This window comes from Pristiophorus japonicus, chromosome 1, assembly GCF_044704955.1.
Source record: "Pristiophorus japonicus isolate sPriJap1 chromosome 1, sPriJap1.hap1, whole genome shotgun sequence".
Taxonomy (NCBI): Eukaryota; Metazoa; Chordata; class Chondrichthyes; family Pristiophoridae; genus Pristiophorus; species Pristiophorus japonicus.
Window position 1 is genome coordinate 45,211,867 of NC_091977.1, and position 63,235 is coordinate 45,275,101.

Consider the following 63,235-nt stretch of genomic DNA (forward strand, 5'->3'; position numbering starts at 1 on the left):
TTCCTCCACTTAGGGCGGTCTTTGGCCAGGGATTCCCAGGTGTCGGTGGGGATGTTGCATTTTATCAAGGAGGCTTTAAGGGTGTCCTTGAAACGATTCCTCTGCCCACCTTTGGCTCGTTTGCCGTGAAGGAGTTCCGAGTACAGCACTTGCTTTGGGAGTCTTGTGTCAGGCATGTGAACAATGTGACCTGCCCAGCAGAGCTGATTGAGTGTGATCGGTGCTTCAATGCTGGGGATGTTGGTCTGGTCAAGGACACTAACATTGGTGCATCTGTCCTCCCAGGGGATTTGCAGGATCTTGCGGAGACATCGTTAGCAGTATCATATGCTACGGAGCCAGTAGCTGGCAATGTTGCACCATATATATTTTAACCTCACTGGACTGTCGGTGGCCTTATCTCTCATCAGTGGAAGATGATAACTATATATAGCCTTTCACCTCACACATTTCTCAGGATATTAGTAAACCAGTTCAGGTATACCGTCTCCAAACTAAGCCATAATTCTTCACACAGATCCTTTGATGAAACCTATCTTCTTAAGTTACTCTAAACTTTACAACACACCCTGTTTTGCTTTAGCTTACAGAATTCTAACGACCTAATCTAAGCCATGTGCTAGCCTGTATCACAGAATAAATTTAGAATGCAGAGATATTAATACTGATTTCTGTATTGTTAAGCTATTTGACTTATTTCCTACCAGATGTTGTAAGCCTTCTACCAAATCACATCTGAAGTACACCTGCGATTTGTACACTTCCAGCTTCACTGTAAGCCTCTATCCTAACCATCCCATGATGCTCTTTACCTATGCCAAGCTGTTAACCTATTATATTGTACACGATCTTACAACATGGCTCTGCGTGAAGCTGCTCGGAGCTCTGCAATGGCATTAAAAAGTCCCGTTGCAGGGGATGTGGAGCAAGTATTTAGCCTGTGGTTAAGGTTAGGTTCACCATGCTTTCCTGGGTACCACCATGCTTTCCTCTCCATGGATGGATCCTTCTAAAGTCTGACAATCAGTTTTCTATAAATCCAGAACAAACAAATAGAAACCAGGCTTTATTTTTTTCTTCAAGGATATGTATTCTGGACAGCGATGTGGGGATAATACTGGTTAATTAGCAGCATCTGTCTTTTTAGCACAGAAATGTGGTTATGGCAGAAATTGTAATTATACTTAACTGTTTAATATAGATCATTTGATTTCAATACGTTATTTAAATTAAACAGTTATTACATTTCAGATAAATAACAATATTTTATTTTTCTGCAATGTTTTTCCAGTTTCTGAAATAAAAGATGTTTCTTCATTTCTCTTATATCTCCAGATTCATCGTTTTGTTCTAGACTTTGAAACCCAGTTCATACATGGAGTGGTGTCTGCAGTTTGGTGACTGTTCACCTTCCAGGTGGAAAAGTAACTATTTCTGGAATTCCTGTGTTCATTGTAAGATCTCTAAATCTCTGGCATTAAGTTGACAGCGAGACTGTTTCTTTTGAAACAAATTTGGAATAGTTTATTAAACACACACACATGCACATCTATCAGCAACTATCAACAGATCGACATAGTTACAACAGATACAATGAGGTTACAATAAAAGCGGTATACTTTACTTCCCTCTGGTAAAGCACACGGCCTGCTTCTTGGTCTGTAGAGGAAGGTCTTGCTTTGCCGTATGCTTAAGAAAAGAGACAGAGCAAACTATGGCTTGAGTTTTTATACCTCTCAACGCCATTGTTTCTCCGGAAGCCTCAAGATTGGACCTTGGTTCCAGGCAGTTCCTTATTGGCTCTCCTCACACACGTGTCTGTCTGGAGGACCAGCGCCACCCCTTGACTAGGTTAATGGCTTTCCAATTAATACAATATACAAACAACATGCTGGAAGTTTGTGAGCTTCCATTTTGAATCTTTCAAAGCTGTCTTTTCATATAATCTCATTTTTTTTAACATTTATACATACACAGAATCAATTTTATCTGAACACTTTTATTCTTAAAAACTCCCCACCTTGAGGGGGAAATATCCTTATTAACTCCTCATATGGTTTATCTCCTCAGGGCTCACATATCATAAACATTGAGGGGGTTCTGATAGCTCTGTTGTTTATGTTTCTGTGAGGTGGATGACCGCTGTATAATGGATTTTAAACTTAGAGAGAGAGAGAGAGAAAAGTGGATGGCCTGACTTGGTCCCCACCTCGTAAGGTGTAGGCGACACGTAGGGGATTTACTATAGTACAATAAAATCTCCAGCGGAGACTCTCCCCTTCCCGTATCTTCAGTGCACCGTCGCTTCTGAAAGTACATTGGTGATTGATGATGTTCGTAAGTCACGCTGCAGTTCCCGCTTCTCCATCTTCCCTCGGCTTCGGTCGTGGCCAGTATTGTCCTGACAATCATAAGGATCCGTAACATGGTCTGTTGGAAACGAGATCAGTGCAGTATTTGCTCTTTGGCAGTTTTTAACTGATTAATGTGAAACCACTTCTTGTACTTAACGCCCCTTTTCCCCGGTAACTGAATCAAATAAACCGCGGGGTTCAATCAGTCTATAATCTTATGTGGTCTCCACCACCTGGGCTCAAAGGCATGCTTCTTTTTTCCATAATTTGGAATCATTACGGAGTCTCCCACCTCATATTCAAAGGGACGTACTTTCTTGTCAAAGTACCTTTTAATTTGTCTTTTTGACTTCCCCAATTTGGTGGCCACAAATCAATTGATCTGATTGGTGTGATCTACCACTTGTTCCAGCCATTTGGAACTACATGGTTTCATTGTCAGGGAACTCATCCCTGTCAGCGTTAGCCTGCCTGGTGTTCTCATGAGCCTCCCCGTCATGGCCTGATATGAGGAGACCCCTGTTGTTCTATGAGTTGTGGGCCTCATTGCCATTAAGCACATTGGCAGCATGTTAGCCCATTGAGTGGGGTGGTCCGCGCACAATTTTTAAAACATTAACTTGAGGGTCCTGTTCCCCCTTTCAACCCCTCCGGACGACTGGGGGTGGTGAGCAATGTAATTTGTGTATCCCCAACATTTCCTGCAGATGGGTAAACATTTTATTGGTGTGAACCTTGATCGCTGTCCACTTCTCCTGGTACTCCCCACCTACAAAACACATGATTCAATAGTGTTTTGGCTGCTGTGATTGCGGTGTTGGAGCGGCAGGGGAATGCTTCAATCCATTTAGTGAATTGAACCACCACCACTAGGGCATGCTGAAAATTGCCTTGCGCCTGTGGTAGTGACCCAATTAAGTCTATCCGGAAGTGAGTCCATGGCCCTTGAGGTGGGGGTGCGCTTTGAAGCAAGGCTCTGTTAATGCATGCGGGAGGATTGTGTGGCAGGCATGGTAGGCATCGTGCCACGTATTGGTTTATTGCTTCCCTCATGAAAGGCCACCAAGCTGTGGATGCTATCTTATAGAAGGTTACCAGGGCCGAATAGTGCACTGCTGTGGAGTGGGAGTGGAAGAGGGAGAGCAGTTCCTGACCCACCTCTGGTGGAACACACACCACCAGGCAGGCATTTGGCTTTTTTTTGAACATCAGCAACTGCTCATCTGAGTCAGGGGCAGTGGCTAGTATGGTATTGGGGGCCCAGGCTGTTGGTTCAGGAAGGAGTCTGCCTTCCTCATGCCAGGCGCTTACAATGGCATATGGCGATTTAAAATCTAAGTGATCTGTTGGGGAGGCCTTGTTAACAACATTGCAGGGCTCAACAACTATATCCTCTATTGTGTATCTGTAAAGCATGCACTCCCATGTTCCGCCACCAGGGAGCTCATCCTAAAATTCTAAAAGGACAAAGGGTGTTAAAAAACAAGCCTGAAGGCTTTGTGTCTTAATGCAAGGAGTATCCGCAATAAGGTGGATGAATTAATTGTGCAAATAGATGTTAACAAATATGATGTGATTGGGATTACGGAGACGTGGCTCCAGGATGATCAGGGCTGGGAACTCAACATTCAGGGGTATTCAACATTCAGGAAGGATAGAATAAAAGGAAAAGGAGGTGGGGTAGCATTGCTGGTTAAAGAGGAGATTAATGCAATAGTTAGGAAAGACATTAGCTTGGATGATGTGGAATCTATATGGGTAGAGCTGCAGAACACCAAAGGGCAAAAAACGTTAGTAGGAGTTGTGTACAGACCTCCAAACAGTAATAGGGATGTTGGGGAGGGCATCAAACAGGAAATAAGGGGTGCATGCAATAAAGGTGTAGCAGTTATAATGGGTGACTTTAATATGCACATAGATTGGGCTAGCCAAACTGGAAGCAATACGGTGGAGGAGGATTTCCTGGAGTGCATAAGGGATGGTTTTCTAGACCAATATGTTGAGGAACCAACTAGGGGGGAGGCCATCTTAGACTGGGTGTTGTGTAATGAGAGAGGATTAATTAGCAATCTCATTGTGCGAGGCCCCTTGGGGAAGAGTGACCATAATATGGTGGAATTCTGCATTAGGATGGAGAATAAAACAGTAAATTCAGAGACCATGGTCCAGAACTTAAAGAAGGGTAACTTTGAAGGTATGAGGCGTGAATTGGCTAGGATAGATTGGCGAATGATACTTAGGGGGTTGACTGTGGATGGGCAATGGCAGACATTTAGAGACCGCATGGATGAACTACAACAATTGTAAATTCCTGTCTGGCGTAAAAATAAAAAAGGGAAGGTGGCTCAACCGTGGCTATCAAGGGAAATCAGGGATAGTATTAAAGCCAAGGAAGTGGTATACAAATTGGCCAGAAATAGCAGCGAACCCGGGGACTGGGAGAAATTTAGAACTCAGCAGAGGAGGACAAAGGGTTTGATTAGGGCAGGGAAAATGGAGTACGAGAAGAAGCTTGCAGGGAACATTAAGGCGGATTGCAAAAGTTTCTATAGGTATGTAAAGAGAAAAAGGTTAGTAAAGACAAACGTAGGTCCCCTGCAGTCAGAATCAGGGGAAGTCATAACGGGGAACAAAGAAATGGCAGACCAATTGAACAAGTACTTTGGTTCGGTATTCACTAAGGAGGATACAAACAACCTTCCGGATATAAAAGGGGTCAGAGGGTCTAGTAAGGAGGGGGAACTGAGGGAAATCCTTATTAATCGGGAAATTGTGTTGGGGAAATTGATGGGATTGAAGGCCGATAAATCCCCAGGGCCTGATGGACTGCATTCCAGAGTACTTAAGGAGGTGGCCTTGGAAATAGCGGATGCATTGACAGTCATTTTCCAACATTCCATTGACTCTGGATCAGTTCCTATGGAGTGGAGGGTAGCCAATGTAACCCCACTTTTTAAAAAAGGAGGGAGAGAGAAAACAGGGAATTATAGACCGGTCAGCCTGACCTCAGTAGTGGGTAAAATGATGGAATCAATTATTAAGGATGTCATAGCAATGCATCTGGAAAATGGTGACATGATAGGTCCAAGTCAGCATGGATTTGTGAAAGGGAAATCATGCTTGACAAATCTTCTGGAATTTTTTGAGGATGTTTCCAGTAAAGTGGACAAAGGAGAACCAGTTGATGTGGTATATTTGGACTTTCAGAAGGCTTTCGACAAGGTCCCACACAAGAGATTAATGTGCAAAGTTAAAGCACATGGGATTGGGGGTAGTGTCCTGACGTAGATTGAGAACTGGTTGTCAGACAGGAAGCAAAGAGTAGGAGTAAACGGGTACTTTTCAGAATGGCAGGCAGTGACTAGTGGGGTGCCGCAAGGTTCTGTGCTGGGGCCCCAGCTGTTTACATTGTACATTAATGATTTAGACGAGGGGATTAAATGCAGTATCTCCAAATTTGCGGATGACACTAAGTTGGGTGGCAGTGTGAGCTGCGAGGAGGATGCTATTAGGCTGCAGAGTGACTTGGATAGGTTAGGTGAGTGGGCAAATGCATGGCAGATGAAGTATAATGTGGATAAATGTGAGGTTATCCACTTTGGTGGTAAAAACAGAGAGACAGACTATTATCTGAATGGTGACAGATTAGGAAAAAGGAAGGTGCAACGAGGCCTGGGTGTCATGGTACATCAGTCATTGAAGGTTAGCATGCAGGTACAGCAGGCGGTTAAGAAAGCAAATGGCATGTTGGCCTTCATAGCGAGGGGATTTGAATACAGGGGCAGGGAGGTGTTGCTACAGTTGTACAGGGCCTTGGTGAGGCCACACCTGGAGTATTGTGTACAGTTTTGGTCTCCTAACTTGAGGAAGGACATTCTTGCTATTGAGGGAGTGCAGCGAAGATTCACCAGACTGATTCCCGGGATGACGGGACTGACCTATCAAGAAAGATTGGATCAACTGGGCTTGTATTCACTGGAGTTCAGAAGAATGAGAGGGGACCTCATGGAAACGTTTAAAATTCTGACGGGTTTAGACAGGTTAGATGCAGGAAGAATGTTCCCAATGTTGGGGAAGTCCAGAACCAGGGGTCACAGTCTGAGGATAAGGGGTAAGCCATTTAGGACCGAGATGAGGAGAAACTTCTTCACCCAGAGAGTGGTGAACCTGTGGAATTCTCTGCCACAGAAAGTAGTTGAGGCCAATTCACTAAATATATTCAAAAGGGAGTTAGATGAAGTCCTTACTACTCGGGGGATCAAGGGTTATGGCGAGAAAGCAGGAAGGGGGTACTGAAGTTTCATGTTCAGCCATGAACTCATTGAATGGCGGTGCAGGCTAGAAGGGCTGAATGGCCTGCTCCTGCACCTATTTTCTATGTTTCTATGTTTCTATCCCCTGAAGTCCCAAAGGATCCCAGCATCCCTTGGGAGCACTGTATATAAGCCGACCCTCTAAGGCCTGTTCCTCACTCTAGAGTGTATTATTAAAGACTGAGGTCACTGTTATTTTAACCTCCCTGTGTGCAGCCTCATCTGTGTTAGGAACACAATAACTGGCGACGAGAATATGAATCCAACGCAAAGATGCAGCAAACTGTGGGCATCTTGGAGAAGTTCTCGGAGGGTGAGGACTGGGAAGCCTATGTCGAACGGTTAGACCAGCATTTTGTAGCCACTGAGCTGGATGGAGAAGGAAGCGCTGCAAAAAGGAGAGCGGTCCTCCTCACAGTCTGCGGGGCACCGGCCTACAGCTTCATGAAGAATCTTCTGGCTCCGGTGAAACCCACAGATAAAACATAAGAGGAGCTGTGTACACTGGTTCGGGAGCATCTTAACCCAAGGGAGAGCGTGCTGATGGCGAGGTATCGGTTCTACACGTGCCAGCGATCTGAAGGTCAGGAAGTGGCGAGCTACACTCCGAGCTAAGGCGACTTGCAGGACAATGTGAGTTTGATGGCTACCTGGAGCAAATGCTCAGAGACTTTTTTGTACTGGGCATTGGCCATAAGACCATCCTATGAAAACTTTTGACTTTAGAGACACTGACCCTCAGTAAGGCCATTGCGACAGCACAGGCGTTTATGTCCATCAGTGATAACACCAAACAAATCTCTCAGCACACAACGCTAGCAATGTTCATAAATTAACTGGAACTGTGTTTGCGAGAAGAAATGTACAGGGCAGCACCCATGAGTCTGCAACTGCCAGCAGGCCTCAGGTGACCCAGATGACTCAGAGTCCCCAACAAAGGATGAATGCAAGGCAATTCACACCTTGTTGGCGTTGTGGAGGCTTCCATTCAGCCTATTCATGACGCTTCAAAGGGTATGTTTGCAAGAGCTGTGGAACAATGGAGCACCTCCAACGAGCTTGCAGATGAGCTGCGAGCTCTGCAAAACCTGCTAACCACCACGTGGCAGAGAAAGATCGGTCCATGGAGGATCGAAGAAATTTCGAACCTCAGAGAGAAGAGGCAGATGCTGAAGTACATGGGATACACACATTTTAGACGAAATGTCCACCTATAATGCTAAATGTAAAATTGAATGGCTTACCCGTAGCCATGGAACTGGACACTGGCGCTAGCCAATCCATCATGAGTAAAAAGATGTTTGAGAGACAGTGGTGCAACAAGGCATTCAGATCAGCCCTGAGCCCCATCCACATGAAACTGAGAACGTACACCAAAGAGCTTATCACTGTCCTGGGCAGCGCCATGGTCAAGGTCACCTACGAGGGCACGGTGCACGAACTGCCACTCTGGATTGTCCCAGGCGATGGCCCCACACTGCTTGGAAGGAGCTGGCTAGGCAAAATCCGCTGGAACTGGGATGACATCCGAGCGCTATCACATGAGACCTCATGTACCCAGGTTCTTAATAAATTTCCTTCCCTTTTTGAGCCAGGCATTGGAAACTTTTCCGGGGCGAAGGTGCGGATCCACTTGGTCCCAGAGGCACGACCCATTCACCACAAGGCGCGAGTGGTACCTCACATGATGAGGGAGAGAGTGGAAATTGAGCTGGACAGGCTGCAACGCGAAGGCATCATCTCCCCAGTGGAATTCAGCGAGTGGGCCAGCCCGATTGTTCCAGTACTCAAAAGTGATGGCACGGTCAGAATTTGCGTCGATTATAAAGTAACTATTAATCGTTTCTCGCTACAGGACCAATACCCGCTACCTAAGGCAGACAATCTATTTGCGACGCTGGCAGGAGGCAAGACGTTCCCCAAGCTCGACCTGACTTCAGCCTACATGACGCAGGAGCTGGAGGAGTCTTTGAAGGGCCTCACCTGCATCAACACGCACAAGGGACTGTTCATCTACAACAGATGCCCGTTTTGAATTCGGTTGGCTGCAGCGATCTTCCAGAGAAACATGGAGAGCCTACTCAAGTCGATACCACACACGGTGGTCTTTCAGGACGATATATTGGTCACGGGTCAGGACACCGCCGAGCACCTACAAAACCTGGAGGAGGTTCTCCAGCGACTGGATCACGTAGGGCTGCGGCTGAAGAGATTGAAATGCGTCTTCATAGCAACAGAAGTGGAGTTTTTGGGGAGAAAGTTCGCAGCGGATGGCATTCGGCCCACAGACGGCAAGACAAAGGCTATCAGGGACGTACCCAGGCCACAGAACGTCACGGAGCTGCGGTCGTTCCTGGGACTCCTCAACTATTTTGGTAACTTCCTACCGGGGTTAATCACCCTTTTATAGCCCCTACATGTGTTATTGCGCAAAGGTGAGAACTGGGTATGGGGAAAAAAAACAAGTAATTGCTTTTGTGAAAGCCAGAAACATTTTATGCTCCAACAAGCTGCTTGTATTGTATAACCCGTGTAAAAGACTTGTGCTAGCATGTGACGTGTCGTCGTACAGAGTTGGGTGTGTATTACAACAAGCTAACGTTGCGGGGATGTTGCAACCTGTCGCCTATGCTTCCAGGAGCTTGTCTAAGGCCGAGAGGGCCGACAGCATGATTGAGAAAGAGGCATTAGCATGTGTGTTTGGGGTAAAGAAAATGCATCAGTACCTGTTTGGCCTCAAATTTGAGCTGGAAACCGATCAAAAGCCCCTCACATCCCTGTTCGCTGAAAACAAGGGGATAAATACTAATGCCTCAGCCCGCATACAAAGGTGGGCACTCGCGCTATCAGCGTATAACTATACCATCCGCCACAGGCCAGGCACTGAGAACTATGCGGATGCTCTCAGTCGGCTACCACTGCCCACCACGGGGGTGGAAATGGCGCAGCCTTTAAACTTGTTGACGGTGGCGCAGCCCGCAGACTTGTTGATGGTCATGGAAGCGTTTGAAAATGATAAATCACCTGTCATGGCCCGCCAGATTAGGACTTGGACCAGCCAATATCCTCTGCTGTCCCTAGTAAAAAACTGTGTACTGCATGGGAGCTGGGCCAGCATCCCCGTTGAAATGCAAGAGCCAATTAAGCCGTTCCAGCGGTGAAAGGATGAGCTGCCCATTCAGGCAGACTGCCTGTTGTGGGGTAACCGTGTAGTGCTACCAAAAAGGGGCAGGGAGACATTCATCTCGGATCTCCACAGCACACACCCGGGTATAGTAATGATGAAAGCGATAGCCAGATCCCATGTTTGGTGGCCCAGTATCAACTCTGACTTAGAGTCCTGTGTACGGCAATGCAGCGTATGTGCTCAGTTGAGCAACGCGCCCAGAGAGGCACCACTAAGTTTGTGGTCCTGGCCCTCCAGACCATGGTCGAGGATCCATGTTGACTATGTGGGCCCGTTTCTCGGTAAAATGATCCTGGTGGTGGTGGATGCTTTTTCAAAATGGATTGAATGTGAAATAATGTCAAGAAGCACCGCCACCACCACCATTGAAAGCCTGAGGGCCATGTTTGCCACCCACGGCCTGCCTGACATACTGGTCAATGACAACGGGCCATGTTTCACCAGTGCCGAATTTAAAGAATTCATGACCCGCAATGGGATCAAACATGTCACCTCGGCCCCGTTTAAACCAGCCTCCAATGGGCAGGCAGAGCGGGCAGTACAAACCATTAAACAGAGCCTTAAACGAGTCACAGAAGGCTTACTCCAAACCTGCCTGTCCCGAGTACTGCTCAGCTACCGCACGAGACCCCACTCGCTCACAGGGGTGCCCCCGGCTGAGCTACTCATGAAAGGGACACTTAAAACCAGACTCTCGCTGGTTCACCCCAACCTGCATGATCAGGTAGAGAGCAGGCGGCAGCAACAAAATGTAAACGATGGTCGCGCCACTGTGTCACGGGAAATTGATCTGAATGACCCTGTGTATGTGCTAAACTATGGACATGGTCCCAAGTGGATCGTGGGCACGGTGATAGCTAAAGAAGGGAGTAGGGTGTTTGTAGTCAGACTAGACAATGGACAAATTTGCAGAAAGCACCTGGACCAAACGAGGCTGCGGTTTACAGACTGTCCTGAATAACCCACAGCAGACACCATCTTTTTCGAGCCATCAACACACACCCAAAGGATCAACGACACCACGCCGGACCAGGAAATCGAACCTATCACGCCCAACAGCCCAGCAAGGCCAGGCTCACCTAGCAGCCCTTCAGGGCCAACAACACGTCAGCCCAGCGAGGGCACAGCCAACACACCAGAACAGACATTTGTACCGAGGCGGTCCACCAGGGAAAGAAAGGCTCCCAACCGCCTCACCTTGTAAATAGTTTTCACTTTGACTTTGGCAGGGCAGTGATGTTGTGTATCTGTAAAGCATGCACTCCCATGTTCCGCCACCAGGGAGCTCATCCCCTGAAGTCCCAAGAGATCCCAGCATCTCTTGGAAGCTATATAAGTCGGCCCCTAAGGCCTGTTCCTCACTCTGGAGTGTCTTATTAAAGACTGAGGTCACTGTTACTTTAACCTCCCTGTGTGCAGCCTCATCTGTGTTAGGAACACAATATCCTCGATCTCCCCATCAATCACAGCGTCCTTAGCTGCTCTGTCTGCTCTGAAATTCCCTTACTATGTGGACACCCTTTTCTATGGGCTGCTACCTTTCCTATGAAGCAGAGCTGGGATCGCTGTTTAAGGTATAACCAGAGCAGGCGTAACCAGCGCCCAGGGCCTTACCGTCTATCATATGATAGTCATTTTTATGGTATAGGGGCAAGGAAAGAATGGTGTTTATAGGACCATAGGACCAAATATTCACGGGTCTATCTGAGGTTTCCTTCACAGTAGTTAGAAGTGTGCCGATTTCTGCATATTGTGAAAACTGTCTGTTGCATCTTCGCTGGATGGTTCTTTCTGGCAATACCACAGTATACCCAGTGTGAGGGGATCCTTCAATGTGATATGAGGACCCATTGATATAGACATTTGGGGCACCCTGTATAGGCTCTTTCTGCATCGGATGAGTCTCAAAGTTAATCAGGGGTAACGGACATTCATGCGGGTCCCCCTCATAGATCAAAAATTGTGGCAGCAATGTGGTGGGTTTGGGAATGGTATCAATGTCTCTTTCCATAAATTCCAATGTCCATTTGCTGAGGCGCTGCGAGGAAACTAGCAAATCTTCAGGTTTCATCAGTAGTTTCAGAGGTGTGTGTCCACTGTGCAGGATTGTAGTCTGTAACCCAGTAATAAAGGTAAAGTGATGTACCAACCAGAAGATGGCCAGTAGGTGGCGCTCGCATGCAGTATATGTCTTTTCTGTTCCCTGCAGGATTCGAGACGCATATGCAATGGGCTGTAATCGATCAGCTTGCATTTGGCACAGAACTGCAATGAGGCTTTGCTATGTGGCCCTGACCTCCCAATGGAAGGGCTACGTGGGATCAGGAGGGATCAGACATGCGGCCTGTATCACTGCAGTTTTTAATTTAGCCACAGACTGGGTGTGGGCATCAGTCCATGCTGGGCGTATGTCATCACCCTGCAGTTTTATTAAATCATACAGGGGCTTTGCACACTTTACAAAGCCTGGGATAAAGTTCCTTTGGTACCTCACCAAACCCAAGAATGATCGTAGGGCTGTTTTGGAAGTGGGTAATGGCAGTTGCTGTATTATCTCCACCTTGAGAGAGTCGGGGGATGATCCCTCTGGAGAAATGGACACTCCTAGGAAGGTGACCTGTTCTTTTACTAATTGAGCCTTACAGGGACCTTTAGTCCCGCCTGAGCTAACAATGTCAAAAGTTTGTGCAAAAGGGACAGATGCTCCTCCATGCTGTCAGTTGCCAGCAGTAGGTTGTCTATGTACTGCAGCAAGCTGTTAGGGCGGCAAAAGTCTTTTAAAATTGCAGCCATTCTTTTGTGGAATATTGTGGGGGCATTGTGGAACCCCTGAGGCAGACATGTCCAGGGCAGTTCCTTATTGGCTATCCTCACACATGTGTCTGTCTGGAGGACCTGGTGCCATCACTTGACCGAGGTGAATGACTTTCCAATTAACACAATATACAAACAACATGCTGGAAGTCTGTGAGCTTCCATTTTGAACCTTTCAAAACTGTCCTTTCGTATAATCTCATTTTTTTAACATTTATACATACACAGAATCAATTTTATCATTACTGAACACTTTTATTCTTACATCATGTGGAGGAAAGTGTCCTGCAATATGTTCTGTATGTACATTATGCACGTGTAGCCATTCAGTGAGTACGTGTTCAGAAGGATGCACTGCTGGAATGTGATGGAAAGTCAATTAGAACAGTGATTGCGCTTCAAAAGTTCTTCATTGGTTGTGACGTGCTTAGAGATGGCCTGCCGTTGGGTAAGGGGCTATAGAAATGCTTTTCTTTCTTGTCAGAGCACGCATAGCAATGTTCAAATAAAGCCCTGATTTTCATTGGGGACTGGGGTGCAATGCGGGGACTAAAGGAGAAGAGACCGAGCAGAGCTACAAAACCAGCTGGTACTTAGAAACGCTGAGACTTCTTTCCAAAGATAGATGGAGAAATTGCTGCTGGGGCCTCTGGGGTTGCGGAGGTTCCAGCCGCCTCATGGAAGGCTCATGATGTTAAAAGGAGGCGGGGGTCAGTGGGAAGGTTTTTCCCACTTGAATTCTCATAGCTTCATGAGCTCCCAGAAATCGGGATGCTGACCAGATGAAGAGCACAACTGGGTCTTGGTCTGGACCCCCTTTAACACTGTTGGTAGCAACAGTCTTCTTATAAAGGAAACAGATTGCCGACATTTTAAAATATCTGTGAGTTGGCTTGTCCCCCTTGTCCCCAAATGACTTTTCAGTGCTGCACCTTCCTTCTTCCTGCAGCTGCCATCCCAGTTGTGCCCACACTGGTGCGGGCGCTCGCCAGGAATATTTAACAACAACAACAACTTGTATTTATATAGCGCCTTTAATGTAGTGAAACGTCCAAAGGCACTTCATAGGGGTATTATGCGAACATACCAAACCGCATCAGTAGAAATTCGCATAGGTGACCAAAAGTTTGGTCAAAGAGGTATGTTTCAAGGAGCATCTTGAAGGAGGAAAGAGAGATTGAGAGGTGGAGTGATTTAGGCAGGGAGTTCCAGAGCGTGGGATCTAGGCCATAGAAGGCATGGCCACCAAAGGGATGCTCAGGAGGGCAGAATTAGAGGAACGCAGTCATCTCGGGAGGTTGTGGGTCTGGAGGAGATTACAGAGATAGGGAGGGGCAAGGCCATGGAGGGATTTGAAAATAAGGATGAGAATTTTGAAATCGAGGCGTTGCTTAACCGGAAGCCAATGTAAGTAGTGAAGAAATATCGGCAGTAAAATTTGGGTGGGCAGTAGAGAATGAGAATTTTAAATGAGAGGTGAGAGGGGTGGAATAAGGTGAGATGCTCAAAGGAGGAGAAAGTGCCGGAGGAGTAAGGGGACAGACCAAGATTTTCTGATGGGAGCCACACGGCCGCCATGGCGGTCTGAGCGGGGCAAGTGGTGGAAGGTACAGCCAGGCCGGGAGGCTTCATTTAAGGGTAAGATGTCATTGCCCCTCAACCAGGTTTCCGTCAGGGCCATGATGTCGATGCCATCATCCACGATAAGCTCATGGATGGGAAGGGCCTTGTTCGCAAGCAAACGGACGTTCTGGAGGGAGATGCGGAGAGGGTCGGTAATGGCTGCCCCACTGCCTGCATCCACAGGGTCGGGGGAGGGGGTAGGGATGAGTTGGACGGGGAGGAGATTGGCAAGATTAGCCCCCAGTGGGCGCGCTGTGCGGGAAGGTCGGCGAGAGAGTAGGATGGGACAGTTGGGGCTGCTGATACCATGCCGATTCCAGATACTCTGGCAAGGCCAAGAGTGGAGGTCAGCTGAGAAGCAGGTTTGAGGAGTTTAACCCCAGTGTGTTTACCATTTCTTTGCACCACTGCCTCTGCAAGTGTCAGTACAATATGGTCACTCTTTTTCACTGATGTGTTCTGCGTGACAATAGCAATCGACTTTCACCTTATTGATTTTCAACTGCTGTTGCATATTTATTCCTGGTCCAAGTGTGGCATATCTCCAGATTTGTACACTAACTAATTAGTCAGAAACTACAGTGTGCTTAATATTAAGTTGATCCATCCCCCAATAATTAGTCAAGTCCATCTTCTTTTGCTCCAAGTATGAAAATGTTACCATCCTGTTAAATGCATGTTGGAGACTCCAAACAAGTATAAATAATGCCAGTTCAATCCTTAACCCCAAATTTACCGGTTTCCACGTGGTGGTCCACCTTGATAAAAAAATAAAACTGATTCAGAAAAGTAAACCCTGCTTATTGATGTTAAAGCCAAGTATAAGAACAAAATCTGTTTAATTTGCATTGTACCAACAAAACACTGTTAGCTATCATTTCAGGATTCCAAGGAAACACAAAAACTGCTTTCACATGAGGTTTTAATGCAGTTTGCACAACTCCACACTGTCTAATTCATCAAAAATTCGGTTTTTGGTCATAGTGGTATTTTTTCACCACGAGGCCTAACATTTGGGATAAAATGCACCCAGCGGTAAAAATCAGCGTTGCACGAGGATTCGTGATGCAAACCGCAAATTTTCTGCAACTTTTCTCCAAGGCGAATGCCGCTGCGAGTTGGGCCTAGGGAGGGGGGAAAACACAAAATAAAATTGCAAAAAACAAAAAATAAAAAAAAATCACAAAACAGCCAAAAGACACTTAGCTATCGAGTCACTACAAAAGAATTAAAAAATAAAAACTTTAACTTATCTTTTTTGCACGTCTTCATACCTACCGCTGTTCCAAGGGCTGCAACGCAGGTTTTTCCCAGGCGTTTTTTTTCCGTCCTATCTACGGGTGCGCTATGAGGCAAATTTTTGGTGAAAGTGCTATTTCGAGTCTTGCGCGCTGTCGGTCCGCTCCCCAGCAGTACTTAAAAACCGCCGGCTCAAGATTTCTCCGAATTTCCCGGTTCACCGTTTTTATATCGCCAAAAAACGGGGCACAAGGTTGGCAAATTTTTTATATAATGTCTATTCTTTGCTGGATCTACTACAATGTATAGTGTTAACTCTCAACCTTAAACATAAGTGACTGAATTATTTCAAGTAGCCTTGGACAAAATTAGACAATAGACAGACAAATGGGAACCATTTTTGATATCTGTTATTTCCCATCTGTGGGCTCAGATAGGATGTAAAGGACCTTGAAAATAGGCAGAAATAGGTTCAGCCTGATTTCAGGTTATTTTTAATAGTAACAGGAGTAGGGCATTCAGCCCCTTGAGCCTGTTCTGCCATTCAATAAGATCATGGCTGACCTGTACCTCAACTCCATTTTCCTGCCTTTGACCCATCTCCCTTGATAACCTTGCCGAACAAAAATCGATCAATCTCAATCTTATAATTGGCCCAGCCTTCTGGGAAGAGGGTTCCAGATTTCCACCACCTTTTGAATGAATCAGTGCTTACTGATTTTACTCCTGAATCACCTAGCTCTAATTTTAAGATTGCCCTGGATCTGAATTACCCCACCAAAGGAAATAATTTCTCTGCATCTATCCTGTCAACCCTCCTCTGGGACTTGAACTCACAAACTTCGGATCCAGAGGCAAAGGTGCTACCACTGAGCCAAACTGACATACTATGTCACCTAGCACTTGCACACCCACATCTGCAGAGAAAGGTGAAATTATCACACTTTAGCAGCTGGAGGCTTCTCTCCAACATCAACTATAGGGCAGACGCCCACGGCATCTCTACATTATGTGAATGCCTGACTAACCGTTATGCTGGATGGTTTTTCAAAAGCAACCCAATCACAGCGCATCCTGTTTTAGGTGGTACTAAATGTAAAAAGATATGCCAGGGTGAACAAGGGCCAATGTTGCCTCATTGATCACATCACCAAGATGCCAACCATTTCTGCAGGTCTTTCTGGCAGTCACCATGGCGACGGTCTTCTCGGGATCTGGGTTATCAGAGAGCTGGATGCAGAGCTGTGCCATGTGCTGCAAAGACACCTGGAGCAGGATGGAGCTGGCACGTACAGGGGCAGTAACAGTCAGCTGTGGCCTGAAACTTAGCTATACGTCCTTAAAGGCATGCTGCAATGCTGACCTATGGGGGTGGTACCCTCATGACAAGCACCTTGTGCAGGATCACCTTGACTTTAGTCATGAAACAGAAGTTTAGGTGCTGGACAGCTCTGTTTGTAGATAGCTGCCGGCACCTAGGGCTTCCTTTCCCTTCATCTTGGCCTACCATTTGTCGTTTTTGCCCCTTCAGCCTTGGTAAAGGATGCTGATGGGTTGAGATGCATACTCGGGTTTCCCAAACATGTTTTGAAGTTTTCTCCCTCTATTGTGACACATTTAATTGCTCCCACCTTTTTTAATTTGATTCACACAATTTTTCTGTCCTACCACTAGAGTAATTTCTAGGCCCATTTATATTTGCACCTGGTGTTGTGAATAATCATGCAAACGAGCTTACACTGAGCATTATTTTCACTGGACCTTTCAGAGTTGCACCAAAACTTAACCATTTAGAACAGATTTAGATGTGTAGATGAAATTTGGCCCCATGATGTTTTATCTCTTGTGCGGAATAGATGAAGTCTGCCTAACTCTAAGTGTGTCAAATATGGTTGACTCTGATTTATCCACTCCAGGTAGTGATTCCAGGAACAGTAGTGGGGAGTAGAGGGGAGCATAGTTCATACCAAAATATAGTTCTACTCTTCCTCCTCCTGAGTGCTTGCAATCATGGGCCCACATACCTCTACACAAAAATGGCTGGAAAGTCTACATTTACAAATGTTCATCTCTTTGATTAAGTAATCACATCCGAAGGTGGACTTTGTCAATTGGTGGGATTGAAGTTGGACGGTATTCAATTTCATCAGATTTATATTCAACAACAAATTATATTTAACATAGTAAAACCTCTCAAGGTTAAATTGCAATAATAATTAAATAATATGTTAAGCAGGCAAATTATCAAACAAAATTTGACACCAAGCCACATAAGGAGATGTTAGGGCAGATGACCAAAAGCTTGGTCAAAGAGGTAGGTTTTAAGGAGCGTCTTGAAGGAGGAAAGAAAGGTAGAGAGGTGGAGAGGTTTAGGGAGGTTAGGGCCTTGGCAGCTGAAGACAAGGCCACCAATGGTGGTGTGATTAAAATCGAGGATAGTCAAGAGGCCAGAATTGGAGGAATGCAGATATCTTGGTTGATGAAGGGAAAGGGAGCCCGAGGTGCCGACAGGTATTTACGGACAGAGCTGCCCAGCACCTAAGCTCCTGTTTCATGACTAAAGTCAAGGTGCTTGTCATGAGGGTACCATCCCCATAGGTCAGCATTGCAGCATGCCTTTAAGGACTTATAGCCTAGTTTCAGGCCACAGCTGACGGTTATGGGGCTGGAGGAGATTACAAAGATAGGGAGGGGCAAGGACATGGAGGGATTTGAAAACAAAGTTATGAATTTTTAAATTGAAGCATTGCTTAATCAGGACCCAATGTAGGTAAGCGAACACAGGGGTGATGGGTGAGCGGGACTTGGTGTGAGTTAGAACATAGGCAGCCAAGTTTTGGTTGACCTCAAGTTCATAGAGGGTAGAACATGGGAGGCCAGTCAGGAATGCATTTTAATAGTTGAGTCTAGAGGTGACAAAGGTGTGGATGAGGATTTCAGCATCAGACAAGCTGAGGCAAGGGCAGAGTCGGGCAATGTTACAGAGTTGGAAATAGGTGGTCTTAGTGATGGCGTCAATATGTGGTCGGAGGTTCAGCCTCGGACAGTTGCCAGAGAGAGGAATGGAGTCAGTGGCAAAGGACCAAAGACAATGGCTTCGGTCTTCCCAATATTTAGTTGGAGGACATTTCTGCCTATCCAGTATTAGTTGTCGGACAAGCAGTGTGACAATTTAGAAACAGTGGAGGGGTCGAGAGAGGTGGCGGTGAGGTAGAGCTGAGTGTCGTCAGCATACATGTGGACACTGACACTGTTTTTTCAGATTACACTGTTAACGTTAACGAGACTTTGTGGGCTTTCCTGGTCTTCTAGCTGGGAATATAGTGGGTTTTCAGCTCTTTCATATAAGATGAATGATAAAGGCCAGTGGCATTCTTGGCCTAGAAATTTGGACACACAGGTTCCATATTTTGTGTGCTAAACGGTTTCCTTAGCCTCCAATGTGATAGGCAGGAAGCACCATTCATTATGAGCTGGAAGTGCACCACCTACCATATTGATATAGGCTAAAAAGAATCAGTGTCCAGGGTCCACACGTTAGGTCCTTCGTATATGCAAATAAAGGGGCCTCTCTGCATTACTGGATTACCCTGACGCAGCTGGCACTGGCTGAATTCAGGAAAACCAGATCTACATGCGGCCTAACAGGTGGTCCTTAAAGGGATCACTGCAGGCCACAACCTACAAGTTATGTGTTTAAAATGTACTTAGCTAAATGTTGAGCTGAGAGGAGCAGAAGTGCACCACCCGACCCCCACATTCAAAGCACTGCTGGTCACCACTTCCCCCACCAGTCGCCACTGCTCCCCCTTCCCGATCACCGCCATTCCTCGTCCCAATCGTCGCAGCTACCCTCCTCCCTAATCCCAGCCTCTGCCACCTCCGATCAGCACGACTGCTAACCTCCCGATCCGATTGTTTATCCTCATGACCCAATCGCCTCCCTTCCAAGTGGCCCCCTGCCCCTACAGGCCCCCTTCCCTTAGCACCCATTCCCGGTTCCCTTTAAACAGTTACCTGAGGGGTCACTGCTAACATCGCACCATCCCGATCTTCCATTCCTCTTCACCGGCGAGCTGCCTGGGGATGTCTCTTGGGTGTCCACAGTCACCGGCTCGATAATATCTACTTCGAAAGCACCTCATTCCCTCCCACCTCTACCACCGAGAAGGACTAGACAGTATTTGCGAATACCATCACCTCCAAGTTCCCACTTAAGTCACACTCCTTCCTGACTTGGACATATATCACTGTTCCTTTATTGTTGCTGGGTCGATATCCTGGAATTCCCTACTGCAAAGTCCTTACTCTACAGTATGAAACCACACGAGGCACATTCTGGGGACAAGGTCCTTCTGTGACCATAACTCTTTATTTACAGGACTCCAAGGACGATGACCCTGCGTGGGATCTCCCTTTTTATACCTGTGTAATCAGGTAAGGAGTGTCTCCCACAAGTTCACCCCTTGTGGTCAAGGTGTGCATCTAGGTTGAGTGTATACAGTAATACAGTGGTGTTACATTGTGGTTACATACATGACATCACCTCCCCCCACAAAGTCTTATTGGGATCATAGGTTTAGTCTTTCAGGTGGTCTACGCTCCCTCGTGGAGCGCTGCAGTTGGGGCTCTGGTTGTTCGACACTGATGTGAGTGTCTGTCACCTGTGGTGATTCTGGCCTGTCTGGGCTGACCGCAGAGACTGTGCATTCCTCTGATTGCTCTTGTTGCTCGTTCACTGGCGGTGTTGTCTTCTTCAGGTTCCTCCGTGTCAATGCTGAACCTTTTTTTTACTTGGTCCAGATGCTTACGACATATCTGACCATTGTTGAGTTTTACCACGATGACCCTATTCCTCTCTTTGTCAATTACAGTGCCCTCAAGCCATTTGGGCCCCATGGCATGATTGAGGACGAATACAGGATCATTTATTTCGATACATCTCCCCCTCGCATTACGATCATGGTACTCGTTTTGTGACTTGCGCTTGCCCTCAACTATGTCGGTCAGGGCTGGGTGAATGAGGGACAACCGAGTTTTGAGTGTCCGTTTCATTAGTAGCTCTGCGGGCGGGACCCCCGTGAGCGAGTGCGGTCGGGATCTATAGGCCAGCAGGAGACGCGATAGGCGCCATTGTAGGGAGGGTCCTTGAATCCTGAGCATAGCTTGCTTAATGATTTGGATCGCACGTTCAGCCTGGCCATTGGAGGCCGGCTTGAACGGCGCAGTCCTGATGTGGTTGATACCATTGCCCGACATAAACTCTCGGAATTCGTAGCTTGTGAAACATGGGCCATTATCACTAACCAGGATGTGTTAGCCATGGGTTGCAAAGATCGCACGTAGGCTTTCCACGGTGGTGGATGACATGCATGAATTTAGAATGATGCACTCGATCCATTTTGAGTACGCATCTACCACAATAAGGAACATCTTACCCATGAACGGGCCCGCGTAGTCAACATGAATGCTTGACCATGGCCTGGTGGGCCAGGGCCACGGACTGGGGGCATTACCCAGCTGGGCACACGTCGTGCGCCTGCGAACACAGTGTTCCAGGTCTGAATCAATTCCAGGCCACCAAATGTGTGACCGGGCAATGGCATTCATCAGCACAATGCCTGGGAGTTCCCTGATGAATGCCTCCCTGCCCTTCTGGGGCATAACTACCCAGCTGCCCCATAGTAGGCAGTCGGCTTGGATGGAGAGCTCATCCATCCGTCTGTGGAATGGTCTGACCTCCTCAGGGCATGCTCTGTGTGCGGGTGCCCAATCCCCAGTTAGGACACATTTCTTAATCAAGGATAGGAGGGGATCACTGTTTGTCCAGATTTAGATCTGACGGGCTGTGATGGGGGAGCCTGCGCTGTCAAAGGCATCGACAGCCATGACCATCTCGGCGCTTTGCTCTGCTGCCCCCTCAGTGGTGGCCAGTGGAAGCCTGCTGAGCGCGTCAGCGCAATTTTCAGTGCTGGGCCGGTGCCGAATGGAGTAGTCATAAGCAGCCAGTGTGAGAGCCCATCGCTGTAATCGAGCTGATGCGTTGGCATTGATAGCCTTGCTGTCTGACAAAACCAATCGCAACCCTTACGCAGGAGCACGTGTAGCAGCTCCAACAACGTGCTCAAGTTTGGCAGAAAGTTCCCGAAATAGTTCAACAGTCCCAGGAATGAACGCAACTCCGATGTGTTGCAGGGCCTGGGTGCTCGTCGAATCGCCTCTGTTTTGGATTCGGTGGGTCGAATCCCATCTGCAGCAACCCTCCTGCACAGAAACTCAACCTCAGGAGCTAAAAACACACATTTAGACTTCTTCAGTCGCAGGCCTACCCGGTCCAGTCGGCGTAGCACCTCCTCCAGGTTGTGGAGGTGTTCCTCGGTGTCTCGACCCATGATGAGGATGTCGTCCTGGAATACGATCATTCCAGGAATGGATTTAAGCAGGCTTTCCATGTTACGTTGAAAAATCGTGGCCGCTGATCGAATGCCAAATGGGTACATGTAATAGACGAACAGTCCCTTATGCGTGGTGATGGTGGTCAGTAGTTTAGATTCGTTGGCCAGTTCCTGGGTCATATAGGCTGAAGTAAGGTCCAACTTGGTGAACAGCTTGCTGCCTGCCAGTGTGGCGAAAAGATCCTCCGCTCTCGGGAGCGGGTATTGATCTTGTAGGGACACCCGATTGATGGTGGCCTTGTAGTCGCCACAGATCCTGACAGAGTCATCCGCTTTTAGGACGGGAACGATGGGGCTCGCCCAGTCGCTGAATTCAACAGGCGAGATGATGCCCTCTCTCAACAGCCGGTCCAATTCGCTCTCGATCTTTTCCCGCATCACATACGGCACCACTCTGGCTTTGTGGTGCGCTGGCCTGGCGTCCGGAGTGATGTGTATCACTACTTTAGTGCCATTGAAAGTCCCGATGCCAGGTTGGAATAGTAAGTCCAATTGTTGTAGGACTTGTGAGCACGAACTTCGCTCCACAGATGACATTGCGTGAACATCCCCCCATTTCCAGTTCATCTTGGCTAACCAGCTCCTCCCCAACAGTGCGGGACCATTGCCCGGGACAATCCAGAGCGGCAGCCGATTCACTAACCCATTGTGTGTGACAGCCAACATTGCACTGCCTAGCACCAGAATGATTTATTTAGTGTAAGTCCGTAATTGTGTCTCAATACATGCTAATTTGGGTCTACTGGCTTTAAGTGGCCATAGCTTCTCAAATTGCTGAACGCCCATGAGTGGCTGGCTGGCCCCAGTGTCCAGCTCCATGCGTACTGGGATACCGTTTAATAAAACCCTCATCATCATGGGTGGCGTTTTGGTGTATGAACTGTGAGTATTCGCCACATGGACCTGCTGAACCTCGGCGCCCATCGATTCGCCCCAAAAGTCATCCTGCCTCAAAGAACCCTCTTCTGGTCCATCCGCCTCATATATTAGACTGGTTGCAGACTTCCTGCACATTCGAGCTAAGTGGCCACTGAGATTGTAGTTCCTGCAGACAAACTGTTGAAATCTGCAGGATCTAGCTGAGTGTTTTCCCCCACACCTCCAACATGAGTTAAAGTTTCCATTGTTGGGAACAAAAGGGCTGTGGCCAGGCATTCCACGCTGACTGTCCCTTTGACTGCTCTTAAGTACCCTATTGGTGGGTGTCAATGGCCCCATCCCAGGCCGCATTGTCCACAGTGATGGCAAGAATGTCCGTTCAGCCTGCCTTTGTCTGTGTTGAGGTCCTGCTCTGGGGTCTATTGCTTCGGACTGCCCCTGCCTGCCTGCAGGGCTCTGAGTCGCATTACTGATGTTGACTCCCTGATCCATCGTTGCGTTAGAGGCAGAATTGCGCGTGTATATTATTTTCGTCTCTTCCTACCCCGCCACGAAAGTTTGAGCTATCAACGCCGCCGCTTCCAAGGTCAAATCCTTGTTCTCAATTAATTTACGGAAAATTCCCGCATGACCGATGCCCTCGATAAAGAAGTCCCTTAGCATCTCCCCCCTGCAGGCATCTGTGAACTTACAGAGGCTGGCCAAATGCTGGAGGTCCGCTATGAAGTCCGGTATGCTCTGTCCTTCATGACGTCAGTGGGTGTAGAATCTGTATTGGGCCGTGTGTATGCTACTCGCCGGTTTGAGGTGCTCCCCTATCAATTATCTAAGTTCTTCAAAGGTTTTGTCCGCCGCCTTTTCGGGTGCTAGTAAGTCCATCATGAGCGCGTAAGTCTTTGGTCCGCAGCTGGTCAAAAGATGAGCCCTTCGCTTGTCAGCCGCTGCATCCCCCAGCCATTCTTTCATAACGAAGCATTGCTGAAGCCTCTTGACAAAATTGTCCCAGTCCTCCCCAACACAGTACCGTTCCTCTGTGCTACCGGTGGCCATTCTTGTGGGTCATGAATTCCTGTTTCTCGTCGCCAATGTAAAGTCCTTACTCTACAGTATAGAAACATAGAAACATAGAAAATAGGTGCAGGAGTAGGCCATTCGGCCCTTCTAGCCTGCACCGCCATTCAATGAGTTCATGGCTGAACATTCAACTTCAGTACCCCATTCCTGCTTTCTCGCCATACCCCTTGATCCCCCTAGTAGTAAGGACCTCATCTAACTCCTTTTTGAATATATTTAGTGAATGGGCCTCAACAACTTTCTGTGGTAGAGAATTCCACAGGTTCACCACTCTCTGGGTGAAGAAGTTCCTCCGCATCTCGGTCCTAAATGGCTTACCCCTTATCCTTAGACTGTGACCTCTGGTTCTGGACTTCCCCAACATTGGGAACATTCTTCCTGCATCTAACCTGTCTAACCCCGTCAGAATTTTAAATGTTTCTATGAGGTCCCCTCTCATTCTTCTGAACTCCAGTGAATACAAGCCCAGTTGATCCAGTCTTTCTTGATAGGTCAGTCCCGCCATCCCGGGAATCAGTCTGGTGAACCTTCGCTGCACTCCCTCAATAGCAAGAATGTCCTTCCTCAGGTTAGGAGACCAAAACTGTACACAATACGTATGAAACCACACGAGGCATATTGTGGGGACAAGGTCCTTCTGTGACCTTAACTCTTTATTTACAGGACTCCAAAGACGATGACCCTGCGTGGGACCTCTCTTTTTATACCTGTGTGATCAGGTAAGGAGTGTCTCCCACAAGTTCACCCCTTGTGGTCAAGGTGTGCATCTAGGTTGAATGTATACAGTAATACAGTGGTGTTACATTGTGGTTACATACATGACACCTACCCAATAGCATTGTGGGAGTACCTTCATAATGAGGACTGCAGCCGTTCAAGAAAGCCTAATGCCACCTTCTCCAGGTAACATGAGATGGGCAATAAATGCAGCCAGCGTTGCCCACATCCCAAGAGCAAATTTTAAAATAATCTCAATCAATGCCCGTCCTTTGATCTGCTGTTACCTTATTTTACACCATTAGAAATGACTATCTGGGCAAAGTTGAAATAAAGTACAATCAATTTATTTCCCTACAAGTGATCTGTTGTGTACACTGGTATTTTCTCGTGGTGATAATGTATGGTGTGTATCTTCTAGAATCTAATCTAATGCTCCTTCTAGCTGCTTCCCCAACGGAAAGGATTAAGTAAGGTGGCTGACTCCTGTGTATTAGTGTTAGTCTCTTAGTGATTGAGGTGGCCCTCCACCTCCTTGTGTTTGGTCATGAGATGGTCCTGCAACATATTTCAGCGGGTCACCTGGGATACCTTGTGTCATTTGAATGTGAAAGCTGGGATTAGCCTGTCAACAGCACAAACTGCAGCCTCTCCCATGTCCACTTTAGCCATGCTTCCGCGGGGTACTCCCTCATCATATACAGTGGTTAAGCAATGCCTCAATTTCAAAATTCTCATCCTTATTTTCAAATCCCTCCATGCCCTCAGCCCTCCCTATCTCTGTAATCTCCTCCAGCCCCAACCCCCCCCCACCCCCGAGATGTCTGCGCTCCTCTAATTCTGCCCTCTTGAGCATCCCTGATTATAATCGCTCAACCATTGGTGGCCGTGCCTTCTGTTGCCTAGGCCCCAAGCTTTGGAATTCCTTGCCTGGACTTCTCCACCTCTCTATCTCTCTTTCCTCCTTCAAGACGCTCCTTAAAACCTACCTCTTTGACCAAGCTTTTGGTCACCTGCTCTAATTTCTACTAATGCGGCTCGGTGTCAAATTTTTTTATCTCATAATACTCCTGTGAAGTACCTTGGGAGGTTTCACTATGTTAAAGGCGCTATATAAATACACATTGTTGTTGTTGATATGCAGGGGAGAAGATCTCTGGACAACAATGAGGTTTGACAAAACCCTGTCTAATAGCTATCCCAATCTGACCTTCCCTCCCCCAGTTGGATAAGAGAGCCTGCAGAATATTACAGATTCAAAAGGAGTAACATAAGCATTCATGAGAGATACTTCCACTGTATGCAGAACCTCTGTCAGCAGAGGCTCCACCGATAATGTTTTTGGAGTTACCATTTGCTGCATGCTGCACTGCAGTTGCATTAAATATGCATAACTAAAGCGACATTTATAGTGAGCGCCTCCATAATCATCACCAGACCTACAGGCTGTTTTGCATACTCTGAAATTACTGCATGAAATGTGCTCAGATAGCAACCTTCTTTTAAAGAACCCCTGAGTTCTGGATCCTTGGGTTCTGCAGCCGATGAAGGACATGAGCTGATCCACCTGTCAACAGGTTTATATTGCAACAGTGCCACCATCATATGCTCCTGTTCACTTGTGCTCTGTGAGTCACCCAGTGCCCTGTGCTGAGATTGATTATCTACATCCCCAGGGTGCTTGAGATAATAAATGGACTGTATAGTGTCCTTACACACTACTATAAATTCACACGAGGCACATTCTGCAGACAAGGTCACTCTGTGACATGAACCTTTATGTACAGGACCAAGAAGTGATGACCCTCCGTGGGACCTCCCTTTATATACCTGGATGACCAGGTGAGGAGTGTCTCCCACAAGTTCACCCCCTGTGGTCAAGGTGTGCATTTCTTAGGTGTATACAGTATGCAGTGTTATGAAGGTTACAGTTACACGAAGGTTACATGCATGACAGACTGAATCGCGTTGTTATGGGGTTCTTCCCTTTCAGTGGCAGCTCAGACGGACCCTTGGCTGTGTGAGAGTGGGTGAGTGAGTAAGGGAGAAAGAATGGCATCAAAATGATGGCCCTAGCTCCAAGTTTGGGGGAGTGCATTGGCTCTGCCTTCCCCCACTTTCACTCCACTCTCTTTCCTTATGATTTTGAGAGTGGCCTCTTCAAAAGGAACACAAGGATCTAAAATTGCAGCACCTCTCCCGTGCACATCTGCTCCTTCATGTTATGGAACACCTTCTCCTGAAAACAGATATTTGGAGTTTAAAGAGCGTAATAATGCCGCCCAAGTTTCCATCCAGTATTCCAGCAGGTGTGCGAGTAAATAAACATGCATCATGCATTTAGGTTTTAGTTGAATGATTGCTTTCGAGGAACATCAGTATATATTTACATTTGAGAATAGCTCCACTTTTAAGTTGCAATCAGTCAGTGTGCCCTCTTGCAGTATGGGCATGAATGTGAAGTTATCAAAGAGACGTAAGGTTGTCTGAGTGCTTTGCATGTCACAGTCAAGCACAGGAGGGCAGAGAAAACGCTTCAAGGACACCCTCAAAGCGTCCTTGAAAAAATGTAACATCCCCAATGACTCTTCGGAATCCCTAGCCCAAGACTGCTCAAAGTGGAGGAAAAGTATCTGAGAAGGCGCCAAACACCTCAAGTCTCTTCGCCGGGAGCACGCATAAGCCAAGTACAAACAGTGGAAGGACCGTTTGTCAAACCAAGCATCCCACTCACCCGTCCCTCCAACCACCACCTGCCCCACGTGTGACAGACTGTAGATCCCGCATTGGTCTCATCAGTCACCTTAGAACTCATTTTAGTGTGGAAGCAAATCATCCTCGACTCCGGGGGACTGCCTAAGAAGAGGAAGAAGATAATAATAGGTTGAAATGAATTACTTTAGGACATGAATACTTTGCCCATTTAATTGGTCGAGAGAAACGTTGACTACATAGAATGTACAGCACTGCAACAGGCCATTCAGCCCAACAGGTCTATGCCAGTGTTTTTATTCCACATGTGCCTCCTCCCACCCCTCTTCATCTAACCGTAACCTTACCTTGGTGGATTTCCACAGCCTGGCAAGCTTCTTCCTCATCTGCACCCAAGTTATATTGGACACATCATTTACCATTTGCACCACCTCTTCCCATACAGTCTGCACCATTCTGTGGGACAGCAACATGGTATGTTCAAAAAGGGCACCTCTCCTTTTGCCCATTTCCTGAAGCTGCCGCTCCACAGCTGAAAGTACAGGGATCCTGGCTGCTGCTGTTCCCGGGTCAGGTGAATTTATAGTTGGCAAAAATAAGCCTCCCTTTTAAATGGTTACTGAAGCCCCTTTAATAACTGCAGCAGTGCTGGAATATCCACCCCTAACTGAAAGAGCTCCCAGAGGTAGTAGGCCCAGTCCAGGCCGGGAGCTTGCCAGGAATATGTAAGTAGGACTGACCTTGGAAGATCCAATGGGTTGGCCGTGCGCGGCTCATATAGGACAAAGCCTGCTGGACACCATTCCCACTCAAACACTGCAGGAACTAGAAATCCTATCCTCTGATCTATGCTGAGAAAAATAAGTAGTTAAGATGACCATCAAATCTAGCTATTACAAATAGGAACAATCAAAAAATTATAGCAAACAAATATTAGCAATTCCTACAAATTCTACATTCCTCGTACAATGTTGTCATCCTCTGTCATAAATGGCAGAGAACCCTATACTTGCTTCTGAACTCAGTGCAGTCTAAAATTAGGCAGGTCAGCGAATTTGCTGAAGATAGTCCACCATATGCTCCTAAAGCTTCTATAGATATGCGAAGAGAAAAAGATTAGTGAGGACAAATGTAGGTCCCTTGCAGTCAGAATCAGGTGAATTTATAATGGGGAACAAAGAAATGGCAGACCAATTGAACAAATACATTGGTTCTGTCTTCACTAAGGAAGACAAAAATAACCTTTCGGAAATACTAGGGGACCGAGGGTCTAGCGAGAAGGAGGAACTGAAGGAAATCCTTATTAGTCAGGAAATTGTGTTAGGGAAATTGATGGGATTCAAGGCCGATAAATCCCCAGGGCCTGATAGTCTGCATCCCAGAGTACATAATGAAGTGGCCCTAGAAATAGTGGATGCATTGGTGGTCATTTTCCAACATTCTATAGACTCTGGATCAGTTCCTATGGATTGCAGGGTAGCTAATGTAATCCCACTTTTTAAAAAAGGAGGGAGAAAGAAAACAGGGAATTATAGACCAGTTAGATTGACATCGGTAGTAGGGAAAATGTTGGAATCAATTATTAAAGATGTAATAGCAGCGCATTTTGAAAGCAGTGACAAGATCGGTCCAAGTCAGCATAGATTTATGAAAGGGAAATCATGCTTGACAAATCTTCTATAATTTTTTTGAGGATGTAACTAGTACAGTGGACAAGGGAGCACCAGTGGATGTGGTGTATTTGGACTTTCAAAAGGCTTTTGACAATGTCCAACATAAGAGATTAGTGTGCAAAATTAAAGCACATGGTATTGGGGGTAATGTATTGACGTGGATAGAGAATTGGTTGGCAGACAGGAAGCAAAGAGTAGGAATAAACGGGTCCTTTTCAGAATGGCAGGCAGTGAGTAGTGGGGTACTGCAAGGTTCAGTGCTGGAACCCCAGCTATTTACAATATACATTAATGATTTAGATGAAGGAATTGAATATAATATCTCCAAGTTTGCAGATGACACTAAGCTGGGTGGCAGTGTGAGCTGTGAGGAGGATGCTCAGAGGCTGCAGGGTGACCTGGACAGGTTAGGTGAGTGGGCAAATGCATGGCAGATACAGTATAATGTAGATAAATGTGAGGTTATCCACTTTGGTGGCAAAAACAGGAAGACAGAATATTATCTGAATGGTGACAGATTAGGAAAATGGGAGGTGCAACGAGACCTGGGTGTCATGGTACATCAGTCATTGAAAATTGGCATGCAGGTACAGCAGACGGTGAAGAAGGCAAATGGTATGTTGGTCTTCATAGCAAGAGGATTTGAGTATAGGAGCAGGGAGATCTTACTGCAGTTGTACAGGGCCTTGGTGAGGCCACACCTGGAATATTGTGTTCAGTTTTGCTGCCCTAATCTGAGGAAGGATGTTCTTGCTATTGAAGGACTGCAGCAAAGGTTCACCAGACTGATTCCCGGGATGACAGGACTGACATATGAAGAAAGACCAGATCGACTAGGCTTATATTCACTGGAATTTAGAAGATTGAAAGGGGATCACATAGAAATATATAAAATTCTGACGGGACTGGACAGGTTAGATGCAGGACGAATGTTCCCGATGCTGGGGAAGTCCAGAACCCGGGGTCACAGTCTAAGGATAAGGGATACGCCATTTAGAATCGAGATGAGGAGAAACTTCTTCACTCAGAGAATTGTGAACCTGTGAAATTCTCTACCACAGAAAGTTGTTGAGGCCAGTTCGTTAGATATATTCAAAAGGGAGTTAGATGTGGACCTTACAGCTAAAGGGGTCAAGGGGTATGGAGAGAAAGCAGGAATGGGGTACTGAAGTTGCAATATCAGCCATGATCATATTGAATGGCGGTGCAGGCTTTAAGGGCCGAATGGCCTACTCCTGCACCTATTTTCTATGATTCTATGCCAGGATCTGAAATTAAAACAGAAAATGCTGGAAATACACAGCAGGTCAGGCAGCATCTGTGGAGCGAGAAATAGAATTAACCTTTCAGGTCGATGACCTTTTGTCAGAACTGCATTGTACAATATTGGAGAGATAGGGCTTGGCTCTCAATCCTCTAAAACATTATGGCCCTGAATTTGTGGCCCCAATGGGCACGTACAAGGTGTGCACGTGCCCATAGGGGCCACACAAGTTTCGAGTGTAGGCATGTGCCTAAACCCGGAACTTGCGATCTGTCCAGATTCGGCTTGACTGATTGCACGCATCCAGAAAAAAGGGCCTCCATGGGCGGAGAGTTCGGCTATTTGCCCAACTTCTGCCCAGCGAATGTGTTATCTTGCACCGATCAGGCCTGCTTTCATCAGTGTAAGATTTTAAAGGACATAAAAATAAATTTCTTTCAATAATTTAAACATTAAAAACGTATAAAGTAAAGTAAGTTTATTTTTAGACCTTTAAAATTGGACATCTATTTTTCAAAAAATTATATCTTTGTTTTAAATAATTAATTTAATTCCATTTTGATTCATTTTAAATATGTGATTGAAAAAAATATATTTTAAGTGTTGGTGTATTTTTGGGGGTATTCCCATTAATACATGTAGTAATTCCGTATATATGGAACTCACCACAAGTATGAATGCGAATACCCCTTTTTTGATTGGTTGGGCCTGCCCATGTGATCCGAGGGATACGTGCGAAGCGCCTACGTCCCTGGGATACGTGGACCTCTACACAGGCCTGTGCATAGAGGCCCAGTACCGCACGTCTCCGAATCTCCTGGACCACCAAGTAAGTTTGTAAATATTTTTCAGGTCAGAGGCATCTGTCTATGGGAAGCCTACAACCGCAATTTCTGCACCGTTGATTGAAGCAGCACTATTGCCTAGATATTACTGCTAGTGTGCTCATTTAGACGTTGTTAGCCTCTGGGTTGCTAAAGGTTTCTGGGAGAATTAGTGCATGCTTGTTAACCTCTCATGTTGCTGGTTTCAATGTCACAATTAAATCACATGCTACAACACCTGTACATCAGATTGACCAATAGAGTTGCAGAAATAATAACGAGGGTAAGAAACTGTTAAGGAGACATTTGAACCTCTACATCTATTCAGGGGTAAGCAGATCAGGGCTAAGCGATACTGCTGTCAAATCTAGTTATCTATGGCTCATTTTGCTAACCAGGCACAGGAAGAGCTAATACAGGAAATAAGGGACATGAGGGCAGTACTGTATGGAACTGAAAGGTGCCCTCCTCTAGTATAGCCAACTTGGGAACAAACAGCAGGCATAGTCAATGTATTCTCCAAAACTCAAAGGATCTGGAGAGCTGTCAGGAAGAAAATGGCTGAGGTAAAGTTGAAATATAATTCGGAATGCTAAATATCTACCCTGAGTAGACTAGCCATGAAGTGTAAAAAGACTTGCATTTATATAGTGTCTTCCACGACCTTAGGACATCCCAAAGTCTTTACAGCCAGTTATGTACTTTTATGAAGTGTAGTCATTGTTGTAATGTAGGAAATACGGCAGCAAATTTTATGCACAGCCAGCTCCCACAAACAGAAATGTGATAATGACGAGATAATCTGTTTTAGAGTGTTGGTTGAGGGATTATGGTTGGCCAGGAGACTGGGGATAACTCCCTTGCTGTATCCTCATGACATGCAAATCATTTGGTGTTGGACCATTAATAGGTCCCCAACCAGTTAATCTTGACCGAGACCATTTTTATTGCAATGAAATTGACTATTACCGAGTCTAATATCTTTATCTTTATTTGTTTTCAATGTGAATCTGAATATGGTCATTTTTTGTACCGATTTTGTACCTACTCCCAAAATTCTGAGAATGAGTAAAAACTGACTTTAATGATCCCTATCAATAATGTGTTCCCAAAATTGGAACAGTTCCGTTAATCTTGCTTATTTAGATGCTGTTATATTTCCCATTCTGGATACAAGCACAGGGCCTTTAAAGTGGAACAAACCATGCACAAGTTGAACCTTGTGTTGGAGGTAGCTGGAGTAAATCCCACTGGAGTCCTTCCAATTTCAAGTGCTGCTGGAGAGTCAATTAGACCCTTGGGAATGCATGTCACATAATGTTGTGAGATGTAGTGGAGTGTTCACCGTGATGAATGATTCTCTGCTCAGCTGATGTATAGCTCTGCATAGGATTCTTACAAAATAATTGAGTGTTACACACAAATGGCAAATGCTGATTAAAATTGTAATATTAACAGAGAGTTAACATTCAAGTTTCAAAAGTAAAGTATAAAATATTGGTTATACACTGATTGCAGGTATACTGCATCAGCACAAAGCTGAAGTGGTGTGACATTTTAGTAGTTCGACAGCAAATTTAACGTTGATTCATTGGACCAAAATTTACTGTAAAAATAACAGTGAGGCTAAGGGCATTCACCGTTATTTACATACAAATCAGGTAGCAACTCTAGGAGAGCACAGATGTGCAGTTAAATGCAAAAATCCGAAAGTTGCTGTCCGAGATGCGCTGCTCTTCCGTAAGCTGCGCAAAAGTGGCATCTCATCTGGCTCTCCATTCAAAATGTATTGATCGGTGTGAAGTTCCTGTACTTGGTAGATGCGGACCAGACATGCCTCAGAAAGTTAGGGCTTGTCCATTTCAGTCTAAGTACCCTTTTTAGCAACAAGATAAGTCTTACTTACTGCCAATCAACCTCTCTGGCACTGAAAATTAACTTTTACAAGTGTGCAGTCAGATTTTAATTATTGTTGGAGATTTTTAATTAATTGCCCTTTTACTTTTTCTTTCTGCCTCTTTCTTCTCTCTACCTTAATCCAATCTTTCTTTCCCTGCCTTTATTTTTCTTTCTGTACCTGATTTGACATTGAATCCACTATTCTACTTACACTTCCTGATTCTGCGCTATCCACTAGCAATTCTTCAATCTGATTAAGAGACACACAGTTGTTTGCTCTGTTCACACAGCTCCAAGATACCCTGTAGAGATTCCATTTAGATCTCTAACTTTCAGCAATTTCCGGTGCAAAAGGTCATCAAAATAAAATGGCCACGGGCAAATCTAATGAACGGCGGGGCTGGCTACAGTAAATTCTAGCCCAATGTATTTTTCATATGTAACTGGATCAGTTCAGATGACCACATCAGCAGCACAGGGCTGAGATCTTTATTAAACCACATATTCATTCAAAGTCTATTTGCAAATGGATAAGCGGAGACTGATGGGGTGAAAGTATTTTCTCTTGTTGGCTGACAGAATCCTATTTGAATTGAATTTTGACAACCTCAGCTGACTTCCAATTGGAAGTGGATCTGCAGAATATATTGGGCTCAAGGATAACTGGTGAGACAATTGATGTGGGAACCAGAAACATTCACACAAATGCATTTGAGGGTAGTCTTCTGAGGTTGGGGCTGAGGTACATTGTTCTAAATCTAGCCAGCTGGCCAGATGAGTGTCTGACATGAGAGGAAACCTATGTTTAAGAGTCTCCAAGCCACGCTGCTCTGAGAAATCCACACGGGTAGAGTTTCTGTTGGTCTGAAATGGAGTGCAAACTCTCTCTCTATAGAGGCACACCTTACCTACCCAAAACTTGAGATCTTACACACAAGGTTGACAAAGCTCAGGGTTAGGAACTCCCAACTGTCCTCAGAAATATTACTGGAGTTTAACCAACTAAAACCGTTCAGCTTACCACTACACAACACTGCTTAGCTTCCCAATGCTTTTCCAATGAGGATTACCCTGTATTGATTTGCAGGGTTATCTGGAGAAAAGTGAAAAGTATCACATTCCCAAGTGATAGATCTACCCCTCTCTGCATCATTAATGAGCAGTCTGTCAACAACAGCACCCATGAGTACTATGGAATGGCTGATTTACACATTAGATTATTGAGTTTGGCTCATTCGATAGCATTTTCGTCTCTGACACAAGAGATTAGGTTTTTCAACCCAACTCCAGGCCTTGAACATATTGGCCCAGATTCTGTGGAAAGAATAGTGTGAGGCTATCAGCGCTCACTGTAATTAAGGATCAAAAGATGGGTGGGAGAGCAAATTGTGAGAGGGACACAAAAAATCTGCAAAGGGATATAGACAGGCTAAGTGAGTGGGCAAAAATTGGGCAGATGGAGTATAATGTGGGAAAATGTGAGGTTATCCACTTTGGCAGAAAAAATAGAAAAGCAAATTATAATTTAAATGGAGAAAAATTGCAAAGTGCTGCAGTACAGAAGGACCTGGGGGTCCTTGTGCATGAAACACAAAAAGTTAGTATGCAGGTACAGCAACTAATCAGGAAGGTAAATGGAATGTTGGCCTTTATTGCAATGGGGATAGAATATAAAAGCAGAGAGGTCCTGCTACAAATGTACAGGGTATTGATGAGGCTACACCTAGAGTACTGCATGCAGTTTTGGTCTCTGTAATTAAGGAAGGATATACTTGCATTGGAGGCTGTTCAGAGAAGGTTCACTAGGTTGATTCTGGAGATGAGGGGGTTGACTTATGAAGGTTGAGTAGGTTGGGACTATACTCATTGGCTTTCAAAAGAATGAGAGGTGATCTTATCGAAACATATAAGATAATGAGGGAGTTCGACAAGATGGATGTAGAGAGGATATTTCCACTCAAAGGGGGCATAGTCTCAGAATAAGGGACCGCCCATTTAAAACTGAGGTGAGGAGGAATTTATTCTCTCAGAGAGTTGTAAATCTGTGGAATTCTGTGCCCCAGAGAGCTGTGGAGGCTGGGTCATTAAATATATTTAAGACAGATATAGACAGATTTTAGAATGATAAGTGGGCAGGGAAGTGGAACTGAGTCCATGATCAGATCAGCCATGATCTTATTAAATGGAGGAGCACGCTCGAGGGGTCAAATGACGGAGCACGCTCGAGGGGTCAAATGGCCTACTCCTGCTCCTATTTCTTATCTTCTTATCAAATCGGACAGCAACTTCCAGCATTTGTACATGCGCAGTTAATTGAGGAAATCAGGTAGTTTCTGTCCAAGTTGCCCTGCTCCTGTAGAAGCTGCCCTACACTGATACCTCGACAATAGACTCGGCATTGAACTACATGGAACGGCGTCAAGTTGCTGTACTTACCCATTGGATACCCACTAAACACACCGGAAAAAGTTAGGGCTTGTCCATTCAAGTGAAAGTAAATTTTTAACATTGTGATAAGTATCAATTACTGCCAAACAACTTCCCTGGCACTGAAAATTTACTTTTAAAAGTGAGGAGATTCATTCCTTCAGATTTTAATTATTGTTGGATATTTTTTTAAATGATAAAATGTAAACTTTTAAAAAACGTTTTCTTTTGTCTCTTTTATCTCTCGCTTTCTTAATCACATCTTTCTTTCCCTCTCTTTATTTAGCTTTCTGTACATGATTTGACATTGAATTAAATATTCTAACTTAAACCTCCTGGTTTAGACTCTGCATGCCTCAGTAAGGATTCTTCAATCTGATTGGTTATGGAGACACTTGGTTGCTTGTCCTGTTCACACAAGGCTCAGAACCCTGTAGAGGGTGCCATGCTGTTTTGGCTGTCTAATTACTGCAAGTCGCAATGCAAAAGCCCACAGAAAGTCTGTGGGCAAGTGTAAGTGTAATGAATGGCTAGCGCCATTCGTTCATGCTGACCGTAAAATCTGGACCATAGTCTAAGTCGACAGTTCAGTATTGAGGGAGTGTCTTCTTGGTGACAAATTAAACCGAGACTCCGTGTTCCTGTTCAGATAGATGTAATATATCTCATGGAACTATTCAAAGAAGAAGAGGCAATTCTCCCAGTGTTCTGGGCAATATTCTTAGCCCAGTCAGCATCTCCACAAAAGACAAGATGAACTCATTAACAAATTTTAGAATAACATTCCACTGATTTGCAGTTTGTGATATCTTTCTGTGCACAAAGCTGGTTACGGATTTTTTCTATGTAACAAAAGTAACTACACTTCAAAGGTAACTTATTAATTTGTAGAGTGCATAGCAACACTGCAGGGATGTGATAAGACAATATATAAAGTTTTTCTTTCTCTCCATTTCTATTTCCATTACCACACTCCATCTCTGTCAGGACATATCCCATGTTCCGAAGCTCAGAGAATTTCAGTGTAGGTTGGCAAACACCATGTTTTTGAGTTGGGCATAGTGGTATTGCTAGAGTTTAACCAGCTAAAATTATGCAGCTTAAAAGTACAAAATATTGATAAGCTTCCCTTTGCTTGCCCAGTTACAACCATCCTTACCCATTGCACCATTAGTTTGCAGGATTATTTGAAGCGAGTGGGAAGAATCCTGCCCCTCCTGTGATTGACTTACCCTACCAAGTACCATCAACAAACCAGGCTGGTTGATCTAGCATTAATAGCACCCGGGAGTACTGCAGGCTATGGTATCAGATCACTGAGTAGGCCACAGAGAATCAACTCATGTCTAATATCCTGTTAATGAGAAATATCGGATTGAAGCTAACTCAATCAGTATCTTACTGATAATCAATAGTTCGTCATTAGGCAACTGAGAAATGTGGGTTTGTGCTCTCATTAGTTGGGCAGCAAATACCATACATTCCACCTTAGTGGCATAGTGAGTCGCACAACCTCCCTAAAATGGGTGAGTACATTGTCACCATTGTGCTCACCACAATGGACACATGTCATACCCCATTGGCTGGTGGTTCCCCAGTTGGTGGTTCAGAGCTTCATGCTACATTGCAACAACCCAATCAGGTTAGGCGTGGAGCTCTAACTTGTTCACATAGCTGGTTTCCAGGTAATACTTTTCAGCAGCTGTTGTCCTAAACCTCAGAATTTCCTCAGCGGGTACTTGACAGACATTTACTTCAGCATAGTGAAAGGGTCTACACAGGACAGCTTGTGGCATCCCAGACACTGTAATGTTCTAGACATCCATATCCAGTGTATGTAACAGCTTTCTCATTGCCAGCTACGTAATAGTCCTCACATATTCCTGCTCCCAATATGCTTTCCACATTCAAGTGCTAAAACAAAATAATCATAGAATTTAGAGTACAAAAAGAGGCTATTCAGCCCATCCTACCTGTACTAGCTTCTTAGCTCATTTCCCTGCCATTCCTCATATTGCTTTATATTTTTCATTTGCAGATACTTATCTAATTTCCTTCTAAACTAGGTTATAGTTTCTGCCTCAATGGCCATTTGCAGTAAAGCACTCATTCCAAAAATCTGCTTTATGAAAAAAAATCTTCTAACTTCCCCTTTTGTTCTTCAAGTGATAATCCTAAGTTTCTGATCTCTTGTTTTCAATTCACCATAATCCTGGACAACCTGACTTGCCTCATGTGTCACGCTGACTGCATTCATACTGTCACTTTTACAAAAGTGACAGTACAACTACCAGAAGACTACCAGGCATACTAATGATAGAACTTCCATTTATATAGCCCCTTTTATATCTCCAGAACATCCCAAACCACCTTACAGCCAATGAATAACTTTTTGAAATGTAATTAGTATTGTTATGCAGACAAAAACAGCAGCACGTTACATACACAGCAAGGCTGCACAATAAGCAATGGGACAAAATTACTAGTTGAAAGATAAATAACCAGTTGCCTAGCACATCTCCCCCGCTGTTCTTTGAACAGCGCCATCAACCTAAGCAGGCAAACTTGGCTTTAATATTTCATTCAAAGATGGCACATTCATCAATGCAGTACACACTCAGTACGGCATTGAATTTCCAGGCTATATAGTATACTCGAGAACAGACTTGAGGTAAACTCACTATCTTCTGACTCAACATCAACAACAACAACTTGCATTTATATAATGCCACTAACATAGTAAAATGCCCCACAGCCCTTCACTGGAGCATTATCAAACAAAATTTCACACCAGGCTACCTATTAGGACAGGTGACCAAAAGCTTGGTCAAAGTTGTAGATTTTAAGGAATATCTTAAAGGAGAGAGAGGTGGTGAAATGGAACGGGTTATGGAGGGAATTACAGACCCATAGTGCCTAGGCAGCGAAAGGCACAGTCATCAATAGTGGAGCGATTAAAATAGGGAATGCACAATAGGCCAGAATTGGAGGTGCACAGAGATCACGGATGGTTGTAGGGCTGGAGGAGATTATAGAGATTGGTTAGAGTGAGGCCATCGAAGAATTTGAAAACATGGATAAGAATTTTAAAATGGAGGTGTTGCTGGACCGGGAACCAACTTAGGTCAGTGAGCACAGGGGTGATGGGTGAACGGGACTTGGTGCGAGTTAGGATACAGGCAGCAGAGATTTGGATGAGCTCAAGTTTACGGAGGGGGCAAGGTGGGAGGGCAGCCAGGACAGCATTGGAATAGTTGAGACTAGAGGTAACAAAGGTATGGATGCGAATTTTAGCAGCAGATGAGTGAGGCATGGGCAGAGAGACGTGCAATGTTATGGAGGTGGAAGTAGGTGCTCTTGGTGATGAAGACGATATGGGTTGGAAGCTCAGTTCAGGATCAAATAGGACACCAATGTTGTGAACAGTCTGGTTCAGCCTCTGATGGTGACCAAAGAGATGGATGGAGTTGATGGTTAGGGGATGGAATTTGTGGCAGGGACCAAAGACAGTGGCTTTGGTCTTCTCAATATTTAATTGGAGGAAATTTCTGCTCATCCAATACTGGATGGTGGACAAGCAATGTAACAAATCAGAGACAGTGAAGGGGTCGAAAGGTGGTGAGATAGAGCTGGGTGCCTTTTCGGATGATGTCGCTGAGGGGTAGCATGTAGATGAGAAATAGGAAAGTTCATGGATTGATCCATGTGGGCCTCCAGAGGTAACAGTGCAAGAGCAGGAAGAGAAGCCATTTCAGAAAATGTTCTGGTTGCAACTGGGCTAAGGTTTGGCAGATGGAATACAATGTCGGAAAATGTGAGGTCATCCACCTTGGAAAAAAAAACAGTAAAAGGGAATATTATTTGAATGCGGAGAAATTACAACATGCTGCGGTGCAGAGGGACGTGGGGGTCCTTGTGCATGAAACTCTTTTGAGTCCTTGTGCATGAATCCCAAAAAAAGTTAGTTTGCAGGTGCAGCAGGTAATCAGAAAGGCGAATGGAATGTTGGCCTTCATTGCGAGAGGGATGGAGTACAAAAGCAGGGAGGTCCTGCTGCAACTGTACAGGGTATTGGTGAGGCCGCACCTGGAGTACTGCGTGCAGTTTTGGTCACCTTACTTAAGGAAGGATATACTAGCTTTGGAGGGGGTACAGAGATGATTCGCTAGGCTGATTCTGGAGATGAGGGGGTTACCTTATCATGATAGATTGAGTAGACTGGGTCTTTATTCGTTGGAGTTCAGAAGGATGAGGGATGATCTTACAGAAACATTTAAAATAATGAAAGGGATAGACAAGATAGAGGCAGAGAGGTTGTTTCCACTGGTTGGGGAGACTAGAACTAGGGGGCACAGCCTCAAAATACAGGGGAGCCAATTTAAAGCCAAGTTAAGAAGGAATTTCTTCTCCAAGAGGGTTGTGAATCTGTGGAATTCTCTGCCCAAGGAAGCAGTTGAGGATAGCTCATTGAATGTATTCAAATCACAGATAGATAGATTTTTAACCAATAAGGCAATTAAGGGTTACGGGGAGAGGACGGGTAAGTGGAGCCGAGTCCACGGCCAGATCAGCCATGATCTTTTTGAATGGCGGAGCAGGCTCGAGGGGGTAGATGGCACTCCTGTTCCTAATTCTTATGTTCTTATGAACAGGTAAGAATGGAACCAGGCAATGGCAGTCCCATCCAGCTGGACAATTGTGGAGAGGTGTTGCAGGTGGATGGTGTGGTCAACCGTATCAAAGGCTGCAGACTGGTTGAGAATGATGTGGAGGGAAAGTTTACCATGATCACAGTCACATAGGATGTCATTTGTGACTGTGATAAGGGCCTTTCAGTGCTGTGGTGGGACCGAAACCTGATTGGAGGGCTTCAAACATGGTGTTGAGGGAACAATGAGCACAGATCTAGGAGATGACAATACGTTCAAGGAATCAGAGATGAGTGCTCCCAATAAGCCACGCCCTGAAGTGTGAGGGCCATTTGACGAGGTCATCTCACATTGATTAGAGTCACTCTCACCTCTGAGTTCGCAGATTGTGGGTTCAAGCTCCACTCCAGAGACTTGAGTGTATAATTGAGGCTGACACTCCAGTGCAGTACTGAGGGAGTGCTGCACTGTCAGAGGTAAAATCTTTCTGATGAGATGTTAAACCGAGGCCCTATCTGCCCTCTTAGGTGGATCTAAAGGATCCCACAGCACTTTTCGAAGAAGAGCAGCTGAGTCTCCCATTGTCCTGGCCAACATTCATCCCTCAACCAACACCTAAAACAGATGATCTGATCATTTATATGATTGATGTTTGTGGGATTTTGCTGTATGCATTTTAGCAGTCGCGTTTCTTACACTACAACATTGACTACACCTCAAAAGTTCTTCAGTGGCTGTAAAAAAAAAAGCTCTTTGGGATGTCGTCATGAAAAGGTGCTACATAAATGCAAATCTTTCTTTATTTCATTACTCTTACTTCGGTTACCTGGAGGTACCAGTGATCCTTTGATAATTTCTTACCGCCTTTCCTGCAGCAGGAAAACTTGAAGAGTTGGCTAATTTGTGCCAACTAGTACTCTGCATCATGAAAAGATAAGACACTGGTCTGGTTCCATGATTCTCATGTGGCTATCTCAGCTGAGCAGCAGGGTGGTATTGCATGGGAGAAAGACACTTCCTCACAGGAAAAGAAGGAACATTGTCAGAATAGTAACCAGCATCACTCTAGGGCACTTATTTACATCTGGGCACACACAGAATGGAATTGGGAGAGATTTGGGGAACCAATGAAGATATGGACACCTGTTAACCAAAAGTATTAAAATGTTATATTTATTTAGAGTTGGCAGTACAACAGGAATACATCCAACTTTATGTCTTATTGTTGAATTGATTATTATGAGACCTCGATCAGCCGTGGAATAAAGTGGACATTTCGCTGCTGCACATTGTGGGTATCATCTAAACGTTGTATTAAGAAACGCGCTCACACGGACACTAATAAATCTAAATTATAGTTGCTGTTATTAAAATGCACCTTGGCTACTGTCTCTAAAACAGAATGAATCCAACCGATTTTTTTTTTCCTGTGAAGGCGCTCTTTATATCTTTACACGTGAGAGACATTGTATAATAACCAAGTGGCTTTCGATCACCATGGTGAGGCAAAGTTCCAACTATTAAACAGAATAAAAATCAAAAATGGGGGAGTTATAGGAACACTTGAAAACTAAAATGGTTAAACTCCTTTTCCTGTGTAGTTTGGAAAGTAAAACGCACCCCGCGGGGTGCATCACACATTAAATATAAAAACATCACCTAAAGACTGGTTAGCTGCACTTTGAGTATGTTTCATTATCATTCCACACTCTGATTAAGTGTGGAAAAGAAGGAACAGTCTGCGGGAACTTCGCAACAGATTATTTCTTCACAAATAATCTTATACATATTAGTATACAATATAAATAAGTTTCTATATTTTTAATTTAGCTGGTAGTGTATTCACATGCGCAAAAGTTAAAAAAAAAGGCGTCTCCAAATTATGTTTAAAATGTTGGCTGTGGTAACTAAAACCGAAAACTAAAATTTGTAACTCACAAAATAAAGAGCTGTGAGTGAAAGTAAAACAAAGATCTGTTTTTTAAAAAAAAAGCTTAAAATCTTCTACAAAACAGGATAGCGATTTAGGGCAGTGCATTTACCTTCTGCTTGCTTGTGAGTTCGTGTGCAATATACATCAACCTATAGTGAAATGTAAACGATATGTACGCAGAATCGGTGCATTAAATATGCTTTCCATATAATTGTAAAGACGGAGTTGCTTGAGTGACCTTGCGTCTTTTTCACTTGAAGATTAATTCAAACAGAACAATTTCCCATTGAAAGCTCATCGCCAAGGCCACTACTCTCAGCTAAACCGATTTGTCTGACAAACTGATGCTAGCCACATTGTGGCAAGTCAAAAGGTCGTGGGCATCACTCTCTGCAAATAACAACTTACATTGTACAGAATTTTTCCACAGGGCATTTCGATTTATGTGACACTTCTGTAGATCTTAATTTTAAACTTTGAGAAAAGTATTTAAAACACTTATAAAAGGACTTTCCACTATTTCAGCTATCTGATCATATATATATAATATAATATATTTTTTAACATGTACTGTATATGGAAACAGATTTAAGTTTTCCTGTCCGATGTATTTCTTGCATTTTATATACCCATATTTTTTTATTTATTTCTGTTTGTTTTGCTAATTCAGAAATAAACCAAAATTATTGCCTTTTACGTGACCCCTAAAAGTGGCTTTAAAAACAGAGGACTGTAAATATCCGTCTCCTTTCATTTAAACAAAATCGTTGTTAATCTCGGATGCCCGCCCGTGGTACAATACAATGCTCCTTTCACATTTTACAAACTATACGTTTATTATTTACAAAATGTGAAAACTTACTTCTATTATTTATTTTTAAAAATCCCTGCGCAAAAATGTTGTGCTGTGGTGGGGAGGGGTGTCTGTTAAACTAACGCCACCAGACTAAACAATCGCCAAGTAAACTTTGCTTAAAAGGCTGCTGTAAAAAAAACCTAAAGAAGCTTTGTTCCCATTTAACTTAGTCGCATGTTAAAATATTTTTGTTATGATAATATTGCAAAAGCGGGATGCAAAGTAGCCTATCATATCAAAGCGCTGTCTTTAGAATATTAGCGCCCTGGCTTCTCCACTTGGCGCATTTGAAGGGACCATTTTAAAGGCGATTGTCTCTAATGACATTTACCGGATCAGAACATGCTGCTAATTCGATCATCAAGCTTTGCCCTCTTGAACAATGCCAGAGTAATTTTTCCCAAAGTTTGTTAAATTGATCAAAATTAGGCAAATGAATAGGGATCTCCAGGCTCTCCCTCTTGCAGGTGACAGTGAATAATACTTTTAGACCAGCTGCATTTTTCCTTTTATTTTTCTCTCTCTTCCCCCCACAATGCTTAAAGATCTCCCATTATTAAAATTTAGGCCAACGAAACTATTCATTCGTTTCAATAGACATTTTCTTATAGGATAATAGGCTACAAATTGAGCCCACCAAATCGAATCCAGTGGTGGGTAGCCTCGTGTGCCAAAGTCTGCTGGGGCTGGTTTTGAAGCAGGCAATGTTCGTGTGCCAGCCCCGGTCCCACACCTGCCGAGGTCTCCAATAAATAATGAGTGGAAACAAAAGCTTGCCATCTCCCATAAAATGGATGTGTCACCAAGTCGTGTGAGAACAAACGAGAGCCTTCCCGTTCCCTTGAACTCGGCGGAACAGCCTATTAAAGGCTTACTTAATTACTTTAATGACTCCGGACATGCTTGAGGGCTGGGATCGCTCGCTTGAGTTTTGTAAACAGGCGAAATCGAAAGGGAGAGGGAGAGGGGGGAGGCGGAGAGAAAGAGTGGGGGAAAGAAACTTTTTTTTTGTTTCTTCTTTCTTCTGTTCTTGTGCGCACTGCGCCCTGATGGATCAGGGCAGACACCAGGCTTAGTTCGCATTTCCCGCCTTTTTATTGCTATGCAAATGATATTCGGGAAGCGATCACGTGTCTTTTGAAGAGCCACGTGGATTAACAAAGCCGGACTGCCCCCTGCTAACCCCAGTCTATAGTAGTCCAGCCCCAGATTTCTGCCACCTCTTTAACCACCTATTCCCCAATGCCCCGCTCTCTAATCCCGGCGAATAATTTAGGCCATGAATGCCCTGGCCCCCTTAATGATCGCTTTATAAGGGAGCCACTTACAGCCTGGGAGGAGCACAGTCGCGTTTATATTTTACCACAGAAGGCACACGGAGGAAAAGACTGGCTGCCATCGGTGAAAGCCTGTTTTTTAATTGCTCAGTTTTATCTTCTTTGTCTGAAGATGTCCTCCAAAACGAAAGAGCGCAAGGTAAGAGCACCTTCATGTTTTAAATCCCTCCACTCTCACTGTTCTCTTCCAGCAGTACTTTTTTTGTGACACTGTAAATTGCAATACAGTCCAGCCTATTTATTTTTTGCTGTTACAGTGAGATATTGTTTTCATTCCTTTTTATTCAAAGCTAAATTTCTGGTAGCGTGCAATGAAAATCTGTCCACCTCCTCAGAGAGGGGTGTCCCCAGTAACACCGCATTAATCCGCGGGACGTCCCGCTCCCATTCCACGTTTCTTTCTGTAACCCAGACTTTTTTTAATTTCTCAGTCTGCTCCAGTGTCCCACAAAGTTATTGAGAAAAGACGCAGAGATCGGATCAATCGCTGTCTGAACGAACTTGGCAAAACTGTTCCAATGGCACTGGCAAAGCAGGTACTTTCTGCACACTTTTTAATCGTGTCTATTTAAAAAAAATAATAAATGATTAAAACTAGTGCTGTTGCTTTCACAGCGCACAGCAGACTGGTCGTTTATTATCTGCAGCTATTGTATTGTGGTATTTTATTTCAGGGCACTGGGAAGCTGGAAAAGGCTGAGATCTTGGAAATGACAGTTCAGTATTTAAGGGCTCTGCACTCGGCTGACTTCGCCAGAGGAAGAGAAAAAGGTAAAGGGACACAGCCCTCTCAAAAAACATCAGAAAGTAACCTTGCTTCAAAACGTTTTAACTTTGGGAAGCTGGGGTGAGGTATTAAGGCTTGGGGGGAGGTATTAAGGCTTGGGGTGAGATATTAAGCGCAGAATGTGCTTGCAACTTTTGAGCGCAAATTTTGGGTAGAAAACTTTCAAGTGTAGATCAGGTTAAAAATGTGACCACTTTCTTCCCTCTCTGCCGCGACCCATTTCTCACACATGTCAGTACGGTGTGTATCTGTGCACATTAATAAAACGCTGCATGTTTTCATTCTCCAATAAAATAATATAATGCATAGCACCTTTTTTTCTAGTAAAAATAAACTACATTGAATAAACTGGACAGTGGCGTTTCCTTTTTAGTGAAACTCCAAACTACACATGTTTGAAGTGGCGCTCTGGGGCCGTTACGCATGCATCAGACATGATTACTGTTGCGTTTGGGCACACGGACTTTATAACATTAAAAAATAACTTTAATGATCTGTGAGCGCCCCTCTCTCCCATTTCACGGAAGTTGCCAACCTGGGGGAAAAAAATGAAACACATCAAAGTCGCCCCTTTCTCCCTCCCCTCTCCCCCCCCCCCCTCTCGAAACTTCACCTTAGGGAATGTATGCCTCCAGATTGGATGGAAATGTCTGCGTTTTGTACCATTTATTTGGCATTAACAAATTCTAACAAGCAAGTTTGGTGTCTGTGCCAACGCGATCCTTTAATAGCATAACAAGACGCACTATTTTACTATCAGAAAATCCGAATGGGAATATCAGTACTAATGCTTGGCCCATACTCAAATGGGTCTGTAACCTCGACCTATCTCCAAATGTTTTCAAAATCCCCACAGCAAACTCTAATTCGAATGGTGTGATTTAAATAATAGCACTGATGTTTTAATACCCATACAATTCTGCAATCATTTCTAACATTGCAATTGAGTTCATGTTGTTGTATTAGCATGTCTGTTTTATCTAACAGCATTTTGGAAGTCTAATATTACCCAAAGCGTTAGTGGATAGTTGTATTAGCACAGAATCTGATCAAATGTGTTTTTTTACGTAGGCGAGTTATTAGCAGAGTTTGCGAACTATTTCCACGCTGGTTATCACGAGTGTATGAAGAACCTCGTCCATTATCTGACCACGGTGGAGCGAATGGAGACTAAGGACACCAAATACGCCCGAATCCTCGCCTTCTTGCAGTCTAAAGCTCGCCGTTGTACCGACCCCATATTCGGGCCAATATCCTCTCACGATACAGAATATTCGTATCAGTTTCACCCCGTTCCAGAGTTTACAAACTCGCGTTTAAACGAATCACTAATGCAGCAAGGGTCCGGGGTGGCGAGAACGCAACCATTGCACTGGCACGGCTCAGCGCGGAGTCCCGGACTCCCCTTTATCCCGAGTCCGACTATGCCCATGGCAAACACGGGGCAGCAACACAACTTCCTGCACTCTGTGCAGGGCCTTGATCGCCATTACATTAATTTGATTGGACATTCTCACCCAAATACCTTCAGCCTACACAACTCTCAGCACACAAACTTCTAAAAAGACTTTGGGATGGTGCTATGGATCCATGTAGAGCAATTCTTCAGTTAGAGCCCATCGCACTCATTCTGTGATTCCAACAACGCCGTAAGAAACTGGTGCAACCCGTCTTATACTTGAGTTTAAGTGATATAGCGTGGTATCAGGTTGAATACATAATATTTTAGTATGAATCATCCATTTATGAATTGGTCCTACACAGAGTTAAAGCAGTCCAAATTCTGAAGTAATTAAATTAAATCTATCGGGTTTTACATGGGCTTTCGGCAGCTAGAGTGCCTCCAATTTCCGTCCTGGCGGTTCAAGGTTATACTGTGTATGCCATACCGTAATATCTATTTTGATAACGAATATTGTTCAGTGTATTTTGGTGAAAATGTTAACGTCATTCTTGTTTGATTTGAATTTTTATAATTGTATCACGCTTTTAACTGGAACTATATTCTGGAATATATTTTTAATTCAGTTGCTCTAAAAAATTGGGGATGGGAAAGCCTGGTTTTATATATTATACATATTAAAAAATTTCGCGCACATGTTTCACAAAATGCAAAATAATTAAAGAGTGCAGTTTTATTCTTCCAGTTCTGTCCTGTCTGTAAGTTATTTACTTTGGCGCCGTGCCGCACTTATTTACAAAACATCCGACTGTCCATAAGACAAACATAAAAGTATGTCCTTATCTTTATTCTCCCTGTTCAGGCGATGAAATGTTCAAGCATTTGTTGTCATTCGCCACGTACCTGCTTGGCAGTGTTTTTTTCCCCATTCCATGCTGTGTGAAGGAAAGGTGCAGATTTGCGCAACTCCAACTCGGGCTTATACAGCGCATTCTTCAGTCTGTCATTCGACCTACTAAAAATAAATCGACTTAGTCTTCAAGTATTCTGGAATTTAAATGGTTCACATAAATGCAAAAATAACGCGGGTGTGATCTGGACTGCAGAATTTCCAATATCCCGGTGCGTTATAATCCAGAGGGACGCAACGGCGCTGCTCACATCCTTGTGAGGAAAGTGGCATCAGCACAGTCAGCTCTGTAAACCAGGAGCTTGAACTGTACCGGCTGCGGAAATGGATATGATAAACATGAATAAAAACACCCGCCGTTACCGTTCGGGCTATGAACCACTTTTAAATAACATCCGTAACGTTAACACCGTCCAAAACGAAATGAATAATTGGAAAAATAGTTTTGTCAGGTAACGATGAATTCGATTGAAAGGTAACGATGAATTCTCATTCTATTTTACTTTGACGCACATACAGCACCGCCCTCATTGAAGTGGACAAACGTTTTCTCTAATAATTGGAACCCCCCTCACCATCCAAAACGCACATGTTCTGCGTTTAACATACTTTACACTTATTCATTGATTTTTGTGATTTTTTTTTGACAATGTCACGTCAAAGTAAAAATCCAAGATTTCTTCGCAAATCTGGTTTAGCCACTCGGGTAAAAGTTTACTGTCACCGTTACACTTTTGACTTTTTGCACTGTGCGCTCATTCAACGGCCTAACCGCAGCTTTTATAAATGGGCTGCATCATTCACGATCTGAACGCAGTGTCTTCTCGCTGTCTGTCCCTGAAGAGTGTGCGGACCCGGGATGATTAATAATTCTAGGATTTAACCAGTCTGGTGCTGCGCTCCCCGCACTCACTTTGTGCACATGGGCCAGCGATTGGAAAGGCCGTACCCCTAATAGTATTTACACAACCAGGTAAAGTACAATGGGATTCAAAAAATATCGAGTCTAGCCCGCCCTTCACCAGGAGTTAAAATAGTTTCCTACAATTAAGAAGGTCGTTGGGGAATATTTATCTCTAGCTGGGTGAGTGATGACAGCCCAGACTCCTGGTGTCCCCTTGGTGCCAGAATATTGGCTGAACTTTGCCATTCAGGTAGGGAATTTCGTGTAGAATATGTAAGTCATAGAATTCTTTATCCTGAACAACCTTCAGAAACCTTCAAGAACTAAAGAATCGGCAGCGAGATCTTGCCTTTATTCACTTAATTGTTTTGACGATGGAAAGCGGACATTTTTTAAGCCATTACCAAAGAAAAATTAAATAAAAATAACACTTTATGGACCGTACACTGTCAATGTTGCGCATAGTTAATCAGTTCAACGCGCAACCGGAATCGTTGCCGGACTAACCACCCTTTGTTGCAACGGTAACCACTAGGAAATCCGCTAGCAACTAAAAAATCCTTTGACTAATAAATCTGATGACTAATGTAGATATGGAAACCAATAGAACAACTTTTCGATTGCAGAGCACAGATATTAATGGCACTTAAAAGTAACTGTTATACATTTATTTGTTCACAGTTTTAATTACTGAATGCCATATAATTCAAGCTTAAACATAGGTGTGGAAAAAAGAAAAAGAAAGACTTGCATTTTTATGGCACCTTTCACGATCAACGGACTTCTCAAAGCGCTTTACAGCCAATGGAGTAATTTTTGGAGTGTAGTCACAGTTGAAATGTGGGAAAATATGGAACAAGCAGAGTTGTGACCCCATAACATCTCCAATTATTATGTTTTCATTGCTCGTGTTATTTAATAAGAATTGTCAAAAACATAAGAAATATGGCTCATGGATTAACTTTAATGATGTGTTTCATAGATTTTTTTTCTAAGTTGTGCCTTGCATTATTCTGAAGTGATTGGTTTGTAAACATTCTTTATACTGCAGTCTGATTTTTACAGTTACATTTCAAAAAGCCTATTGACCCCAAGATAGTCGATTCCATTAGAAGTATTTAGTTTCCTGGCACTATATTTCTAATACAGATACATATTTTAATTTTAATATTTTATTTTAATTTTAATATTTTAGTATCTATATTCTGTGCAATAGTTTACAGTGCTGTATATATATATAATATTTATATATGAAATATCCAACAGGGAATGTTAAGGTTGGACATTATAGAAGTTCCAAATTTTTTTTAATGTTCTTACTTTTCCCCCATATCTTCTGAAGGAGGTTGACCTTGCTGATCCATTGTTCCGCGCAAACTTTTGGTACTTCATCCATTCTTAATATGTGAGCCTAGTAATTATGCTATTACAATATGGGGGTGGAAAGGGGAGATTGTACAGTGCGGGGTTACTGTTGATACTGGTACCAGTACAATCTTTAAAGTATTATGAGTGGACAGTGTAGTTACCCCAGCAGCCGTCACTGCTTCAGTAAAGCTAATAGTTGGCATTTTCTGCAGTCCAGCTCATATATGTTTGAAACTCAAACTTGGGGCCCTACTGCAAAAAGTGGGAAGAAATTGTATAGACTTACCTTTCTGTGATGCAATGTTGGGGAGGAAAGGTAAAAAAATATGCTGAGCAAAAAAAATTCCAACAAGGAAATAACCTAAAATCAAGACATTCTCAAACCTACTTTATGCAAGCAGCCATATGCTGCATTCCTCACCCATCCCTTCCAAATTTCTTTCCTGAAATTATGATTACAATGGACACCATCAGCCCTCTGGTACACTGCCCAAATTATCATTCTTTATGTGTGTGAATCTTGTGCATAGTGCTGTTAGCAAGCTGTTGTTCATCAAAAAATGGTCAGTTGGCAAAGCATTGGATGGTTGCCGGTGCCCATGGAACCACAGCCCAAAATAATCAGTATATTCATGGAAGAAAATTGGGAGTGGGTGAATGAGAAATATAGTAAGGGACTCACTCCATTGTACATACTTGACACAAGAATGTTCTTATCCAACATCTATATGTGCACTTTCCAGGAAAGGACATTAAACAGCAATTGGGGATGGGAATCTTTGTTAACTTGTCGCTCACTAACCCTAGCTATAAACACAAATTGTAATGCCCTTATGACTGCCTGTGCTGAGATCAGCTAACTCCGCACAGATCAGGACAGTGTCCTAAGCCCAACCATCTTCAGCTGCTTCATCAGTGACCTTCCCTCCATCATAATGTCAGAAGTGGGGTTGTTTGCTGATGATTGCACAGTGTTCAGTACCATTCGCAACTCCTCAGATAATGAAGCAGTCCATGCCCACATCCTGGACGACATTCAGTCTTGAGCTGATAAGTGGCAAGTAACATTCATGCCACACAAGTGGCAGAAAATTACTATCTCCAAAAAGCAACAGTCTAGCCACCGCCCCATGACATTCAACGGTATTACCATCGCCGAATCCCCCACCATCAACATCCTGGGGGTCACCATTGATCTGAAACATAACTTGACCAGGCACATAAATACTGTGACAATAAGAGCAGGTCAGAGGCTGGGTATTCTGTAGCGAGTGTCTCACCTCCTTACTCACCAAAGCCTTTCCACCATCTACAAGGCACAAGTCAGAAGTGTGATGGAATACTCTCCACTTGCCTGGATGAGTGCAGCTCCAACAACACTTAAGAAGCTCGACACAATCCAGAACAAAGCAGCCAACTTGATTGGCACCCCATCCACCACCTTAAACACTCACTTCACCATCGGTGCACCGTGGCTGCAGTGTGTACCATCTATAAGATGTACTGCAGCAACTCGCCAAGGATTGTTTGGCAGCACCTCCCAAACCCGTGACCTCTACTACCTAGAAGGACAAGGGCAGCAGGCGCATAGGAACACCATCACCTCCAAATTCCCTTTCATGTCACACACCATCCTGACTTGGAAATATATCGTTGTTCCTTCATTGTCGCTGGGTCAAAATCCTGGTACTTCCTCCCTTACAGCACTGTGGGAGTACCTTCACCATACAGACTGCAGCGGCTCAAAAAGACGACTCACCACCACCTTGTCAAGGGCAATTAGGGATGGGCAATAAATGCTGGCCTTGCCAGTGATGTCCACATCCCAGGACCGAATAAAAAAAAGTCAGGGATCAAACCTGAGACCTTTCTTATCTGAATGGCTGAGCACCACACCAAGCAGTTCACTTACCTACCAAATCATGAGAAAGAGCGTGTGTGTCAAAATGTTTTAAAAAATCTAATTGCTTGCTCTGGATGTGTGCACAAGTTGATGTCTTGGCACCACATGGTTCTTTTTGGTACAGTTTGTAACAAAATCCCACCAATTCCAGTTATACTTGAGATGAAATCAGGCAAGACTACCTTCTCCAGATGATCTTGTACATTTAGGAGAAAGCCAAACCCATTACATTAGATAGGATTATGCTGCCATTATATTACATGGCTTGCCTTGATATAATATGAAATGTTGCTCCACAACAATGCGCATCCACACTCTATCCATCACCATGCCTGCCTACTGAGAGTGTAGCACCCCCACCTCTGAGTCAGAATGTTGTGGGTTCAAGTCCCACTCCAGGGACTTAAGCACATAAATCTAGGCTGACACTCCAGTGCAGTGCTGAGGGAATTCTGCACTGTCAAAGATGCCGTCTTTCAGATGAGACATTAAACTGAGGTCCCGTCTGCTCTCTCAGGTGGACATAAATAATCCCATGGCACTATTTCAAAGAAGAGCAGGGGAGTTATTCCCAGTGTCCTGGCCAATAGTTATCCCTCAATTAACATAACAAAAACAGATAATCTGGTCGTTATCACATTGCTGTTTGTACGAGCTTGCTGTGAGCAAATTAGCTGCTGCGCTTCCCACATTACAACAGTGCCTACACTCCAAAATTACTCAATTGGCTGTAAAGTGCTTTGAGAGGTCTGGTGGTCGTGAAAGGCGCTATATAAATGCAAGTTTTTCTTTCTTTACTTTCAGTTGTATAACATTACCTGCCTCTGTCCCTACACTACCTTCATCGCTGCTGAAACCTATGAATATCTTCAGTGCTATAGCTAGTCTTCTGATTTCCATCCTACACAAACTGCAACTCATCTAAAATGCACAGCCTGATTCCTACCGTACTGACCTCACTTCCCTCAACATCACCCAACATATTGATTTCAATAGTTTCGTCTTTGTTTACAAGTCCCTTTAAAGAAAGAAAAAAAAGATTTGCATTTATATAGCGTCTCTCATGACCTCAGAAGTCCGAAAGCACTTTACAGCCAATGAAGAACATTTTGAAGTGTAATCACTGTTGTAATGTAGGAAACATGGCAGCCCATTTTCACATAGCAAGCTCCACAAACAGCAATGTGATAATGACCAGATAATCTATTTTTTTGTGATGTTGATTGAGGGATAAATATTGACCAGGAAACTAGAGATATCTCCCCTGCTCTTCTTCGAAATAGTTCCATGGGATCTTTTATGTCCACCAGGGAGAGCAGACAGGGCCTCGGTTTAATGTCACATCCAAAAGACGGCACCTCCAACAGCACAGCACTCATTCAGTACTGCACTGGCGTGTCAGCCTGGATTTATTGTGCCCAAGTCTCTGAAGTGGGACTATGAACTCACGACCTTCTGACTCAGAGGCAAGAGTGTTACCAACTGAGCCACAGCTGACACTAAGGCCTAGCCATACCCTACCTCTGTAATCACATCCAGGTCTACATCCCAGCTGGCCCCTCTACAATTTAATGTTGGCTTACTGTGTCTCCCTCTCCTACATTAAACAGTGACCACACTTCAAAAGTACTTCATTGGCTGTAAAGTGCTTTGGGACGTATGGAGGTTGTAAAAGGTGCTACATAAATGCAAGTCTTTCTTTCTCCCTCCTCTTCACCATCACTGACAGAATTTTCAGTTGTCATGCCCCTGCATGCTGGAATTCTCTTCCAAATCCTCTCCCCTTCGTCAAAAACCTCCTCAAAATACATCTCTTCAATCACTGCTTCAGTCACTTCCTCTATCATCATCATTATCTACTTTGTCAAAAGCCCTCATAATTTTGAACACCTCTGTTAAATCTCCCCTTAAACTGCTCTGAGGAGAACAATCTCAGCTTCTCTCGTCTCTCCATCTCTTAAAAAGATTATTTTTTTTTAGCAGCACCTTTAATGTACGACTAAGTAGTGGCGACTAGAACAACCGGGTTGATTCCTAGTGCAACTGCCTTAGTTGATTTTAGCAGTGGCAATGATTGGCCTCCTAAATTTGACCTCAGGAACGGCGGAATCCACAAGGGCGTCACCCCTGATTAGTATTCTGTGACTCTTGCGGAAAGAACATAAATAATTCTTCAGCTGAGAACAGGATCGGGCTGGGCTGTGATACCTCCCATGGTTGAATAGCCGACGAACATTCATGGGGCGATCCCATGAAGAATGGCGAGGCTGGCCCCACTGGAAGACGAAACCAACAGGTCTCGGAGCTTTTCGATTGTTAAGAAGTTGCAATTTCCCAAGGCCCGTCTTTTCTTCAGAGCTGTTAAATAATGAAATATTGATTTTTTTTTTGTGGCTAATTTTGAATCTAAGTTTTGCTCCGTGACCAAACTACAATCGAAGGCTCTATTGTGGCCAAGGACCAAAAGATTAACTCGCGGCGATTAAAGGATTGTTGTTTAACCTTTACAACGATCGCCGATATAACACTATTATATATTATCATTTATAACTTGCTATTTTATTTAATGATTGATGTTTTGACGAAAGTTGATACTCTAAATTCTCCTTTTGACAGAAGATGCAGACACGGTTGGCTGCTCATTTAACTGGAAGCGTTACAAAAACGCCTTGAGATCTGCTATACCAGTTAGAATTAAAGTCTTAAAAATAACATGACCCAAAGCATCAATTTGCCAAATCTGGCCAAAAGTCGAAGTAGCAGATAAGTTGTGTCTTTCCAAAAAGATCATCAACGTCAGCTCAACCCAGGAGGGGATTGATTCAAACCAGATTGTGACTAAATGTGTTTTTTCCCCTCTCCCACAAAGACTGAATTCATTTCTTCCTTTTCTCTTCACACTTTTCTTTAAGTAAGTTGTATAGCGATGGTTTCCAAGAGAGCCGCAACAGAACACAGAACGTTTCGCTGGGTTCTTTTTTCTCTCTCCCTCGGCTCTCTCTCTCTCTATCTCTTTTTATTTTGACTGGAGGTGCTCCATTGTAAAAGCTGTGAAAAGGGACATTCCCCGCTTCCTTGCGCTTCACCCTTGAGTGGGCGAGAATAAAAATAACCGTCTCCATTAAATCAAAGGCTCCCTCTGTGTCCTGGGGAAACAAAAAAAAAAGCTGGGTTTGGCTGCTAGTGCCCCGAGTCCCGCAGGCTCTGCTGGCCGGGACGATGAGCTCTCAATCCCGGATTGCTGTCCCAATAGCTTCCCTAATACAGAGCTCACTTGTGCGTCCAGGCGTACACTGTGCAAACAGATCGGCGTGTTCCAGCCACACACAAACACTTTTTAAAGAAAAAACACACTGACAGAAACCCATTCTAACAGCTATTGTAATCTGCCATGCAGGTGTCAGCTGCAAACTAGTGGATGGACACGTTAATCTGCTGAGCAGCACCAATCCCCCATAGAAGGGGCAGAGTCGATGCAGATTGTAGCTATCTGGAGGTTTACGCGAACCGCTCGCTTGTTTTATTGGCGATCTTCTGCAAACAGGGGTTTTGAAAAGAGACAGTATCCCCTTTTTATTTGTTTTCTTTCTGCCCACAAAGAACCAGTGACCTTTTATTGTTATTCAATATGTGTAGGATTTAAAAAAACAAATGTCACCAATGAGATTTACACAAGCTTCTCGTTTACTTGGCTCGAACTTGGCTCGCGATTTCAGGTATTATAACGAAATGCAGTCAAATATATCGGGAATTGTTGATTCTTCTGCCTGGTCTGAATGAGGTGTGTGTGTGTGGAGTGAGGGCAGTATGCAGTATTACTTCGCAACTTTTAAACTGGTTCAAATATAATTAAATTGAACGTTTCATTTATACGCGGAGTGCAAGATATACATTGGGCATTCGCCTCTTTAATTTAAAAGAAAATGATCAGTTCCATTGGAATTACTTTTCTGAAAATTTCTCAGCGTCCTGCAAATTTCGTTTAGCCTTCAGTCTGAATGTCCCAAAAATAAATCCGCCGTTGGGTAAAAGTAAATGGCATCTAGGCTGACGCTGTGATCCTATAATCGGTCCACACACTGAACGTGCTTGTGAGGATTAACAGGGGAGGAGGTGACTCGTTCCATTTATGGTATTGGATCCAGGCCCATCTACCCGGCGACGGTCCCTAATCTGGGTTTCATGTTGATGCTAGTGGACAAAATCTTAATAGTTAACTGTTAAATAGTTAGGTTATGCAAAACACGTACAGCAGCGTACTATCCGGTGAAAATTAAACGTTAAATGTATTAGTAGTTGAGTAATACCCCTCCAAAAAACACTATCACTGGGACACTAACTGACCCGTGTGCATTTCAATGCCATTGCACAACCATCCGGTTAAAAGGGACAAGACTGTTTGCGCTTCCTCGCGGCATTGTGAAAGCGCCTTGGGTCGTCGTTCTACTGTAAAGGCGCTATATAAATGCTGTTTCGCCGCTGTCCCTGCACAAATGCCACATTTCAAGGTTGTTTTTTGTTCACAGATTTCCTCCCCCCCCCAAACAGGATGGAGTAAAACGTAAATGTGCCCATAAACCAGATCTAGCCGTCCTTTTATTTCCCACAGTCCCCGTCATAACTCAACCATGGGACAGAACTGCAAACTAAAGATACATTCAACAAAAACGGGAAAAGCACCCTTCCACATTTCGATCAACAGCTTCAGAACAGAAATCAGCGACACTGAGAATATCTTCACTTTAAACTGCATGGCGGCGACCTGATCTTAAATAGGGTCTGTTTTTCCAGGAGTTATACGGGTTATAAAATCCGTACGACAAATAATGAGAATTGATATTGGAGTGGACTACAGGAACTGGAAGAACGAGGTTTTTATTGTTAAAATATCTGAAGTAGTAAAACCCGGGATAAATCGTTCGGGTGTAACTCGACGTGCCCAGGGATGCTTTGCAATCCCAACCTGACCCTAACTTTATATAATAAGCAGATGCTCACACTTACCGCCTTACTACCGCCAGCCAGAAGCTGAATAAATAAAGGCTGTGGATTTTTATTAAGTTTGGCAGATACACTTGTACATGTGATATATTCACAGAGCACAAGCACACACAGCTTCCTACATGGCAGGCAGCTCTCTCAGAAGCCTCCGGAAATCTGCCTGGTTCTGTTTATTATTAACCCTGCAATTGCAGTACACAATACATCCACATCCACAGTGTGGAGCTACAAACAATTCAAGCTTCCAGAAATTACACTTCTCCCTCCTTAATGGAGAAACCATCATAACAAACATCATACATAACTTTCATGTTTATACATAACACAGGATATATAACTTATTTTTTTCCATATTTACAAATTTAACTTTACCACTTGTTATCTGTTTTGAAGAGGATACCTTCGCTCTCGAACAGAACCTTACAAACCTGGTGTCGATTTCACACTCATTCGAGGCTCATCCTGAGGAACGTTTTCCTCCACAGAATTTCCTTGATTTTCATTTGAAGTCACTCCAACTTCAGGCTCTTTGTTTTCCTGACTCGGACTCAGACTTTCATTCTGATTCTCTCCTGGATTTGTTTCCAGTATATTGGATTTAGGATTTGCTACTGGTGTACCAAGACTATCTGATGAGTCAGAAATAATTGAATCATTCCCACCTTCATCTCCTTCCATATCTGAGGGTAAAATATGATCAATATGAACAAACCTAACCTGTCCATTATCAAGCATCTTTACCAAATATGTGCGAGAACCACATATCTTCACCACTCTTCCTGGTAACCACTTTAACCAGTTATGGTGATGGTTCTTCACTCTCACCTTCTGGTTTAATTTCACACTTCTCTCTTTTACTCTACCTCTATCCTGATTCTCTTTCTGTTTTAATTGTGTCTCTTCTACGGACTGTGTCAAATTTAGCTTTAACAACGAGAATCTGGTTCGTGGCGGTCGTTTGAGAAACAACTCTGCTGGTGTTCTACCAGTAGTTGTATGAGGAGTATTTCGATATGTAATCAAAAAATTAGCCAATTTATGATCCAATGACAACTGCCGTTTTCTTGGATTTGGATCTAACATTTGTTTTATGAGGGCACGTTTTACAATTTGTACTGTGCGCTCTGCTGCATCATTCGAAGCAGGGTGGTATGGTGGAACCTTGGTATGTTTCACACCATTTTTGCTCGTGAATTGTGCAAATTCTTCGGAATGAAATTGTGGTCCATTATCCAAAACAATTTCTTCAGGGAGGCCAAATTAAGAAAATGATTTCCACAAAATGTCCAATGTTTTACTTGTTATTTTCCACATAGGAAACACCTCAACCCACTTCGAATGGCTATCAATCACAATGAACAATTGTTGGCCTTCTAACTCAGCAAAGTCAATATGTAGCCCTTGCCACACCCTGGGAGGCCATTTCCATGGCTGTAATGGTACTGGTGGTGGTTGCTTGCTTACCGATTGACATGTCGTACACTGACTCACGATGTACTCTATATCTTTATCAAGACCTGGTCACCATAAATAACTGTGTGCAAAACTCATGGTCAAGCACATTCCCAGGTGCTGGTCATGGAGGTCTCCTAATAATTTGGACCTGAATTTATTCGGTATAACCACTCTTGCACCCCACATGATACAATCTTTATCGACTGATAATTAATTCCTATGAATGAAGAATGGATGTGTATCTTTGTCTGTTACCTGGTTTGGCCAGCCATTTGCAATATACTCATACACCTTTGACATCACTGGGTCACTTTTGGTTGTTCTACCAATCTCTTCAGCTGTGACTGGCAGTTCGTCAATATATGAAAAATAAAACACTTCTTCCCTATCGGGTGTAACTTGTGATGGGGAAGGCGATCTAGACATAGCATCAGCATTACTGTGATCAGCTGATCGTCTATATTCAATATCATATGTATATGATGACAAAATCAAAGCCCATCTCTGCATTCGGGCTGCAGCTAATGTTGGAACTGGGGACTTTGGATGGAGGACTGCTGTTAGGGACTTGTGGTCCGTAACGATGGTAAACTTATGACCATACAAGTATTTGTGAAACTTCTTGACCCCAAAAATTAATGCCAAAGCTTCCCTTTCAATTTGCGCATAATTATTCTCACTGGCACTGAGAGTGCGTGAAGCAAAAGCAATTGGTCTCTCCTCCCCACTATGTAATACGTGAGAGATTACTGCCCCAACTCCATACAGAGAGGCATCACATGCTAGCTTAATCTCCTTAGATATATCATAGTGAACTAACATGATGCTCTCTACCAATTTGATTTTACACTCCTTGAATGCTGTATCGCATTCTTTTGACCGCTTCCAATGGACCTGTTTTTTCAAAAGTTAATTCAGTGGATGTAATACTGTAGCCAAATTTGGTAGGAACTCCCATAATAGTTCAAAAGACCCAAGAATGCACGAAGTTCAGTGACATTCCTGGGAGTGGGTGCATTTCTAATTGCATCCAATTTTTCCATGGTTGGATGTAAACCATCTTTGTCTACTCTGTAACATAGACATAGAAACATAGAAAATAGGTGCAGGAGTAGGCCATTCGGCCCTTCTAGCCTGCACCGCCATTCAATGAGTTCATGGCTGAACATTCAACTTCAGTACCCCATTCCTGCTTTCTCGCCATACCCCTTGATCCCCCTAGTAGTAAGGACCTCATCTAACTCCTTTTTGAATATATTTAGTGAATTGGCCTCAACAACTTTCTGTGGTAGAGAATTCCACAGGTTCACCACTCTTTGGGTGAAGAAGTTCCTCCGTATCTCGGTCCTAAATGGCTTACCCCTTATCCTTAGACTGTGACCTCTGCTTCTGGACTTCCCCAACATTGGGAACATTCTTCCTGCATCTAACCTGTCTAACCCCGTCAGAATTTTAAATATTTCTATGAGGTCCCCTCTCATTCTTCTGAACTCCAGTGAATACAAGCCCAGTTGATCCAGTCTTTCTTGATAGGTCAGTCCCGCCATCCCGGGAATCAGTCTGGTGAACCTTCGCTGCACTCCCTCAATAGCAAGAATATCCTTCCTCAGGTTAGGAGACCAAAACTGTACACAATACTCCAGGTGTGGCCTCACCAAGGCCCTGTACAACTGTAGCAACACCTCCCTGCCCCTGTACTCAAATCCCCTTGCTATGAAGGCCAACATGCCATTTGCTTTCTTAACCGCCTGCTGCACCTGCATGCCAACCTTCAATGACTGATGTACCATGACACCCAGGTCTCTTTGCACCTCCCCTTTTCCTAATCTGTCACCATTCAGATAATAGTCTGTCTCTCTGTTTTTACCACCAAAGTGGATAACCTCACATTTATCCACATTATACTTCATCTGCCATGCATTTGCCCACTCACCTAACCTATCCAAGTCGCTCTGCAGCCTCACAGCATCCTCCTCGCAGCTCACACTGCCACCCAACTTAGTGTCATCCGCAAATTTGGAGATACTACATTTAATCCCCTCATCTAAATCATTAATGTACAGTGTAAACAGCTGGGGCCCCAGCACAGAACCTTGCGGTACCCCACTAGTCACTGCCTGCCATTCTGAAAAGTACCCATTTACTCCTACTCTTTGCTTCCTGTCTGACAACCAGTTCTCAATCCATGTCAGTACACTACCCCCAATCCCATGTGCTCTAACTTTGCACATCAATCTCTTGTGTGGGACCTTGTCGAACGCCTTCTGAAAGTCCAAATATACCACATCAACTGGTTCTCCTTTATCCACTCTACTGGAAACATCCTCAAAAAATTCCAGAAGATTTGTCAAGCATGATTTCCCTTTCACAAATCCATGCTGACTTGGACCTATCATGTCACCTCTTTCCAAATGCACTGCTATGACATCCTTAATAATTGATTCTATCATTTTACCCACTACCGATGTCAGGCTGACCGGTCTATAATTCCCTGTTTTCTCTCTCCCTCCTTTTTTAAAAAGTGGGGTTACATTGGCTACCCTCCACTCCATAGGAACTGATCCAGAGTCAATGGAATGTTGGAAAATGACTGTCAACGCATCCACTATTTCCAAGGCCACCTCCTTAAGTACTCTGGGATGCAGTCCATCAGGCCCTGGGGATTTATCGGCCTTCAATCCCATCAATTTCCCCAACACAATTTCCCGGCTAATAAGGATTTCCCTCAGTTCCTCCTCCTTACTAGACCCCCCGACCCCTTTTATAACCGGAAGGTTGGTCGTGTCCTCCTTCGTGAATACCGAACCAAAGTACTTGTTCAATTGGTCCGCCATTTCTTTGTTCCCCGTTATGACTTCCCCTGATTCTGACTGCAGGGGACCTACGTTTGTCTTTACTAACCTTTTTCTCTTTACATATCTATCGAAACTTTTGCAATCCGTCTTAATGTTCCCTGCAAGCTTCTTCTCATACTCCATTTTCCCTGCCCTAATCAAACCCTTTGTCCTCCTCTGCTGAGTTCTAAATTTCTCCCAGTCCCCAGGTTCGCTGCTATTTCTGGCCAATTTGTATGCCACTTCCTTGGCTTTAATACTATCCCTGATTTCCCTTGATAGCCACGGTTGAGCCACCTTCCCTTTTTTATTTTTATGCCAGACAGGAATGTACAATTGTTGTAGTTCATCCATGCGGTCTCTAAATGTCTGCCATTGCCCATCCACAGTCAACCCCTTAAGTATCATTCGCCAATCCATCCCAGCCAATTCACACCTCATACCTTCAAAGTTAGCCTTCTTTAAGTTCTGGACCATGGTCTCTGAATTAATTGTTTCATTCTCCATCCCAATGCAGAATTCCACCATATTATGGTCACTCTTCCCCAAGGGGCCTCGCACAACGAGATTGCTAATTAATCCTCTCTCATTACATAACACCCAGTCCAAGATGGCCTCCCCCCTAGTTGGTTCCTCGACATATTGGTCTAAAAAACCATCCCTTATGCACTCCAGAAAATCCTCCTCCACCGTATTGCTTCCAGTTTGGTTAGCCCAATCTATGTGCATATTAAAGTCACCCATTATAACTGCTGCACCTTTATTGCACGCACCCCTAATTTCCTGTTTGATGCCCTCCCCAACATCACTACTACTGTTTGGAGGTCTGTACACAACTCCCACTAACGTTTTTTGCCCTTTGGTGTTCTGCAGCTCTACCCATATAGATTCCACATCATCCAAGCTAATGTCCTTCCTAACTATTGCCTTAATCTCCTCCTTAACCAGCAATGCTACCCCACCTCCTTTTCCTTTTATTCTATCCTTCCTGAATGTTGAATACCCCTGGATGTTGAGTTCCCAGCCCTGATCATCCTGGAGCCACGTCTCCGTAATCCCAATCACATCATATTTGTTAACATCTATTTGCACAGTTAATTCATCCACCTTATTGCGGATACTCCTTGCATTAAGACACAAAGCCTTTAGGCTTGTTTTTTTTAACACCCTCTGTCCTTTTAGAATTTTGCTGTACAATGGCCCTTTTTGTTCTTTGCCTTGGGTTTCTCTGCCCTCCACTTTTCCTCATCTCCTTTCTGTCTTTTGTTTTTGCCTCCTTTTTGTTTCCCTCTATCTCCCTGCATTGGTTCCCATCCCCCTGCCATATTAGTTTAACTCCTCCCAACAGCACTAGCAAACACTCCCCCGAGGACATTGCTTCCGATTCTGCCCAGGTGCAGACCGTCCGGATTGTACTGGTCCCACCTCCCCCAGAACCGGTTCCAATGCCCCAGGAATTTGAATCCCTCCCTGCTGCACCATTGCTCAAGCCACGTATTCATCTGAGCTTTCCTGCGATTCCTACTCTGACTAGCACGTGGCACTGGTAGCAATCCCGAAATTACTACTTTTGAGGTCCTACTTTTTAATTTAGCTCCTAGCTCCTTAAATTCATTTCGTAGAACCTCATCCCTTTTTTTACCTATGTCATTGGTACCAACGTGCACCACGACAACTTACCGCAGGAGAAGGGTCCTAAGTACTCCACTGAATTTTTAAATAACTCACACTTATGAGCAGACACTCGTACTCTGTGCTTCTCTAGCCGTTTGAGGACTTCATTCAATATGTTATTATGAATTTGCCTATTTGGTGCTGAAACTAGTATGTCATCCAAATAACATACTACCCCTTCAATACCTTGCAAAATCTGGTTCATCACTCCTTGGAATATGGCAGGGGCGGAAGACACTCCAAACGGTAGCCTATTAAATTGATATCGGCCTAGATGAGTATTTATAGTCAAAAATGACTTGGACTCCTCATCTAATTCAAGCTGTAAGTAGGCATTCGTCAGATCCAGTTTTGAGAAGATCTGACCACCTGTCAGTGTTGTGAACAAATCTTCTATATTCGGCAATGTATTGGGGACATTACCCTCTAGAACCTGGTTTACGGTTACTTTATAATCACCACACAATCTTACCTTACCATCAGACTTAGATACAACAACAATGGGTGTAGCCCAATTACATCGATCTATCTTACAAATAATGTTCTCAGTCTCTAGTCTTTTGCGTTCTTGCTCAACTTTCTCCTTGAGTGCATATGGTACGGAACGTGTCTAGCGTCCTTCTGTACCCTGACACTCGCCTTGAAGCCTTGGATCGGACTGCCCATTTCGCAGAACACCTTCGGATACTTCTTGATTACCTCATCCGTTGATGAAAATCTCGCTTCCACACAGAAAATCTTACTCCAATCCAACTTCAGTGAGCTCAA

At 44.1% G+C, this 63,235-nt stretch overlaps 1 protein-coding gene across 1 annotated transcript; it reads left to right on the forward strand.

Moving 5' to 3' along the window:
* The first annotated feature begins 44,341 nt into the window (after positions 1-44,341).
* On the forward strand, positions 44,342-46,935 carry helt (helt bHLH transcription factor). Its single transcript, XM_070878929.1, has 4 exons — positions 44,342-44,368; positions 44,661-44,765; positions 44,904-45,000; positions 46,088-46,935. The coding sequence occupies exons 1-4, from the start codon at positions 44,342-44,344 to the stop codon at positions 46,576-46,578; spliced, it is 720 nt and encodes a 239-aa protein (XP_070735030.1). The 3' UTR covers positions 46,579-46,935.
* The last annotated feature ends 16,300 nt before the right edge of the window (positions 46,936-63,235 follow it).

Bases quoted from the DNA above. Each gene is read 5' to 3' on its own strand.
- helt (XM_070878929.1), top strand. From the start codon at position 44,342: ATGTCCTCCAAAACGAAAGAGCGCAAG. The intron at 44,369-44,660 runs GTAAGAGCACCT...TTAATTTCTCAG, and splicing joins CCAAAACGAAAGAGCGCAAG to TCTGCTCCAGTGTCCCACAA. The intron at 45,001-46,087 runs GTAAAGGGACAC...TTTTTTACGTAG, and splicing joins CGCCAGAGGAAGAGAAAAAG to GCGAGTTATTAGCAGAGTTT.